The sequence below is a fragment of the Notolepis coatsorum genome (assembly GCF_963971535.1).
Source record: "Notolepis coatsorum genome assembly, chromosome: 10".
NCBI classification, from domain to species: Eukaryota; Metazoa; Chordata; class Actinopteri; order Aulopiformes; family Paralepididae; genus Notolepis; species Notolepis coatsorum.
This window is the reverse complement of record NC_140174.1, coordinates 20,095,555-20,167,643: the sequence shown is the minus strand read 5'-3', so window position 1 is coordinate 20,167,643 and position 72,089 is coordinate 20,095,555. Positions and strand designations below refer to the sequence as shown.

Genomic DNA, 72,089 nt, shown 5'->3' with positions numbered 1-72,089 from the left:
ATGTTGGAATTGTGCAGTTGTTCAGTTTATGCAGTTGCGGGGCGAGATATTGTAGGGGGTCATCCCTATGTTCCCCGGGTTCTATGTTCCCCGGGTCCTGGGTTCCCCGATTGATTGATTGATTGATTGAAAACTTTATTAATTTTTATTATTTTATTAATTATTAATGTCCGCCTTGTTTCTAACTGGTTAAGCTTAGGCCCTCTTTTGAAGTTGGTTAAGGTTAGAGTTTGGAATCAGGGCTGTTGGTCTGACTATCTATCGCTACCGGGGAACATAGGACCCGGGGAACATAGACATGCTCCCTATTGTAGCATGTCAGTGGAAGGGGGTGTGAGCCTGGTGTTAGCCGTTAGCCATGGGCTAGACACGCCAAATGGAAAACTGCTAGGCAGGAGAATATCCACAGCATGACAAGAGGAGACGGGTAGTGATCAAGCACAAAGAAAAATAGCAACACAGCCGTGGTGCTGGATGGACGGGAGTATCCGGGTGATGTCTCGCTGACGGCGGGAGCTTGAGCAGATGTGCCGGTGTTGGAAGAGATGGAAGCAGGTAGGTACAGACAACCACCAGTTCAATGGAGTCCGACTTGGTAGCTCAAAAAAAGTTGAAAAAAACTCTATACAAATATGCATAGGGTTAAGCTGAGATAAACAGTAAGGTAGCTAAGAGAACCACAACTGTAAACAGCGTGCATAAAAGCTCAATAGTATAATACTACAGTTAGTTTCAAGTAAATATAGTAAATATGAAGCAAAAAGGTTCACTGTGTACCTTCACACACACCACTGAGGATTAACGGGGCTACCGTGGACAGGGTGAGCAGCTTTAAGTACCTGGGGGTCCACATCGCAGAGGATCTGACATGGACAACACACATAGACTCAGTCGTAAAAAAGGCGAAGCAACGCCTCTACCACCTGAGACAGTTAAGGAAGTTCAGAGTATCTGGGAAGATACTCCAGTCCTTCTACTCCGGAGCTGTAGAGAGCATCTTGACTGGAAACATCACTGCCTGGTATGGAAACAGCACGGCACAGGACAAGAAGGCCCTACAGAGAGTGGTGCGCTCAGCCGAGCGTACCACGGGTATTGCACTACCACCCCTGCAGGTTCTATACAATAAGAGGTGCAAATCCAGAGCCTGCAGAATAATGAAAGACCCACACCACCCCAACAACAGCCTGTTCATGCTGCTCAGGTCAGGCAGACGCCTGCGAACACCAGCTGCTAGGACAGAGAGACTTCGGCTCAGCTTCTTCCCCCAGGCCATCAAAGCCCTGAACACTGAACTCTCCACACACAAGCACACATGAGCACACACACAACACACACACTGTACACGCTCACACACAAGCAGCCACTTTAACATGAGCAAGCACACACTCATGCTGCACACGCCCACACTTATGGCCACTAAGGAAAGGTCACTTTAAAAAATAGTATAGTATAACCGGAGATTGTATAAATTAGCATGTACAGAAAGACACTACCAAAGGACCTAGTATGTCCTCCATGCTCTGTAAATAACGTATGTACATATACCGATATGCCCTAACATGTTACTTGTTTATTGCACAATGTTACTTGTTTATTGCACAATGTTGATTCTATTATATGTTATTTGCACATCGTTGCGGGCAAGACCACCGCATTTCATTGTATACTTGTATGCCGTGACAAATAAATCTCTTGACTTGACTTGCCCCACCTTGTTTCATTCATACTGTTTTACATTTTTTATCACACAAAACAAATAGCACTTGTATTTATAAATGTGATCTAGCTGAGATAAATGGCTAATATTAACCATACTGTTTATGCTGTCTATATTGGTTGTAATTGAGATAACAGTTAACATATTTTAAGTATTAAGTATTTTTACATAAATGGTTATGGCTTTATTGTTTTAAAATCCCAATAATGACACACACATATTGGGTGAGTAACAAAAACGTGTACACCACACAAGTATGAATATTACTTGTATGACATGTATCAGCATGTACACATCAAATTAAAACTAATAAAATACAGTATTTTGCTGACCCCACAGAGAAGCATTGAACTATGTCAAAAACATGTTTTTCGTTACCCCAGAGGTGCAGCAGACGAACAGCTGTGTTTCAGAAAGGGCAGCAAGGGTTTAGAGCTTAAAGCCCACAGTGATACTACCAACCTGTGAAGCTGAGTATATGTTTCTAGCTATGACAATGTAAAAATGTGTTTATCTAGAACAACTGCTCGAAGTGATGGAGATAACATTATGATATATATTGCCTATTAGGTAGTTGGAATGTATCCTCTATACCGAATATTGTGTTTTTGAAGATGAGGGGCGTTTTGTTAACATAATTTAAAATGATGGACACCTATGTATATATGAAGACTGTTGTTTATGAGGGCAACCAGGGAACCATTGTGATTGCTAGGAACCCAGTGTGCCGACATAGATTTAAACATGTCGATATAAAATGTCATCTCATCAGATCTGTCATCAGAGAAGAAAGAATGACACTGATTTATTGTCCAACGGACGACATGGTAGCAGACACTATGAGGAAACCTGTTCCAAATAGAAATTGAAGAGATTCGCAGAGGTCATGCTTAATCTGTAAATATTGACTGCCATACTCTATTGATGTTTTGGATTATATTATTTCCTTTGTAAAATGTTTTTCGGTCCAGATTTACGATAAAAATATGGAGAGATGTCCAGAAAGAGTTCAGGTTGCCTGCAACATCGGGCCTGACCTCAATCGGTTTCATTGGGGACTTTACACCATCAACTTTGGATGCAGGATTCAGTGGATGGAGGACAAAGGGTCTGAAATTTGTTCACCAACTTATTCACTCCGGCCAGCTTAAATCTTTTGAACAACTCAGAGTGGAGTTTAGCCTTCCTAGTACAGACTTTTTCAGATGTCTCCAATTAAGATTTTTTTTAGAAAACCAGGAAGATTGGGACAAAATTCGACACCCTTCTGCTATAGAACGCTTTATAGCTAATATCCAAATTGATGCTTCAATACAAAAAATTCTTTCTAAATTATATCAAAACCTAATATCAATTAACCCCAACGACTCGCTATACATTAAGTTGAAGTGGGAGGCTGAGCTCCAACAGGAGATCTCACAAGAGGAGTGGTTCGATGTTTGTACTGAAGCACATAAGGTGACTAATTCTAATTCCTGGAGAGAATATAAATGGAAGGTCATTAGTAGGTTTTTCAAGACCCCCTTATTGACTGCTAAAGCAGGTACGACTCCCACAAGCGAATGCTGGAGGGGATGTGGTGAACAAATAGGTAACCATACACACATTTTCTGGACATGCCCAAAACTATTTCACTTCTGGGATGATGTATTCAGGGATGTAAAAAAAGTATTCGACATGGACATTCCACAAGATTTCAAAACTGCCATCCTCGGAGTCATACCAGAGGGCATTGAGGAAAGGAAAAGTGTGTATCTTCTTCAAATACTGTTAACTGCTGCCAAGAAAATGATCACAATTAACTGGTTAAAACCCAGTCCACCAACACATAACCAATGGCTAAACAAAGTTAAAGAAATTCAGGACATGGAGAGGATGACTCATCTGATCAGGTTGCAAGGTGAACAGTTCGATAGAAAGTGGGCTTGTATAGAGCGAATAGGGCTATAAAGTTTCAAGTTTCTTTAATAGTTGTCATACAGAAGTACAGAATACTTTTATACAAAATGCTTCTTACTGTTATGCTCCAGAGTACCTAAAGGCAATGTATTACTTATTTTCATCTTATTATTTTCATCTCACTCCCCATTTTATTGTCATTTTATTTTTAAAATGGTTTGAACTACACATGTAGTATATTCTGGTTTACCTGTTATTTGTTTGTTTATTTATTTTTATTTTTAACATTATTATAATTTTTTTTCTTTTTTTTTCTGTTAATGTATTTATTTATTTTTGCGCCCCTTCCCCAAGCATAGCTGTCTCTTGATGACACGGTACAGACAGGATGTTGGTTGAGAACTAGTGGTAAGGTATATCTGCATATCTGTACTGCCTTGATTTTGTGCTGAATAGTAGGGATATGTGAACGGGAAGAAGGACGCAATCCTAACTGCATGCATTTACATGCTTTTGAGAAAGGTCAGTGATGAAGGGTTGGATTTGCAATGCAGTGATGATGAAACAACCAAAGCTCTGGTATAAGAGAATGTTTGTTACTGCTGTACTACACACCCAGAGAAGAGAGGTTGACACGTAGTATATTCTGGGTTACCTGTTTATTTATTTATTTTGTTCTGTTGCTGGTTTTTGTGTGTGTCCCCCACGCCCCTTCCCCTTCCCCAAGCATAGCTGTCTCTTAATGATACGGTACAGACATGATGCTGATTGAGAAAGTTATGTAAAGTATTTCTGCATATCTGTACTGTTTTGATTTTGATTTTGTGCTGAATAAAAAAATATATGACCGAAAATGTTTTTCGGAGAAGTTATCCTGTATGCTAATACAACCCTAAGTGGGAGTGTTGAAGTTAGAGGTTCTATGTAGGATTGTTAGTAACTGTCTAACTGCATATATAACTGTTTCCACTAGAGGGTGCTCTAGGCGGAGCCACTCAAGATACCACCAGGTGGCGAGTATAAATAGAGATGTCTCCTCCCCCTCTATCTCTTTCCCACCAGCCTCTCAGTGAGAGGAGAACTCATGTGCTGCTGCTCATACCATGTGAATGAATAAACCACGCCGCTTAAAGGCTAAAGATAGAAACCATGCCTCTTGACCACATTATTGTTGCCCTATAGCCGGATTCTGTCAACAAGTTTCATTAGTTTTCATTAGTATTAGACTCTAATCCTAATGAGATATTCCTCTAAATATGACTTCGAAAACGGCCAAAATTTCAGAAAAAGATTTGTCAAAAAAATAATTCAGGGGGCCCATAGCTCTCAGATGATAACTCGAACCCTTGCGCACAACTCTGTACCTGCTGCTATAGTGTTCCTGTAGTCTACGCCTCAGATAATCTGGAAACTGGCTCGTCTACACTATTAAAGGACTGTTCGTATGCACCCTGTACCCTTTGTCTGATGACCTACTAAAAGTGACAGTGCCGTAAATCATACTGTAAACCTCTCCTGTACAGCAGCAGCACAGGTTACTCTGGACCACATCAGGTGTTTTCCAGGTCTGTAGTGCAGACTTAAGGAAATTCCCTCCTGACAACCTAGGATGGCTTAGAGTAGACTTAGAGTACAGCAGCTTGCAATGGGCCTGGTCTACAAGATACACTACACCACTAAGATACCCATGTACATGTCGAAATACTTCCCAAAGGTCAGTGAATACCACAACCACAACACCAGAGGGAGCTCCACAAATCATGTTCAACCCAGATTCGGCTCAAACAAGGGACTAAACACGTTTCGCAATTATGCCACAATAATGTGGAACGCCCTACCCACAGCCGTAAAAGAATGTAAATCCCTACCCACATTCAAAACAGCTCTCAATGTTCAGTTTCCTCCCCCTCAAATGTATATATTCTCTTTTAGAAACTCTGTAAATAAACAGTACTGTATATTTGTATATCTTGTATGTCATAAATGTCTGGATGTAACAGTACTGTATATCTGTATGTCATAAATGTTATGAATTGAAAATGGGGGACCCTGATGTAAACAAGACGAAAGTCTTTCTCTGGTCTGCATCCCCTTAACAATTGTGTGTATTGAGCCGTACTGTATTGTACCCATTCTGCAATCTGTTAATAAAATGTTCAATCAATCAATTAATCAATCAATGGTTACAATAAGAGGGCTATAAGTAGTGATGGTGCAAGTAAAACTGTAGGTAAACACTGTTCACTAGGACTAGGAAACAGACTAGCCCATGTAGAGAGTTATGTCCATGATTGGATAAGGATTTGCCTGGGGGCACTCTGAAGACTTGTCCAGTGAGATTACAGACTGCTTGCCCACATAGTGTTAGTTTAGCTTTTGTGAGCTGTCCCAGTTTCAAGCATAGATTAGAATTATGTGTATACTGCACCTTGTGTATACCGTTTACTCATATATATATATTCAGATTAAAGAGAAATTATTAGTGCAGGAACATTTTTTTTTTGTACATTTTAAAGTTAAATGCATCAATCTGGTGCACTTTGAGAGCAAAATAAAGAGGTTAGATCTATGATGAACTTTGTGCTCAAAACACAAAATCGACTAGTGCTTCCCAATCCTCTCCTCGAAGCACCACAGCCGTTCAATGTATTTGTTAAATTCCACCACCAGCACACCTGATTCAACTTAACTAGCCCTTTATTAGTTGAATCAGGTGTGCTGGTGGTGGAATTTAACAAATACATGGAACGGCTGGTGTTGTGAAGGGCCAGATTAAACCGAATATATATATTTATTTGTATATATATATTTGGTTGTATTTGTATATTCTCTAATATTCCCTGATATCCCTTGTATATTCCTTGTACAATATGCATTGAATATCCATTCTAGCCTACTGAACATCCCATAATAGTCTCCATTTTACTATTGGTCGAGACCTTGGTGCCAGGCTGCCATACCCCCCAGACCCAGTTCAAACGTACCGCTCAACATGTACGAACAAGTCCTAGTTCCGCGTAGGAATCTGGCTACCGCACCACTAACGGTACTATTTGTTCATAGTGCGTATATATACTGCGCTACTAAAGTAGGACTTCCTTTTCAGTCCAGTTTCTTACCCTCCAATAGAGTGACAGACGTAAAGCCTCCCCGCGACGCCACGTGTGGGAGTAAGGCCAAGTTCGGCCTACCATCGGTATTGAGACATCGTGTATATTAATATTTGAATAGTCATATTTGGCACTATATCGTCGAGTTGGACGTAGTCTATTAAGCTAATAATAGTCTGTTAATATATAGTGCTTCGTGCGGTGAGAATACTATCGTAGTCAGTACCCCATCGTTTCGGGCAGAGAACTGGCTGCTTATCCAGGATGGTCGACCCCATGTGAGACTGCATCCGAGGAGCCCCAGAGCCGACGAGCGAGTGGACCTGTATACCGGATTATTCTACCGACGACAGCCCGCCTTCCCAGGCACGGATTATGCTTTGTGTACAGTGATTATTCCATGGATAAAGACCCCCGACACTGCCGTGTGTTGGAACCCCCCCCCCCCTGGAGAGGACGCAAGGTGAGGAGACGCTCTGCAAGACGAGGTCGCTTCACGTCTCTCCCCCGTGGACCGGAGAGAGCCGGCTCACAGAGAGTCCACCTGCTTTCATCTGTGGTCCAAGGATCGCTGGCACACCGAGCTGCACAACTGTGGGTTCACCCAGGATACCCTTGGCCGGACGAGGCAGCCAGACTCTACCCCCCCCCCCCCTCCTACTCCTGTTGTCTTACAAGCGACCGGATTACCCCCCTTAGTGTATCCAGTCTTATAATCATTAAAGTATCATTGCTGTTATTCCTTAACTATTCCAGGTCGTATATTTACCACCTGCGCCATCAGAGATTGGACATTCTCTATTGATATACCGACGAATACTCTTGCCATAAAAGTGCATACTAATTCCCATTCATAAATGTGATTGATTTGATTAAGTGCTTGCTCTACACACCATCGCTGTGTAGAAATAAAGACCTATTTCTAATTCGTACATTTGTGTTGGATCCGTTTCATCTACGTGAGAGTGTTTATCATAATATATTTATGCCGAGTACTGGGTGGCCGAATATAAAGTACAAAGGTAGTGGTAGTAAGTATCATATCTAGTAATACAGTCAGGGAATTGTACCCCTCAGTTATAATTGGTCCTTCGAGCCGGAGGGTAATTAGTGTAATATTAATATAGTGTTATTAATATTGAAATGGCCTATGATGAACACTCCACGAAACGATCCTCCTAACCAACGCCCGCAGCGCGAACGACGGCTCCCTCAGTACTTAGAGGCTTACGCTGTCAGTCAACAACCTAGTCTTCTACTAACAGTAAACGCGGTAAAACTAGAAAGTAAAAGTATGTCTAACCCCAACGCCCAGACTACCCCGACCATAGAGGCCCCTACGTGTTCTAATGTAACTGACCAAGTTCACGGTGGGGACCAGTGGGAACCAGACATGACTTCACACCCCGCCAGTACTGAAGAAGTAGTCCCCGATGAGTCCCGGGAGGAATACAACGCTACCGAGAGAGAACTCGGCACGGAAGAAGACGGGGAGATAGAGCTCCAAGGCTCCGCAAGGAGTACCCCGAGGGAAGGCTCCCCTATACAACCGCCTTCTCCCAGCGAGGCAGAGAGGACCCTACAGCAGGCCTTCCTCATCAGCCTGAACGCCGCTGCTGAACGCGACCGACTGCAGATCCAGCAGCGGAGCGAAGAAGAGCATATACGTCTAGAAATAAGACGCATTCAGAGGGAAGAGAATGTGGCCCGAGACCGAGCAGACAGCCAGCGAGCAGCTGCTGGTGCTCTACGGGACGCAGAGCGCGACAGACAGCAAGCGCAACTAATAGAACAGCTGATCAGACGGACAACACCCTCTCCCTCCGCCAGAGGCTCCAGGAACTCGTCTAGACACACCTCCAGGGCGGCATCCCCTAGCCGAGTAAACAACCCTGAACTTGACCAACAGACGAGGTCTATACCCCCCACAGACCACCTCCCCCCACCGGTCCAAGCGAGACCTAGCAACCGGGAAGGAGCAGCATATCCTGTGGAGAGGCTAAACCAGAGACTACAAGCACTGGATGACCTAACTGAAGACGAAGAGGAAGAGGAGGAGAACCACGCCCGACGACAGCACAGTACTCTACCGGACCAGGAGGTCCGGTACAGCCCAGGCTATACTCCCGCGGAGCTGCGCCACAGACCCCCGACTCTATACACGGGTGAGCACGACGCACGACCCGCACCGAGGAACAGCACCTGGACAAGCGGGCCATGGTACACTGCCGGTACCAGCCCATACCAAGGAGCGGGAGGAGACTCGCCTAGGAGGCCTCTCCCCCAACGCTCGCCGATGTATCCACAGTCAGCGTCATACATTGGCACGCCTATGGTACCCGACTTCACCCAAGAGAACCGGGCCCAGTATACGGGGCTCCGCATGTGTCTGGAGACCGTGTTGGTGGATGTGTTGGATGAGCGCCATGAGTGCGCCGTCCTGCTGAAGCACTTGGAGGTACCCCGCGCACATAATATAGCGCTCGCCTACGCGACTTCCACCACCCCATACACAGCAGCGCTGGTAGCATTGGACCAGAGGTATGGGCGCATATGGGATTACGTGATCCAGGAGATCCGACACATCGACCGCTTACCCCCAGCGATAGACAATCGAGCACTGGACGACCTGTCCATCGGAGTGCAGTCCCTGGTAGGGATGTTGGGAGCGCAGAGAGAGAAGGGGAGGCATGAACTTTGCGCCAACTCAAATGTGGAAAGGATCTTGGAGAAGCTGCCGCCCGCTCGACAGGAGCGTTTTGGGCGGCGGAGGGACCACCGGGACCCGAGTGGCCCCGAACCGAACCTCCTCGATCTAGCAGACTTCCTGGCGAGAGAGGTCAGCAGCCTACGGCTAGATACATTCGGACGGAGCACCCCTGGCTCCAGAGAAGGAGCCAGACGACTAAATGATGGAAGAAGATCGGTGACTGTGATGCACCAATCGGAGTCAGTGCCGAGCAGCAGGAGCCACAGTACCCCCTCCAGAACGGAGAGGTGGAAGATAGTGTGCCCCTACTGTGAGAAAGAACACTGGCTAGCGCAATGTGACTCCTTCCCCAAGCTGAACGCGGAGGAAGCAAGTCAATGGATAAAGTCCAACAAGCGCTGTTTTCGCTGTGCGCGCTCACACATGGCAGCCGAATGCCGCTTAAAGAAAAGGTGCACCAAGTGCGATGGAGCCCATCTGGACATACTTCACGACAGTAACAGACGGCGCCCTTTACCCGCACCATCCAGCAGCAAAGCGAGCGTCATGTACATCGATCCCGCCAGCAGCAGTGGAGCCCGAGTACTCCTAAAAGTAGTGCGTGTGACACTAAGCTATCAGAATAAAGTCCTGGACACTTACGCCGTCCTCGATGACGGGTCAGAGAAGACCCTTCTGCTCGCCTCCGCTGCGGCCCAGCTAGGGCTGCGGGGAAGCGAAACCCAAATGACAATTCGGACAATAAGACGAGATTTGAAGACGATAAAGGGCGAGAATGTCTCATTCTCTATCGCAGCAAGCGGCCAGCCTGAGCGACGGTACCAGATTACAGACGCTTTCACCAGCCAAGAAATAGGACTGTCGCGGTACACATACCCCGTCGCCAAGCTGATGGAGAAATATGCACATCTGCGCAAGTTACCGATCCCGCTCATAGACAATGCTATGCCGACCCTGTTGATAGGCTCCGACCATGCAGACCTCATTGTCCCGATAGACCGGGTTCATACCGGACCCCGAGGCTGTCCTGCAGCAGTCGAGACCCGTTTGGGATGGACTCTCCAAGGCCCGCTCGCCAAATCTCTCAACCGAAGTACAGCCACTAGATGTCTCCACTCCCGAGTCACAGAGGGAGAAACCGCACTCCTGCAACACGTAGAGCGGTTATGGACCTTGGAACAAATGCCCTTTAAGAACGGAAGGAAAGACATTCGCTCTAAAGATGACATTTACGCCATTCACCTCCTCGAGACAGGGACCAAGAGAGTCCCGGTCAACGGCGTGTTGAGATACGCCACGCCACTCCTGCGGCGAGAAGGAATGCCTACTTTCCACGCCAAGACAGACGCCACAGAACGGTACCTGCTGAACACGGAGCGGCGCTTAGCCAAGAACCCCGCCCAAGAGAGTGTATACCGCGCTGAGATTGAGAAGCTCATCACAGCGGGACACGTCACAAAGATGGACATTAAAGAGGCTGACCAGACCACTGAATCGTGGTACGTGCCTCACCACAAGGTCCATCACAACGGTAAAGACCGCATAGTATTTAACTGCAGCTACCAGATCGGATCCCAAAATCTGAATAAAGAGTTACTGCCCGGTCCCACACTCGGCCCCTCCCTACTCGGCGTTCTACTCCGCTTCCGCCAGGAAAAGGTGGCCATCAGTGGGGACATTAAAGGAATGTTCCTGCAGGTGAGATTAGTAGAGGAGGACAAGCCCCTGTTACGGTTCCTATGGAGAGAGAAGCCAGGAGATGAGCACCCAGCCATCTACCAATGGGAAGTCCTCCCCTTCGGAACGACGTGCAGCCCCTGCTGTGCTACATTTGCACTACAGAAACATGTAGCAGAGGACCCAGCAGCGGACGAAGAGGTCCGACACAGCGTAAAGAACAGCTTCTACGTAGACAACTGTCTACAAAGCCCTTCAACCCAGGAAGAAGCCGAGGCTCTCCTGATTAAACTCTGCGCCTCATTGATCAAAGGCGGCTTTGATCTCAGGCAGTGGGCCAGCAGCGATCCGCAAGTACTGCGCAGCCTCTCCTCCGAGGACAAGGCAGCCAGCAGCGAGACCTGGATGGCTACAATCCCGGGAGAAGCCCAGGAGATGACCCTGGGATTGGTGTCGCGATTCAAAACAGATTCGCTTCACTACAGACACAAGCCCCTGACTACGGACCAGGGAAGGCCGGCGGCGGCGCCGACCACCAGACGGAGTGTGTACACAACACTCGCCCGACAATATGACCCGCTAGGATGTATTCTACCGTACACCACCAGGGCAAAAATGATTGTACGAGCATTGTGGGACAAGGACCAGGGTTGGGACGACCCCATTCCCGCACACCTTGCATCCACCTGGAGAGAGTGGGAGATGGAGCTCCACTCACTCCCAGGCGTTAATATGCGCCGAAGCTACTTCCCACCCACGGTGAGGCCAGAGACATGTAAAATGGACTTACACGTCTTCAGTGACGCCTCAGAGGTCGCATACGGATCAGTAGCCTACTTGCGGGCCCAAGAAAAGGGGGGAGAGATCTACACAGCATTTGTCCTCGCCCGCTCGAGAATAGCCCCACGCAAGCAACAATCTATCCCACGCCTAGAGCTCTGCGCAGCCCTAGCCGGAGCGCACCTAGCCACGCTCATCCAACGTGAGCTCACCATACCGGTGTCTAGAACAATCCTGTGGTCAGATTCCACGACAGTACTCGCCTGGATCAAATCGGACTCATGCAAGTACAAAGTCTTCGTGGGAGTCAGAGTCACCGAGATTCAAGACTTAACCGAAGAGTTAACCGGAGAAACAGAGTGGCGCTACGTTGTTACAAAACAGAACCCAGCTGACGTCATCACCCGGGGAATGCCCCTGGATGACCTCACCCGTCGCAATGTCTACAGTGACGGCCCAGCATTCCTAAAGCTCCCGGAAGGAGAGTGGCCCACGCCTATCCCGAGGGAAGCCAGTCAGGAGGAGGCTGAGAATAAGAAGCCTGTGTTCTGTGGATTGAGCACTGTTATCTCCGCAGACCCCAACATAGATGATTGCACTACCATAGAGAGTGCACAACAAAGGACATTCCTACTGCACTACCTACCGTCTCTACAGACCCGCCAGAAGTGGGTAAAGGAGAGAGACAATTTGACAGAAGGAACAGTCGTCATGATTATTGATCAATCACTGCCCAGAGCTATGTGGCCGGCCGGCCGCGTAAGCAAAGTGATCACCGCTGCCGACGGCAAGGTCCGAGCAGCTGAAGTGCTTGTCCAGGGTCGCACTTACACCCGTCCCGTGGCGAGGCTCATAGAACTGCCCCGACTCCCAGACACAATCGATGATGACCATGACCCTATAACCCTATGACTTTGTGAAGTTGACTGACCCCTACAGCAAACCCTTATGTGTAAATAGACAACGCGATTAATCTGTCTCTGCTTAACTGATTAGGTCTGGGACCAATCAGGGGGTGGCTGTTGTGAAGGGCCAGATTAAACCGAATATATATATTTATTTGTATATATATATTTGGTTGTATTTGTATATTCTCTAATATTCCCTGATATCCCTTGTATATTCCTTGTACAATATGCATTGAATATCCATTCTAGCCTACTGAACATCCCATAATAGTCTCCATTTTACTATTGGTCGAGACCTTGGTGCCAGGCTGCCATACCCCCCAGACCCAGTTCAAACGTACCGCTCAACATGTACGAACAAGTCCTAGTTCCACGTAGGAATCTGGCTACCGCACCACTAACGGTACTATTTGTTCATAGTGCGTATATATACTGCGCTACTAAAGTAGGACTTCCTTTTCAGTCCAGTTTCTTACCCTCCAATAGAGTGACAGACGTAAAGCCTCCCCGCGACGCCACGTGTGGGAGTAAGGCCAAGTTCGGCCTACCATCGGTATTGAGACATCGTGTATATTAATATTTGAATAGTCATATTTGGCACTATATCGTCGAGTTGGACGTAGTCTATTAAGCTAATAATAGTCTGTTAATATATAGTGCTTCGTGCGGTGAGAATACTATCGTAGTCAGTACCCCATCGTTTCGGGCAGAGAACTGGCTGCTTATCCAGGATGGTCGACCCCATGTGAGACTGCATCCGAGAAGCCCCAGAGCCGACGAGCGAGTGGACCTGTATACCGGATTATTCTACCGACGACAGCCCGCCTTCCCAGGCATGGATTATGCTTTGTGTACAGTGATTATTCCATGGATAAAGACCCCCGACACTGCCGTGTGTTGGAACCCCCCCCCCCTGGAGAGGACGCAAGGTGAGGAGACGCTCTGCAAGACGAGGTCGCTTCACGTCTCTCCCCCGTGGACCGGAGAGAGCCGGCTCACAGAGAGTCCACCTGCTTTCATCTGTGGTCCAAGGATCGCTGGCGCACCGAGCTGCACAACTGTGGGTTCACCCAGGATACCCTTGGCCGGACGAGGCAGCCAGACTCTACCCCCCCCCCCCTCCTACTCCTGTTGTCTTACAAGCGACCGGATTACCCCCCTTAGTGTATCCAGTCTTATAATCATTAAAGTATCATTGCTGTTATTCCTTAACTATTCCAGGTCGTATATTTACCACCTGCGCCATCAGAGATTGGACATTCTCTATTGATATACCGACGAATACTCTTGCCATAAAAGTGCATACTAATTCCCATTCATAAATGTGATTGATTTGATTAAGTGCTTGCTCTACACACCATCGCTGTGTAGAAATAAAGACCTATTTCTAATTCGTACATTTGTGTTGGATCCGTTTCATCTACGTGAGAGTGTTTATCATAATATATTTATGCCGAGTACTGGGTGGCCGAATATAAAGTACAAAGGTAGTGGTAGTAAGTATCATATCTAGTAATACAGTCAGGGAATTGTACCCCTCAGTTACAGCTGGGGTGCCTCGAGGAGAGGTTTGGGAACCACTGGACTAGAGAGCATACATTTGAGCCATCAAAGAAATGAAGCAAAAGTGGTTACCTGTGTTGAACTGGTTTATTTTTTAGAAAATAAAAAAAGATAGTGGATTACTATTACGACTACTACCACTGCCAATACTACTGATACATACCTATTGGCAAACTTTATATTTAAAAAAAATTGTAAAAAAAATTACTTACTTTTTTTTTTGGTTCATTATATTATACAACTGTGGCGGGACTAATTAGACCAGGGGTGGGCAATTATTTTTCCCGGGGGGCCGAATGAGCAACTGAAAATATGTTGGGGGGCCGGGCCAAAATTCCAAACTCAATTATGCATAATATACATTTTATTTCTATATAAAAAGCAGTAAATGGCATTGTTTTGACCCCTGGTAAGAGTGTATGTTATTATTTGGCAATTAAAAGGTGAGGTTAGCTTTCAAAAATATCATTTATTCAAATAGAATTTATTTCCAAAATGATAAACTAAATGTGAAACATGAATAACGAGTTTCTATTGTTTCTATTGAAACAAGGATTTTCTTAGCTTTCTAAAGACATCACATCATCTTATAGCAAAAATAAACAAGACATGTCACTGAACTGTGTAAAGAAAAGTGTCCCCGTTTTGTAGCCTTTTTTACTTTACATGCCTATATTAAACATTTAAGAAAAAAAAATATCAAGTGTCCCATTTCACTTGTTATATTTCCACATTTTAGTGTTCTTCAGTTCTTTTTTGTTTCATTCAGTGTGAGAAATCCAGTCTCTGTTGAGCTTTAACAAGTCCATCAAAGTCAGGTTGCATGTCTGAGGTGGAGATGCGAAGCAAAGCTGCCAGATGTTCATCAGTGAGTGAATGAATGAATGAATGAATGAATGAATGAAAACTTTATTAACAGATTGCAGAATGGGTACAGTACAGTACAGCTCAATACATACAATTGTTAAGGGGATGCAGACCAGAGAAAGACTTTCGTCTTGTTTACATCAGGGTCCCCCATTTTCAATTCATCGTAACATATATGACATACATGACATACAGATAGACAGTACTGCTCCATCTATACATTTATGACATACCAGATTTGCAATTACAGTACTGTTTGTGATACAAAAAGAGTCCAGAAAGAAAAGAGTATGTACATTAGGCGTGGAAACTGTACATTGGATTGGGTAGGTGGGGGTGGGGGGGGACTGTACATTGGAGGTGGTTGGGTGGGTGGGGGGGGGGGGGGGGGTTGGTTAGGAGTGGGGGGGGAGGGGGGGGGGGGTTGGGTAAGGGGGGGGGGGGGGTTGGGTAGGAGGGGTGGGTGGGGGACACTGTATAACTGTACAAACAACACTGTACATTGGATTATTGACAAGACCATACTTGGTAATTTACTGTACATTGGAGGGGGTTGTGTTCGGATATTTACAGGGGCCAGTTTCGGGTTGCAGTCTCCCTTAGGTGTTTTTTGAGAGTGTTTTTGAAAGTGGGTAGTGATTCACATTCCTTTACAGCTTTGGGTAGGGCGTTCCACATTGATGTGGCATAATTGCGAAACGTGTTTAGTCCCTTGTTTGAGCCGAATCTGGGTTTAACATGATTTGTGGAGCTCCCTCTGGTGTTGTGATCGTGGTATTCACTGACCTTTGGGAAGTATTTTGTCATGTACATGGGTACCTTGGTCGTGTAGTGTATCTTGTAGACCAGGCCCATTGCAAGTTGCTGTACTCTGTCGTCTACTCTAAGCCATCCTAGGTTGTCAAAGTGGGCAGGGGTGAGGTGGGTTCTAGGAGTAAGGTCAAGCAGTAGTCTGACCAGTTTGTTTTGAGATGTTTGTAATTTTGTTTTTAGCGCCTTTGAGGTGCTTTGGTACCATGAGGTGCAAGCATAGTCGTAGTACCCTTGAATGAGTGCTCCTGCTAGAGTCTTCAGGGTATTCTTGTTTACCAGTGAGGAGATCCGGTACAAGAATCGAGTTTGTTGGTTGACTTTTTTTATTACATTGGATGCCATTTTGTCACAGGAAAGATTTGCCTCTAGGATGGAACCCAGGTAGGTAATATCTTCTTTCCTTGTGACAATATTGTCACCCACTGTAACTGAGAAGCCGTCGGTCTTGCTGAGTTTGTTATTTGAACCGAAGAGAATGGACTCTGTTTTGCCCATGTGTAATGATAGTTTGTTATCAGCGAGCCATATGCAGATTTTGCCTAGTTCTGAGCTGAGGGTTTTTTCAACCTGTAACTTGTTCTTGTCAGAGACCAGCAGGGCTGAGTCGTCCGCAAACAGGAACAAGTTGCAGTCACAAGCTGACGACATGTCATTTGCATAAATTAGGAACAGTAGCGGACCTAGTATGCTTCCTTGTGGAACACCACAGTTTACTGTGAGGGGGGGGGATAGGGTACCGTTTACCTCCACCATCTGCTCTCTCCCCTCCAGGTAGGATTGCATCCAGCTCACTGATAGACTATCAAAACCAATTGCTTTTAGCTTGTCAATCAGAATGGTGTGATTGACAGTGTCGAAGGCCTTTTGTAGGTCCAGCATGACCATGCCGCAGTATTTGCCCGCGTCCACCTCTTGTTTGATGTGGTCGTTTAAATAGAGAAGGCATGTGTCAGTGGAGTGGGATGTTCTGAAGCCAGATTGGAATTCGTAGATTAGATTTTTTTCCGCAAGGTATTTTTCGACCTGTTCGTATACAATTTTTTCCATGACTTTCGAGATGGAGGTAAGGATAGAAACAGGGCGGTAGTTGCCTGGGTCTAATTTACTGCCTTTTTTGTGCAGAGGGGTCACTCTCGCAATTTTGAAGTCCTTGGGGACGTGTCCCTGTTTTATGGAGAGGTTTATTATGTGTGTGATGACTGGGGTGATGGCGGCTGCTGAGTCTCTGAGGAATTTGGAGGGGATGTTGTCATGGCCAGTGGCCTTGTTGGGTTGGAGGGCGCTCAGTTTTTTGAGTACCTCATCTGTTGTTACCATTTCCAGTTTGAAGTCGTCTTTGTGGACCCCTAGGTTCTTGTAGTATGCTACTATGTGTTCTACCCCATAATGCCCTGAGTGGGAGGGTAGTTTGTTTACCAGTGTTGTGGCTATGTTTGTGAAGAAACTATTTAAGTAATTGGCTACATCCAGCTTTTCTGTGATGAGCGTGTTGTCCGTCTTTATGTTTATGTTTGAGAATCTGGTTTTAAGTTTTTTACTGCAGCCTAGTTGGTTATTGAGTAATTTCCAAAGTTCACGCGGTTTGTTTTTGTTTTCCTCGGTTTTGTCATTGATGAATTTTTTCTTTGCTGTTTTGATCATGGAGTTTACATCATTTCTTAGTCTGTTTCTTTCTAGTTTGAGTTCAGTCACGTGGGCTTGGAGTTCACTGCTCGTGCTTATGTTAAGCTTTGACTGACTTTTACGAAACTCAGAGCATTTTTTGTCCAGAGAGGATTTGTACCTGGACTTGGTAAATGTCATGACTGAGAATGTCTGTTCACATATGTAGGTGGATCCAAAGAGAACTAACATCTTCTGAGCATGTCTCCTAAGCGTATATTGTGCGTGTGAACGTTGACATGAAGAAAAAAAAGTAAAAAAAAAAAAAAAAAAAAAAAAATTATTATTATCATGTAATCTTTCGCGGGCCGTACAATGCCCAGGTCTGAATTAGACTGTGGCGGGCCGCAGGGAATACATTCCCTGAGATCCATAGATGTCCCTAGAATCAGATACCAAGAACATGCTACAGTAAATGTTTTTCTTTTTGTAATTAATTTTGAGTTAATTTTCATAACGCGATAATTTGCTGTGTAATTAATTAATCTAATTAACGCGATAAACTGACAGCCCTAGAAATTATTGCCACGTATAACTGAGGGCATACAGACAGGCATCTGTACCTTTGTTTAAACCTTGGGTTTACCCTGCCCATACCTGTACCTCTCCTCCCTCATGCTGCTATTACCCTGCCCATCCTGTATCTCCCCTAAAGTTTCAAGTTTCTTTATTAGTTGTCATACAGAAGTACAGAATACTTTTATACAAAATGCTTCTTTCTGTTACGCTCCAGAGACTGTGCTAGACAAAAGTATATATAAGTATAAAATACAATAAGTATAGCAGTATAAAATAGAAGTCACGTACGTAGACACAAGTGTTCAGTATGTACATATGTACAATGTTCAATGCAGAGTAGAAGTAACTGAGCTACCATACAATATACTATACAATATACTAATATATAATATACTATATAGTGCAAAGGAGAAATGGGATGAGGTACAATTTACAGTAAGGTGTAATGAGGTATGGGTTGTAGTGCAAATTCTTTACCAATAAATATAAAGTGTGTTTAGGTGTTCTAAAGTGTGTAAAGTGGGTGCTGCAGTGAGTTGTTTGTTTAAAGTGAGTGTGTGCGTGTGGATGTGTGTGCTGTGAGTGCATTTGATGGTTGTTACATAGTGTTATTGTTCATTGAGCATCCTGATGGCCTGGGGATAGAAGCTTCTTCTGAGTCTTTCTGTGCTTGCCATGAGACTCCGGTATCGCTTGCCTGACTGCAGCAGTTCAAAGAGGCAGTTCTTTGGGTGGCTGGAGTCTTTGATAATTCTCTTAGCCTTACCCATGCACCGCTTGTTGTAAATGTTCTGGAGAGTGGGAAGCCTTGCCGTGCCTTCTTCACAACACTGTCAATGTGTGTGGTCCATGTCAAGTCCTCGGATATGTGGACTCCGAGGTACTTAAAACTGTTAACTCTCTCAACCGGTGCCCCGTCGATGCTGAGGGGGCTGTAGTCCCTGACCCCCGACCTCCTAAAGTCCACAATCATCTCCTTTGTTTTGCTGACGTTCAGGGAGAGGCTGTTCTCTTGACACTATCCCGCTAGGACCTTGACCTCTTCCAGGTAGGCCCTCTCGTCGTTTGCAGAGATCAGGCCCACCACTACTGTGTCGTCAGCAAATTTGATGATTGTGTTGTTGTTCCGCTGTGCCACACAGTCATGTGTGTACAGGGAGTATAGGAGGGGACTCAGAACATAGCCCTGGGGGGCCCCTATGTTGAGAGTGATGGATGAGGAGGTGCAGTTGCCTGCTCTCACCACCTGGGGTCTGCCCGTCAGGAAGTCCAAGACCCACTGGCAGAGGTCATAGTTCAAGCCCAGGTCCCTGAGCTTGGCTATGAGTTTGGAGGGGACTATGGTATTGAATGCTGAGCTGTAGTCGATGAACAGCATTCTCACATAGTTCCCCTGCCTCTTGTCCAGGTGTGATGCTGCTGTGTGCAGCACATGGGCTATGGCGTCCTCCGTGGACCTGTTGGGGTGGTATGCAAATTGCAGGGGGTCCAGGTTGATGGACCCCCCCCCTATGCTGCTATTACCCTGCCCATACCTGTACTCCCCCTCCCCCATGCTGCTATTACCCTGCCCATACCTGTACCTCCCCTCCCCCATGCTGTTATTACCCTGCCCATACCTGTACCTCCCCTCCCCCATGCTGCTATTACCCTGCCCATACCTGTACCTCCCCTCCCCCATGCTGCTATTACCCTGCCCATACCTGTACCTCCCCTCCCCCATGCTGCCATTACCCTGCCCATACCTGTACCTCCCCTCCCCCATGCTGCTATTACCCTGCCCATACCTGTACCTCCCCTCCCCCATGCTGCTATTACCCTGCCCATACCTGTACGTCCCCCATGCTGCTATGGAGCCCGAATTTCCCCATGGGAACAATAAAAGGAATCTATTTTATCCAAAATATCTGTAAGACTTAATATGTCCTGGTTTTAACCAATCACCAAAATCATCAACAATGCACCATGCTTCCGAATTCAACAATGTTGCCTTGGTTCATGCACACGAGTGTCTTTCGGACAGAATCCATCAACAGTGAGGCTAACAGGACTAGCTCCCCCCCCCATCCCCCCTCTCCACAGTGAAGCTAACGGGGCTAGCTCTCCCCCCATCTCCACAGTGAGGCTAACAGGGCTAGCTCTCCCTTGTCTCCACAGTGAAGCTGACAGGGCTAGCTCTCCCCAGTCTCCACAGTGAAGCTAACCGGGCTAGCCCCCCCCCCCCCCTTTCTTCAGTGAGGCTAACAGGGCTAGCCCCCCCCTTTCTTCAGTGAAGCTAACAGGGCTAGCCCCCCCCCCCTTTCTTCAGTGAGGCTAACAGAGCTAGCCCCCCCCCTTTCTTCAGTGAGGCTAACAGGGCTAGCCCCCCATTTCTTCAGTGAAGCTAACAGGGCTAGCCCCCCCCTTTCTTCAGTGAGGCTAACAGGGCTAGCCCCCCCCTTTCTTCAGTGAAGCTAACAGGGCTAGCCCCCCCCCCTTTCTTCAGTGAGGCTAACAGAGCTAGCCCCCCCCTTTCTTCAGTGAGGCTAACAGGGCTAGCCCCCCCCTTTCTTCAGTGAAGCTAACAGGGCTAGCCCCCCCTTTCTTCAGTGAGGCTAACAGAGCTAGCCCCCCCCTTTCTTCAGTAAAGCTAACAGGGCTAGCTCTCCCCCCGTCTCCACAGTGAAGCTAACAGGGCTAGCTCTCCCCTGTCTCCACAGTGAAGCTAACAGGGCTAGCTCTCCCCTGTCTCCACAGTGAAGCTAACAGGGCTAGCTCTCCCCAGTCTCCACAGTGAAGCTAACAGGGCTAGCTCTCCCCTGTCTCCACAGTGAAGCTACAGGGCTAGCCCCCCCCCCTTTCTTCAGTGAGGCTAACAGGGCTAGCCCCCCCCCTTTCTTCAGTGAGGCAAACAGGGCTACCCCCCCCTTCTTCAGTGAGGCTAACAGGGCTAGCCCCCCCCCCTTTCTTCAGTGAGGCTAACAGGGCTAGCCCCCTCCCCTTTCTTCACAGTGAGGCCAACAGTCTCAAATTACATTTAATCAAACACTCATCCAATAATAATTAGTATTTAATGATTTTAACAGTTACATGGAAAATTCCCAAAACATTGATGTATATATTATTTATTACACAGCATGTATACGTCTTTCTGTGCCCAATATACACACCATCTCATCCCACAAAACATGAACATGTTTCTTCTGCATTATCAGACTTTTGGTGCCATGAACAGCAGAGAGCTAAATGATTAACGATGCAGTAGCCTATATATCGCTATGCCTTTTTAAAAACACAAGCCAAGTGGACCTTCTACATGAAGCTGGACATTCTACATGACAATGGACCACTTTGTGGACATCAGTACTTTGTTTTTCCTGAGGATATTGGGAAAATTTTTTTTCACAAGAAGTCCCAACAAGCACCAGAAGATTGGGTGCTCATGCAGGATGTTCTGCCATCACCCAGTTAGAAATCTCCCTTCTGATGGAAAGTTTCATCATACCCGTCCATCTGCCAATAATTAGAATAAATAGTCATGATCATTGAAAGTAGTTTTTTAAAAGTGCAGTAGGAGACTTTTAAGGAAACGGCGCTCTGCAAAACTGCCGACCAGAGGCTGGGAAATACTTTTGAAAATTAACCCCCTCCCCCCTCTAAACATGCTTCCGGACAAACACCCTCCCCCCTCTAAACGTGCTTCCACACAACCCCCCCCCCCCCCTCCGCTCTAAACGTGCTTCCAGACAAACCAAACTAGATGTACAAGGTGCAGAAACAGGTCATCAGCCAGAGGAATGCCGTGTGTCTCGGCGCTCCAGAGGAGACGGTGACGGTGGTGAACACCTTCCTGCCGTGCAGCAGCTGTGCGGGCCGATAGGCGTCCTCATACCCCGCATGGCGCGGGAACAGCTGCATCTGGAGGAGGGGGACAAAGGCAGCGCTTATCTTTTGAGGTAACGGTTCAAAAACGATGCCAATCAAATCAACCTTTTGTGCTTTGTGAAGAATGTGGATGCGCTGCATTTCTGCGCCGTCATCGTAATCCTAGGTCACACAGACGAACACTTCCCATCATCATTCGCCTTCATCTCAGCCTCAGGTCATAAACACTGCCGCATGTCATCACCTTCATCTCAGGTCATAAACACCGCCACATGTCAGGGCCTTCATCTCAGGAGGTGCAGCGGTGTTCATCATGAGTCACGTCTAGCAGTTCAAAGTAAATACTTAACTAAACGATAGTGAAGTAAAGTCAACACAACGATGGTGTCCACATGACGGAAGGTACACTTTACAGCAGAAAACAGAAAGTTAATTTCAAAATAAATAAAGTAAGAATATGTGAACTATAGTTCCAGTCAGGCCACTTGTGTCTGGGGGTCTAGCCACCTCGTTTCAGCCGGGCACAGCGTTGTGTTCAAGGCACTTCCTGTTGTGGTTAAGTGTTTTGCTAAAGGACACTTCTGACACGCTGCCCGGGAATCGAACATGGAACCTCTAGATTGCCAGATAAATGCTCTACCTCCCGAGTCGTAATTGGTTCTAGCATCGAGTCACTGAATATAAATATCTTTGTGTGTGGCTCGATGAGAAATGTACATTTAAATTCCATGTAGACAACCTTACCTCCAAATTGCAACAAAAAATTGTCTTCCAGTACTGAAAGGGAACCAGCAGGAATAGTTTCCTCATCAGTCCTGGGCCCTCATTCATCAATGTGTGCGTAGAACATGTTCTATTTCCACACGTAAGCACGGAATGTAGAACCAGTGTACGCACAGGGAAGTCGGGATTCATCACACGTGCGTACGCAGGCTCTATGCTCCTCCGTGTTGATGAATACCACTTTGTTCTACCGTCAATGCTCGTGCATGATTATCCATATATGGTCATGAAAGTGAGGAAACACCCCCCATGGGATGTGAAATAATGGACTGACCCGAGCGGAACTCTGAGAAACTTCACGGAGATTGTTCACTGCTGTCGAACCAAGAAGACAGTCCTATCGCGTATTATGGGATAAATAAAAGGCGGACTTGTAAACGGTGATGTCAGATATCAACGGCTCCCTAAGACCATTGCTGCAATTCTGCCTGGACAGCTCAAAATACTAATAAAGACCGTTCGTTGACCACTGTTTGGCGTTGGTTGTGTGTCATTATAACCGTGCTGTAATATGAATGCCTTTATTAGTTGTGTTCAATTGGCTATATGATTTTTAGAGGCATCTATTTTGTTGTCGGCTAATAAAGACCGCGCTGGAATATGACTGCCTTTTCCTGTGTTGTTTGATTAATACCCAGGGATTAAAGTTCTCCTCAATTTTATTCCAAATCGCGATGGATCTCCCGTCAATTTTCTACCTGCTGCATATGATTTCTAGAGGCATACTACAATCTATTTTGATGTCAGTATTGGGTAGCCTATATAAACAATAATACGAGAGCATATACAAGAACAATGAATCTCACTGCATGTATGATGTAGCCTGCCTTTCAATACATGAACTTGAATCCCATCATATACATAGTCTGTCCACTATCTGGTGTCATTGCAATGCGTTTTCTATTCTTTCTTATACAGTAAAAAGGGGGAAGAACACTATATTCATATGACTTGTATTCTGCTTACAGCTTCGAAATTCCACTTGTTTCGTTTAACGTAAAGCCTTTTAAATATAATCAAAACGTTCCCGTGTTTCTGCGGTCTGCGCAAAATAATAACGAGTTGAGCTTTATGATGTATGATGAATTGAAAATGGGGGACCCTGATGTAAACAAGACGAAAGTCTTTCTCTGGTCTGCATCCCCAATTAACAATTGTATGTACTGAGCTGTACTGTACTGTACTGTACCCATTCTGCAATCTGTTAATAAACTTTTCAATCAATCAATCAATCAAGCTACGCGGAGCGCAGTCAGTCAGTAGCCTACACCCCGTATATTCCGATAACGCTATATAAACCATGCTGCATTCATTCTGAGAGAAAGATCTATTATTCCAAATGCTATTTATAGGGTTTTGACCATAATTACACTACTGTTGCTATTTTACAATGAACTATAATGAACTACGGTTCGTACAGAACATCCAGTGTTATTATGCACGGAAGCTCATTTCCTTGTTGTAATAATATATTCTACCACTGGGCGCCAGGTACGCATGGTCCGAGCTGTGCGTAAATATAAGCACGAAGTCAAGTTCAAGTTGAAATTGATGAATCCCACTCTTTGCTTAGAAATGATCGTACGCACAGGGTAAGCACAAATCTGTGCGTAGAACACGTTGATGAATGAGGGCCCTGGACTCTGGTGGTGTCAGACATGCGGCTTCAACCCTTACATCCTTGGACTCTGTCCATCACTCTGCCCTCAGACTCATTCCTAATGGATACCACACTGATCACTGTGTCCTTTATGAGAAGGTTGGTTGGTCCTCGCTGATGGAGAAGTGCAACAAACACTGGTATTTGTTCATTTTTAAGGCCCTATTGGTAAGCTACCTCCTTATACTATATCGTTATTGGTAAGCTATATCCTCATACTATATACTATAAAGAGTCAGCTTAATGACTAAAAGTAAATGTAAGTGGCATCTAACCAGAGTGCAAATGTATCAATAAAGTGCAATAGTAATGTACATGTGATTAAACTGGATCTAAAATAAATTACAGAGTAATAGTGCTAATCAGATGCATGTAGGGGCGACAGTGGCCCAGAGGTGGAGCAGTAATCTACTTGATAATCCGGAGGTTCCCGGTTCAATTCCCGCTCCTCCAGGGCAGTGTGCCTTGAGCAAGACACTTAACCCCTAATTGCTCCCAATGAGCAGGTTGGCACATTGCATGGTTGCCTCCACCGTCGGTGTGTGTTCTTGTGAGTGAATGGGTGAATGTAAGGAACAAATGCTTTGGATAAAAGCTGCTATATAAATGCACCATTGATGTACAGAGTTATAGTATTAATATGTAAAGAGATACAAGTACTGTATAAAGACACTATGGTAGTAAGTCAACTGACCAGCAGCGTAACTAGTAAGAGTAGGTCAGGGATATGGACAGATATAGTATCTACAGTCTTGATTACCCATTTGCCTACCAAGATGGCAATGCCATTTCCATTTGAAATGGTGTGAAAGGTCACATCTGGAGCGCCAGCAGGACCCTAAATTCTACCTACCAGGTTCTGGTCCACCTTGATTGGGTTTTTAAAGACGGTCCACACGACGGCCTCGTTGCAGGAGGGTGTGGTCAGGGATCCGTTGTAGCGGTAGTACGCCTCGCGGTCCACGTCGCCCAATAAGTCATCGATGGAGATCTCCTGAGTGATGTTGACTTTGCTATCTAAATAAAGTCAAAAGAAGAAAGTAAAAGCACGTCATGGATTTAAAGCAACACACCAACATTACGCGAAATGCATTTACAGTCTTCTCCAGAGACAGACAAGAAGATGGATAACAGTTTCCTCGCCGTGCGTTCTGTGGAAAGCTATCCGGCTGCAAGCTAGCCTAGCTTACAAATAATGGAGTTTGAAGCTAGGCTAGTGATCCATAACCAGAGGGGTGTTAACTGCTAGGCTAACTGCTAGACTAACTGCTAGGCTATCTGATCCATATCCGGCTCCATTAATTTGTGCTAAGCTAGCTTGCAGCCGGATAGCTTTCTACTGAACGCACAGAGAGGAAATTGGTATCCATCTTCTTGTTTGACTCTGAAGAAGACAGTAAGCGCCACTACAGTAGGTAGATAAACCTACAGCCCCCCTGTAAGCGTGTGCACCTATACCTTTGTCTGTAATGGAGGACAGGTACATGGTCAGTTTGGTCCAAGCGTCAGAGGTAGGCGTGGCGCTCTCCTCCTTCAGAAGCAAAACAAATGGTGAGCGGATTTGCAAATCTGGTATGTCATAAATGTATAGATGTAGCAGTACTGTCTATCTGTATGTCGTGTATGTCATATATGTTATGATGAATTGAAAATGGGGGACCCTGATGTAAACAAGACGAAAGTCTTTCTCTGGTCTGCATCCCCTTAACAATTGTGTGTATTGAGCTGTACTGTACTGGGGAGCATGTCTATATTCCCCGGGTTCTATGTTCCCCTGGTTCTATGTTCCCCGCTCGAGATAAAAAGGGTTCTATGTTCCCCGGGTCCTATGTTCCCCACTCCCGTTGCGGCTCCCGAAAAAGCGACAGAGTTGTGTGAGGGCCGACCATGTCAGCTTGCTTCATTTCTCTGTCATTACAGTAGTGTTCTCAAACGTACACTTCACGACTAAAAAATGGTCCTATGTTCCCCGGGTCCTATGTTCCCCGGGTCCTATGTTCCCCGCTGGACCCTTCTCAAATAAGCATGAAAAAGGCTATAAGCGTATAAAATGATTTAATATGCTAAACTTTCTTTTAAAATTCTTTAATTCACATTTGTTTATTTCATAAAATTTTTCCAGACATAATGCTACCTGCCCCGACCAGATCCGTGACTCTGTTGCGATACAGATGAATTATCTACTCAGAATAGTATAAGTGGCTATCTTTTATGGTATTTTACCACTGGTTAAAAACCACTGCTGTAGATTACTGCCGGTACGTGCGCTGGGGTGGCGAGCCTTTATCGCTACCGGGAAACATAGGACCCAGGGAACATAGGACCTTTATTTCAGCATTTGGCGAGCCTTTATAGCTACCGGGGAACATAGGACCCGGGGAACATGGGACCTTTATTTCAGCGGGGAAAATAGGACCCTTTTTTTGTTCGGGAGCTTTCGGGAGCGGGCGGGACCGGGGAGCGTGTATCCTTTCCGCAACGGAATTCGGTTTCCGGGTCCCTCTGATTGGCCGCAACCCCCACGTGACCCGCCCCCCCTATCCACCGCTCTGCCGCTGCCGCGCGCGGCAGAACGAGCGGCCGCGGACTCGCTCACTTCCTCAATTTATACGCATGGAAGTATTGACTGAATGAATGAAAACTTTATTTAACAGATTTAAGGGGATGCAGACCTGAGAAAGACGTTTGTCTTGTTTACATCAGGGTCCCCCATTTTCAATTCATATAGAACGACTACGCCGTAACAAATCATTAAAAAAAATATACCATTAACTGGAATATGATGTGCCTTTACACATATGTTGGATTGTGTAATTGGTTTGTCATGACAAACAAATAAGAAAAAAATCGCGATTTACCCGCTGGCTACAACAACACTCAGTGACTGCATGTAGTCAGAGCCAGAGCTCAGCGATGCCGCTCGTGGCAGCACATTCTCGCCGCGGGCTGAGCTCTGGTGTCCGCTGGAGCAAGCCAGAGACAGCCGGCGATGCGATATTTTATTTGTTTGTCATGACAAACCAATTACATAATCCAACATATGTGTAAAGGCACAACATATTCCAGTTAACGGTATCTTTTTTTAATGATTTGTTACGGCCATGCATTCGGGACCTCCATGTTTTGGGGGTATTCATCAGACAAATCGGATCCGGGGATTCGGCTCCATCAGTCGGGCAAGAACTGCGGGTTTTCAGCCTCTCCCCTCTCTCCTGGAGCTTAAGGGGGAGCTTAGTCTTCCTGCCTCTGAGGAGGTGGCTACAACATCAACACACAGTGACTACATGCAGTCACTGTGTGTTGTTGTAGCCAGCGGGTAAATCGCGATTTTTTTTATTTGTTTGTCATGACAAACCAATTACATAATCCAACATATGTGTAAAGGCACAACATATTCCAGTTAACGGTATCTTTTTTTAATGATTTGTTACGGCGTAGTCGTTCTATATGAATTGAAAATGGGGGACCCTGATGTAAACAAGACAAACGTCTTTCTCAGGTCTGCATCCCCTTAACAATTGTGTGTATTGAGCCGTACTGTATTGTACCCATTCTGCAATCTGTTAAATAAAGTTTTCATTCATTCATTCATTCATTCATTCATTCATTCATTCATTCAGTCAATAATTCCATGCGTATAAATTGAGGAAGCGAGGGGGGGGGGGGGGGGGGGGGGGCGGGTCACGTGGGGGCAGTCCCGGCGCCATGGGCGGGCATTAGGGGGCCGGGCCCGCCCACTGAGTCAGCTGTGCCCACCCTGGTAAAAAAAACTATCCAAATCCTTAGTCGGGGACAGCCCTAGTGGGCACTGATGTCAACAACAACACTATTGAAGCTAGCACGGCACTCTGTGAGAATTCGTTTTCTACCCTCAAGAACGTCTTTACAGAACATCGCCTTAGTATGCTTCATCGACGCAACTAAGGCCAATTTAATTCAGTTGGCATTTGAGAAGGACTTAACAAAAAAGTTCAGGAATGAGTGGAGGGGCAGTGTTTTAAGAAGATTTCACTCTGTCCCCAAACACCGCTTGCCTCTCTACTTATGATGGTGAGTAGCCTGTGGAGGAATTTTGTTTGTTTTTTATGCACCTTATTTTTGTCAGTTCAGTTCAGTTTGTCAGTGAATTCAGAAGTGTTGAATAAATGGAGACTTTTCAAAGATATAGAATAGAATAGAAATGTATTATCCTGAGGGAAATTTGACACTGCAAATCACTCAACATTAAACATTTAGACAGAACAAGTCACAAATAAGAATAACAAAACAAATGGCCTAAGAATAGAATAAAATGAAATAGAATAAAAATAGAATAAAAGATACAATAAATAAATACAGTAAAAATATACTGAAGTCTACAGTAGGTGTAATAATGCACAGTGCTGTTTAAAAAGTAAGAGTCCAGGAAGATGGTAATTGTCACTCTGTGCTCAGTGATACTACAGTGGTACTACATGGTACTACGGGGCACTACAGGGTACTACATGGCACTACAGGGTACTACAGGGTACTACATGGCACTACGGGGTACTACAGGGTACTACATGGCACTACGTGGTACTACATGGTACTACATGGCACTACAGGGTACTACATGTCTGCTCTTTTGCAGCACCACAAACATGGCAACTCTCTAACTCTCCCCCCCCCCCCCCTTTCCCCCCCCCCTCCCCCCCCCCCTTCCCTCCCCCCCCTCCCTCCCCCTATCTCTCTGAGTGCCCGTCTCCTGGCGCTGACTAAGGTGATGGATGCCTCGGGGTCTTGGCCAAGATTGTAGTGACTGCTCTACATGCACCTCCGAGGCCTTGGATCAGTTATTCACCGTCGTCTGTCCGTGGTCCTGTCAACTGATTAACAGTATTAACAGACTGTTAACAGATTAACAGTCAACGCGGTTTCATTGCTGGGTTAAGTACTTCTATTCTATTCACATAATACGCTTACTTCATATATCTACTCCATTCACATATATGCTTACCACTTGTATCTATTGCTATGTCCGCCCACTACAATCTCATGAGCTGTCTAACGCCTGTCCCGTCTCCCTGTCCCCCTATGACTTGCTGTCCTGGAGTGCTGACCGGAGTGTCGGACGTCCCGTGATGAAGGCCGGGAGGTTGCGACCCCCTCTGCGTGCCCCCCTGTCTCCGGAGGTCTCGTAGTGGTGACCGGAGTGCCGGATGTCCTGCGATGATGTCGGGGAGTTCGCGACCCTCTCTGCGCCGCCCCCTATCTCCCTGTCTCCGGCTGTCCCTGAGCAATGACCGGAGTGTTGAATGTCCCGTGACTAAGACGGGGAGGACGTGACCCTCTTTGCGCCGCCCCTGTGCCTCAAATAGATCCGCTATCAGCTCTATCTTTAATCTTTCAAAATGTTCAGTTGCTATCGCTATTAGCTCTATCTTTAATCTTTCAAAATGTTCAGTTGCTATTGCATGCACTCATCTGTGTTTCACTACACACATGAGTGCATGCTTACCAACTGTCCGTCTGCAACACTACTATCACCAACATCTAAGAAGGGAGATCCCCCCTTGAATGGCCCTTCTAAGGTTTCTCTCCTCCACATTTATTTGCATTCATCTAAAAATGTTTGGACCTTATGGTGTTCTTGTTCTGTTCTTGACTTATTGTTATGTTTTCTTCTTGACTTGTTTAAAGAAGACCTGTACGGCCCATGGGGACATTAACGTGTGTTGTCGGGCCTTATAAATAAATTTGATTTGATTTGATTTGATGCAGTGAGGCACAGTGATGCATTGTATAGTCTGATGGCTGTCGGAATGAAGGACTTCCTGTGCCGTTCAGTGCTGCATTTAGGTAGTGTGAGCCTATAACATGCTCCTCCTGTCAGCCAAGTCTGTGTATAGTGGGTGGGAGGGGTTTTCCCTGATGGCCTGGAGCTTAGCAAGGTTCCTCCTCTCCGCAACCCTCGCTAGAGTCCAGCTCCACCCCAACCACGCTACTGTCCTTCTTGACCATCTTATCTTGTGTCCCCTGCTCTCAGTCCGCTGTTATATATATCCGTTCAGTCTGTTTTTGTATAAGTGAAAGTTCTTAAGATAGAGAGAAATTCGATTTTTCAATTGCCTCTCTGCTGTTTAGTTCAGCACCGTGGGCAGCGCCAAGCAAGCCACAGCGCCACTGTCCCAGCTGAAACGTATAAAAGGGAACCTGTGTTGAAAAACAATTGTGCCCCCCCAAAAAATGTGTATGCCCCCCCCACTAATTTGTTTCTGCAGCCTGGTCTGCGTGGGGGTCACGGCCAATCAGAGGAACCCGGAAACCGAATTCCGTTGCGGAAAGGATACACGCGACCGGGGAACATAGAACCTTTATTTCGGGAGTGGGGAACATAGGACCCTTTCTTTAACACTAGCACAGTGTAAACTATATAATTACTTCTGAATATAAAAACATGAGGTTTACCACAATGAAATGTAGGTTTGAGTGACATAAAACAAAATTATAATAATAATTTTATAAAAGAATATATATATTATAATTATTTTTCTTTTTTTTGGATGGAAGAGCCACACATTGAGGGGCAAAGAGCCACATGCGGCTCACGAGCCACGGGTTGGCCACCCCTGCGCTAGATTCTCGCAAAGTGCTGTGACTTTCGTCTGTTCCAACGGCCCATTATGTGGAATAACGTTCTAATTACATTTTCCTGAAGTCATTTTGAAATTTCAGAAACCGTGCCATAATAAAACGGGTACTTTTAGGAAAAGTCATTGAGTGACAGAGCTGGAGCTTGAATGAGTGACAAGGATACATTTATTGAAAATGTCTAGGGGTCATTTGACCCCTTGTCGGCTGTGCTAGTGTTAAAAAAAAGCGGGGAACATAGGACCCGGGGAACATAGGGATGACCCCCTGTACTGTACCCATTCTGCAATCTGTTAATAACATTTTCAATCAATCAATCAGCAACAAATAGGACAAGTCACTGCACTCAAGATGAACCGGACAAGTCACTGCACTCAAGATGAACCGGACAAGTAAGTGTTTAATATGAACTAGTGAAGGCATCGCCCTCCTGCTGAGCCCCTAGTTGTCTCTACGCAGCCATGTCTTTTTGTAGAGGACGTGCTAAACCCAGTCTCAGCTCAGGTCTCTACCACACTCCTACAAGGCACTGGAAAGTTAGTCTCTACCACACTCCTACAAGGCACTGGAAAGTTAGTCTCTACTACACTCCTACAAGGCACTGGAAAGTTAGTCTCTACTGCACTCCTACAAGGCACTGGAAAGTTAGTCTCTACCTCACTCCTACAAGACACTGGAAGGTTAGTCTCTACCTCACTCCTACAAGACACTGGAAAGGTACCTTGAAGTACAATCCAAGTTCACATCTCTAGTACTTCACCCTGCTTTACCGTCTCCATTGTCGGCTAACTGCTAGCATCTGCAGCGACGTCACTCCTTCCTGCCAGTTCACCTCTTCACATGTGAATCCTGAAGTTTTCTACTCCCTCTTCTCCTGATGTTTTCTACTCCCTATTCTCCTAATGTTTTCTACTCCTTATTCTCCTGATGTTTTCTACTCCCTATTCTACTGATGTCTTCTACTCTCCTGATGTTTTCTACTCCCTATTCTACTGATGTTTTCTACTCCCTACTCATGATGTTTTCTACTCCCTATGATGTTTTCTACTCCATATTCTACTGATGTTTTCTACTCGCCATTTTACCATGTGATGCATGTAGCTAGAAGTCATGGAAGCTCCTCCTTTTACCTCATGACTCGTTGAAATCCCCCCGCTGCGACCGTGGCTGTCGTCGGCCTAGACAAAGAGAGAGAGGTCTTTAAGGGTAGTTCCCAGAGAGAGGTATTTAATGGTAGTTCCCAAAGAGAGAGGTCTTTAAGGGTAGTTCCCAAAGAGAGAGGTCTTTAAGGGTAGTTCCCAAAGAGAGAGGTCTTTAAGGGTAGTTCCCAGAGAGAGAGGTCTTTAAGGGTAGTTCCCAAAGAGAGAGGTCTTTAAGGGTAGTTCCCAAAGAGAGGTATTTAATGGTAGTTCCCAAAGAGAGATGTCTTTAAGGGTAGTTCCCAGAGAGAGAGGTCTTTAAGGGTAATTCCCAAAGAGAGAGGTCTTTAAGGGTAGTTCCCAAAGAGAGAAGTATTTAAGGGTAGTTCCCAGAGAGAGGTATTTAATGGTAGTTCCCAAAGAGAGATGTCTTTAAGGGTAGTTCCCAGAGAGAGAGGTCTTTAAGGGTAATTCCCAAAGAGAGAGGTCTTTAAGGGTAGTTCCCAAAGAGAGAAGTATTTAAGGGTAGTTCCCAGAGAGAGAGGTCTTTAAGGGTAGTTCCCAGAGAGAGGTCTTTAAGGGTAGTTCCCAAAGAGAGAGGTCTTTAAGGGTAGTTCCCAGAGAAAGGTCTTTAAGGGTAGTTCCCAGAGAGAGAGGTGTTTAAGGGTAGTTCCCAGAGAGGTCTTTAAGGGTAGTTCCCAGAGAGGTCTTTAAGGGTAGTTCCCAGAGAGAGAAGTCTTTAAGGGTAGTTCCCAGAGAGAGGTATTTAAGGGTAGTCCCAGAGAGGTATTTAAGGGTAGTTCCCAGAGAGAGGTATTTAAGGGTAGTTCTCAGAGAGGTATTTAAGGGTAGTTCCCAAAGAGAGAGGTCTTTAAGGGTAGTTCCCAGAGAGAGAGGTCTTTAAGGGTAGTTCCCAGAGAGAGGTATTTAAGGGTAGTTCCCAGAGAGAGGTATTTAAGGGTAGTTCCCAAAGAGAGAGGTATTTAAGGGTAGTTCCCAGAGAGAGAGGTCTTTAAGGGTAGTTCCCAGAGAGAGGTATTTAAGGGTAGTTCCCAGAGAGAGAGGTCTTTAACGGTAGTTCCCAGAGAGAGAGGTCTTTAAGGGTAGTTCCCAGAGAAAGGTCTTTAAGGGTAGTTCCCAGAGAGAGAGGTGTTTAAGGGTAGTTCCCAGAGAGGTCTTTAAGGGTAGTTCCCAGAGAGGTCTTTAAGGGTAGTTCCCAGAGAGAGAAGTCTTTAAGGGTAGTTCCCAGAGAGAGGTATTTAAGGGTAGTCCCAGAGAGGTATTTAAGGGTAGTTCCCAGAGAGAGGTATTTAAGGGTAGTTCTCAGAGAGGTATTTAAGGGTAGTTCCCAAAGAGAGAGGTCTTTAAGGGTAGTTCCCAGAGAGAGGTATTTAAGGGTAGTTCCCAAAGAGAGAGGTATTTAAGGGTAGTTCCCAGAGAGAGAGGTCTTTAAGGGTAGTTCCCAGAGAGAGGTATTTAAGGGTAGTTCCCAGAGAGAGAGGTCTTTAACGGTAGTTCCCAGAGAGAGAGGTCTTTAAGGGTAGTTCCCAGAGAGAGGTATTTAAGGGTAGTTCCCAGAGAGAGAGGTCGTTAACGGTAGTTCCCAGAGAGAGGTATTTAAGGGTAGTCCCAGAGAGGTATTTAAGGGTAGTTCCCAGAGAGAGGTATTTAAGGGTAGTTCCCAGAGAGAGAGGTCTTTAAGAGTAGTTCCCAGAGAGAGAGGTCTTTAAGGGTAGTTCCCAGAGAGAGGTATTTAAGGGTAGTTCCCAGAGAGAGAGGTATTTAAGGGTAGTTCCCAGAGAGAGGTATTTAAGGGTAGTTCCCAGAGAGCCTGACTCACTCTACGATGCACTTCACCAGCCTGACCTCTTCAAATATGTAAATAAAGTACTTATCCACCACAGGTAAAGGTACATATTGATACAAGTTATATTGACGTATTTATTAATGTACAATGTGTATGTATTACAAATATATATATATATATATATATACACACCATATTCAAAAAATATAAACTTTACATTTTCTGAAAACCTTAAGAGTTCCCCTGCTGGGGAACAAACCCAGGACGCTCACATGGGATGCAAGAGCCTTGACCTCAAGACACTTTTCCGATAGCCTAACACTGTTACCTTAAACTAACCATAACACTGTTACCTTCAACTTTCCATCTTGACCATAACATTTAAACATTAAACCCATTATGATGCGTTTGCAATTTTGCATCAGTGTGGGTGTGTGTGTTGCATCAGTGTGGGGGTGTGTGTGTGTTGCATCAGTGTGGGTGTGTGTGTCTTAGTCTATTGGTGAGATTGTTGGTTCGACTCCGGGTGATTCGTTTTGGACTTTCGCCAATACGAAACGTAAATATATTACAACACAATAAGTAAATATATTACTTATGGCTATAATATAACACACATTATGTACCTTTTTTCCTGCGGTCGATTATAACTTTATTCACGTTTTCTGAGACGGCGCTCATCAGAATCAGATGCTTTCTAGAGCATCGTATTCCAACTCTATATACAGTAAGATATATACAGCATTATTGTACATCCCATCATACAGAGTTATATGAAGGTGTATAAGTAAGTATATAGAAGGATTATATGCAGGTATAGTCAGACAGATATGGATATATACAGTATATGCAGTACATACATGTATACACATATGTAAATAAATGTATAATATATATACATACAGTACTATTGTACATGCCATCATACAGAGGCTCTCGAGGTTGTGGTACCGGTATGGACAGTATTATGGTCTGTTCTCTACCTGCGTGACTGCGTTGTTTAAATACTCAAAACAGAAGCAGTCATGTGAACCGACCTAGATCAGCACTTTGACAGGTAGAATGTACTGCATCAAAGTATACAGGCAGGAATCTTGTCCTCCTCACGTTCTGAATGAGTTTGTCTTCACATCTCCAGAACTGTTCTGAATGAGTTTGTCCTCACGTCACACATAACTACAGTTTACAGTACACTAGTACACGTAACTTTACCTCAATGAAGAATCCTAGAACCGCCAGTCCGGTGGGGTTCCCTACAGCCTCCTCCAGAGTCAGGTCCTTCCTCTTGTTCACTATGTGCATCTGACCACAAACACAGATCAGTAGCATGAATCCATTACATATGATATATACACCACCTTACACTGAACTACATATATACACCACCTTACACTGAACTAAATATATACACCACCTTACACTGAACTACATATATACACCACCTTACACTGAACTACATATATACACCACCTTACACTGAACTACATATATACACCACCTTACACTGAACTAAATATATACACCACCTTACACTGAACTACATATATACACCACCTTACACTGAACTACATATATACACCACCTTACACTGAACTACATATATACACCACCTTACACTGAACTACATATATACACCACCTTACACTGAACTAAATATATACACCACCTTACACTGAACTAAATATATACACCACCTTACACTGAACTACATATATACACCACCTTACACTGAACTACATATATACACACCACCTTACACTGAACTAAATATATACACCACCTTACACTGAACTACATATATACACCACCTTACACTGAACTACATATATACACCACCTTACACTGAACTACATATATACACCACCTTACACTGAACTACATATATACACCACCTTACACTGAACTAAATATATACACCACCTTACACTGAACTAAATATATACACCACCTTACACTGAACTACATATATACACCACCTTACACTGAACTAAATATATACACCACCTTACACTGAACTAAATATATACACCACCTTACACTGAACTACATATATACACCACCTTACACTGAACTACATATATACACCACCTTACACTGAACTACATATATACACCACCTTACACTGAACTACATATATACACCACCTTACACTGAACTACATATATACACCACCTTACACTGAACTAAATATACACACCACCTTACACTGAACTAAATATACACACCACCTTACACTGAACTACATATATACACCACCTTACACTGAACTAAATATACACACCACCTTACACTGAACTAAATATACACACCACCTTACACTGAACTACATATATACACCACCTTACACTGAACTACATATATACACCACCTTACACTGAACTACATATATACACCACCTTACACTGAACTACATATATACACCACCTTACACTGAACTAAATATACACACCACCTTACACTGAACTACATATACACACCACCTTACACTGAACTACATATATACACCACCTTACACTGAACTACATATATACACCACCTTACACTGAACTAAATATATACACCACCTTACACTGAACTACATATATACACCACCTTACACTGAACTACATATATACACCACCTTACACTGAACTACATATATACACAACCTTACACTGAACTACATATATACACCACCTTACACTGAACTACATATATACACCACCTTACACTGAACTACATATATACACAACCTTACACTGAACTACATATATACACCACCTTACACTGAACTACATATATACACCACCTTACACTGAACTAAATATATACAATACCTTACACTGAACTAAATATATACACCACCTTACACTGAACTAAATATATACACCACCTTACACTGAACTAAATATATAACGGAACGTAGACCAATCTCAGTCACTCTTATTGTCTGGGACCAAATTCGTTCACGCCCCATTTTGCGCGACATCCAGGCTTTTTTTACCGTCAGCGTTTGGGAATTTCATGTCGACAGGTAGATGAAGTGAAATTATACTTATTTTAGAATATCAAATTTCATGAGTATTCATCTATATTTAGTCATCTAAAGACTATTAGATATGAACCTATGTATCAGTAAAAAGTGGGAATCTCTAGAATGTGTTTTGGGCGACGGTGTTTACGGAAGTGCGGGTAGCCTCTCAAGTTGACATTATACTATAACTTACACAACACTTTATGTTGTCAGTAGATGGCAGCATTGGTTTAAAATTAAAAGGTGAAAATGTTATGACTACAACATGAATACAATTCCCAAGACCTTTAGCACAGGTCAAAGGTCAGCACCGGATCAGGAAAACGTGATCTGAACAGCGTTAAACTATTAATGGGACCCGAGTACAGTGATCGAGAATGGTCACCCAATTATCTTAACAAAAGTGCAGCATTAGCATTATGTTTGTTGTCTAAACGGGAACATAATGGTACAATTTAAGATTTGAATGTTATCCGCATATAAAAGGACAAATAAAACATTGTTAATTTGTAAGAAACCTCAATGAAAACGGCGCAGGGTAAGTTATATTCGCTATTGTCATGAAAATGTGATAGAATCCTATAAAAATGTGGACGCATTTGGTCACCGTGACGTTACACCACCTTTGGATAAAAGCGTTCAGCTAAATTACTAGCTCTACGTTTATTGTGGACCCCAGGAAGAATAGCTAGTCAACTGGTTGATCCTAATAAACTAAACTCCTCCGTCAGGTAGCTCTGGGAGTCCTAATAAACTAAACTCCTCCGTCAGGTAGCTCTGGGAGTCCTAATAAACTAAACTCCTCCGTCAGGTAGCTCTGGGAGTCCTAATAAACTAAACTCCTCCGTCAGGTAGCTCTGGGAGTCCTAATAAACTAAACTCCTCCATCAGATAGCTCTGGGAGTCCTAATAAACTAAACTCATCCGTCAGGTAGCTCTGGGAGTCCTAATAAACTAAACTCCTCCGTCAGATAGCTCTGGGAGTCCTAATAAACTAAACTAATCCATCAGGTAGCTCTGGGAGTCCTAATAAACTAAACTCCTCCATCAGGTCGTTACCTCCATCGGGTACCTCTTGGAGTCCACGGTGTGCTCCGAGCCCTGGCTGTGGTCAGAGGTGTTCCCCCAGTGGAAGTGGAACTGCAGGGTGGAGTAGACGTAGCCCAGGCCCCCACCCGACACCTCCACCCCCTCCTCCAGAACACACTTCACTGAGGGAGGAACAGGTGGATTTAATTAGAATTAAGTGTCAGCATGCAATGCCTTTTTAAATGGTTTCCACCTTTAAGTCCAGGTTTCATTTTCACAATGCGTCCCCTTTTGTGTGTTGCATTGTTGTTACATAATGAGGGGTTGTCTCAACACACAGAACATGTTAAATATGTGCATTGTTGTTACAGAATGAGGGGTTGTCTCAACACTGAGAACATGTTCATTTAAACTGCAATGAGTCTCCTGGCCGTTTTTGAGGACTGCATGCTTTTTTTGCAAACAACATACTTTATACTTATAGCACATGCATGAGCCTGGTCTCTTTTGAAAGATGACATTATGAAGTTTCTGATTCCAGAAAGAAAATTTGACTTTTAGTGCTAACGTATTAGAGTAACATAGGTCTGAACTTGAGTTGTAAAAAAACTCAACGTTTTTCTGTAGTAGTTAGTAGTCCAGAGGTAATATTTCCCCAGAAGGTGGTATGGCTTACAAATCCAGACGGAGCCATAGCCTGAAGCCTTATGTAGTACATATCCAAATTTCATAAAGATCCATTCAGAAATGAGTGATAGGGGTGATTTTGGTAAACTGTGTACAAATAAAAACTCAGTTTCCTCATAGACTTCAATTCATTCGGCTGTTTTTCTCTTCCCGTTTTAGTTTTTTAGATTCATACATGCATGTGGGGTATCATTGGAAAGCCACACTCATTGGCTACAACGATCCACACTCATTTTCGAGATCGGATCTAGATTGACGGAACTACTGCAGCCTGAGTTGGGAGTTGTATTTTGCGCAATACCGTGTACTTTGCACAAGCCTCAAATACCGGCATGTAACTCGAGAACCGCTGAGCGGACTTTGTCGCTATCGACAGGCAACAAATAAGCCTTCAATTCGATATATATATATTCTATTACAAAATATGCACACCCGAGCCACTAGGGGTCGACAAAGTGCCGGTTGCAAAAAGTCCGAAAAACGTCCCATATGAGGGACGTTGCAGCTTAAGAGGTTTTAAATATGTACATTGTTGTTACAGAATGAGGGGTTGTCTCAACACTGAGAACATGTTAAATATGTACATTGTTGTTACAGAATGAGGGGTTGTCTCAACACTGAGAACATGTTAAATATGTACATTGTTGTTACAGAATGAAGGGTTGTCTCAACACTGAATGAGGGGTTGTCTCCACACACAGAACATGTTAAATAGTTAAATATGTTCATCGTCTTTAAGGGTAAAGGTGTAGAGATGCTGCTAAACTATTGTCCATAGTTTATTAAACAATTTGGTGGAAGAAATTTATATATACAAATTGTTATTCGATAGAGAAACATGTTTAAAATACATCTAGAGCGGATACTTAAGGGCATTTGAATAATTTTGGAAATCAATTTAAAGTTACATGACTGAGAATTCCCAGATTAACTCTCGTTCAAGTAAACGCATGTTCCCAAACCTGAACGTTCAAGTGAACACATGTTCCCAAACCTGAACATTCAAGTAAACACATGTTCCCAAACCTGAACGTTCAAGTGAACAAATGTTCCCAAACCTGAACGTTCAAGTAAACGCATGTTCCCAAACCTGAACGTTCAAGTAAACGCATGTTCCCAAACCTGAACGTTCAAGTGAACGCATGTTCCCAAACCTGAACGTTCAATTAAACACATGTTCCCAAACCTGAACGTTCAAGTGAACGCATGTTCCCAAACCTGAACGTTCAAGTAAACGCATGTTCCCAAACCTGAACGTTCAAGTAAACGCTTGTTCCCAAACCTGAACGTTCAAGTAAACGCATGTTCCCAAACCTGAACGTTCAAGTAAACACATGTTCCCAAAACTGAACGTTCAAGTAAACGCATGTTCCCAAAACCTGAACGTTCAAGTAAACGCATGTTCCCAAACCTGAACGTTCAAGTAAACACATGTTCCCAAACCTGAACGTTCAAGTAAACACATGTTCCCAAAACCTGAACATTCAATTAAACACATGTTCCCAAACCTGAACGTTCAAGTGAACACATGTTCCCAAACCTGAACGTTCAAGTAAACACATGTTCCCAAACCTGAACGTTCAAGTAAACGCATGTTCCCAAACCTGAACGTTCAAGTAAACGCATGTTCCCAAACCTGAACGTTCAAGTAAACACATGTTCCCAAACCTGAACGTTCAAGTAAACGCATGTTTCCAAAACCTGAACGTTCAATTAAACACATGTTCCCAAACCTGAACGTTCAAGTAAACACATGTTCCCAAAACCTGAAAGTTCAAGTAAACGCATGTTCCCAAACCTGAATGGCCGGTGTTGACCATGTATTTCATGGTGTGTTTGTCGTCAAACTTGGTGAGGTTGAAGTTGGTGAGTGTGGCGTCCTGCTCAGCCTGCATCTTCTGGATGTCCACAGGCGACTGTCTCTGTCCTCCACAGGACGACTGCGGGATCAGATGCCAGTGACCGGGACTGTAGTCTGGAGACAAGAGGTCAAACACAGGACTGTAGTCTGGAGACAAGAGGTCAAACACAGGCCTGTAGTCTGGAGACAAGAGGTCGAACACAGGCCTGTAGTCTGGAGACAAGAGGTCAAACACAGGCCTGTAGTCTGGAGACAAGAGGTCAAACACAGGCCTGTAGTCTGGAGACAAGTGGTCAAACACAGGCCTGTAGTCTGGAGACAAGAGGTCAAACACAGGCCTGTAGTCTGGAGACAAGAGGTCAAACACAGGACTGTAGTCTGGAGACAAGAGGTCAAACACAGGAGTCTGGAGACAAGAGGTCAAACACAGGACTGTAGTCTGGAGACAAGAGGTCAAACACAGGAGTCTGGAGACAAGAGGTCAAACACAGGACTGTAGTCTGGAGACAAGAGGTCAAACACAGCGTCTGAAACGCAATCTGTGGTGGATTATGATCAATCAATTATATCCTAGAAGGGTACGAACTAAATATACACACCACCTTACACTGTACGAACTAAATATATACACCACCTTACACTGTACAAACTAAATATATACACCACCTTACACTGTACAAACTAAATATATACACCACCCTACACTGTACAAACTAAATATATACACCACCCTACACTGTACGCACTAAATATATACACCACCCTACACTGTACAAACTAAATATATACACCACCCTACACTGTACAAACTAAATATATACACCACCTTACACTGTACAAACTAAATATATACACCACCCTACACTGTACAAACTAAATATATACACCACCTTACACTGAATGAACTAAATATATACACCACCCTACACTGTACAAACTAAATATATACACCACCTTACATTGAATGAACTAAATATATACACCACCCTACACTGTACGAACTAAATATATACACCTGAAACTCAAATCTGTGGTGGATTATGATTAATCAATTATATCCTAGACGGATCTTATGATCAATAGTAAAAACAATTAATACAAAGTACATGTGGCTGAAAGGAGTGCCGTCCTCTGGCCAATCAGAGACACTGAGGAAGAGGAGGAGACTAACCCTCTGGCCAATCAGAGACACTGAGGAAGAGGAGGAGACTAACCCTCTGGCCAATCAGAGACACTGAGGAAGAGGAGGAGACTAACCCTCTGGCCAATCAGAGACACTGAGGAAGAGGAGGAGACTAACCCTCTGGCCAATCAGAGACACTGAGGAAGAAGAGACTCAAGTAGAGGGGGTGGGGCGTTGGCCCCTGGGCTCTCAGGAGGGGGGGGGGGGGGGGGGGGGGCGTGGCCCCTCAGGTGTGACCTAAGCTGTTAGGATTCCTCCACAAAGCCCATTAGCTAATTACAACGGATGTCCGACACCAAATTCTTCAAATAATTCTGAAACCCTATCACCGGTATTCTAAATCCTCTGAATTGCTGTAAATCCTCAAATGTTTTTCTTTTAAGTGGCAGTTACTTACGGCAGTGTTCATCGTAGCACCAGTGAACTGGAGAGCAGGAACACAGGAGGATATAGAAAACAAGAGAGATTACAGTTAGTTTTACAAAAGACATTTGAAATGTGTATATTCTGCATATCCCTCCTAGATTAGATTAATATGTATCGCCATCATTTCATGGATATATCCTTGGGTAAAATAGTTAATTTATTAAACATAATACATTTAATTTGTAGTGCACTTTACATTTGGAACTAAATCTTCAAAGCGCTAAGGTTTGACATCAATACAACGTCTGTTGCTAATGCTAGCTAACTGGAACCGATTTGCAGAGAGGAAAGCAACCAACAATATTGTCCGTGCGGAACCCTTATCCACAACACATAGTTCCGCCCCACCTAGAATCATTTACCAGCCGCCAACATACAGGACCCATGTAGGAAAAAGGGAAAAGACATTAATTTCAAGCAAAAACTATATTCAATATACAAAGAAAAATGGGGTCAGGGGAACATAAAATGGATACTTAAAAAACAAATGGAATACACGGTCCAGTACAGTCGTCTGCTCGCCCAACGGCTGAAGATCAAACATCATCCTGGTGAACAGGTTTCTCCACTCAGACCCATCATGTTGCAGTTAGTTACTGTAAGCCCAACATTATTGACACCCTTGATAACAAGCAAACAAAGGTAATGAGCTATATTTTCTGCAAAAAAAAAAAGATGGGAAAATTATTCTATTCTAATACAATGCTCAGCGAAAAAGTTATATTTAACATGTCTATTTTATTGTGCCCTTTTTATGTATATTTCATTAACTGTTTTTTTACCTAGAAATGAACCTTGAGGTACACCCCCATTTAAATACTTTTTTTAAATGTGCAATATTAGACAAAACCATTCACCGTAAAAGTCTCTAACCAATGCTACAGATGGAGGAGAAATCAGATCATCATCATCATCAGTGCACTTGACTACAGCGCAGCCATCAGTACCAGTACTTTCAGCACTAGCCCACTTCTCTGGAACTCACCCAACGACATCGCAAACCAGAACCATCATATTCTTTATTCTTACTGACAGCGTTTTTTAATGTTTTTTTATTATTTTATTTTTTTGCAAGAGGCAAATGGTTGCGAGTAGTTTTTTCCTTCATGGTCTCGTTTGGCTCTGCGCTTCGTCCACTCCTTGTACACGAGCAGCAAAGCAGACGTCCTCGTCTCCTTGTTTCCCCAATATGGGGAGGGTTTCTCTGCCGTTGTGGGCTCCTTTTGCCCCCTCAGTGTCGCTTCTCCTGCAATTCACAGTGTCCTCCTCTCCTGTGACCCACCAGGCCACACTATAACCACCTCTGCTCCTTCTCAAAGGCCTAAACCTCTGTCCTATTATTAGTATTATTGCACAATTGAAGCGGGCTTGGCCACCCGCATTTCACTGTATGCCCTGGTATGTATGTGACAAATAAAACTCTTGAATCTTTTTTACTTTTAAGCCTCGCACATACGTTTTACCTTTTTTTCGCCAGGCTGCCGTTTGATTTTGATGTCCGGTTGATCTGAGCGAAGCTCTTTTATTTGTAGTTTCTCCAAATCACTTTTGGGGAAGATATTATTGAATTTGGGGGCAGCTGAAGGAGTCCCTGCATTCGCTCAGCTCAGAACTCGGCAGAATCTGCACCTGGCTCGCTGATAACAAACTATCATTACACCTGGGTAAAACAGAGTCCATTCTCTTCGGATCAAATAACAAACTCCGCAAGACCGGCGGCTTCTCAGTTACAGTGGGTGACAATATTGTCACAAGGAAAGATGAAATTACATACCTAGGTTCCATCCTAGAGGCACATTTTTCGTGTGACAAGATGGCATCCAATGTAATAAAAAAAGTCAACCAACGAACTAGATTCTTGTACCGGATCTCCTCTCTGGTAAACAAGAATACCCTGAAGACTCTGGCAGGAGCACTCATTCAAGGGTACTACGACTATGCTTGCACCTCATGGTACCAAAGCACCTCAAAGGTGCTAAAAACAAGATTACAAACATCACAAAACAAACTGGTCAGACTACTACTTGACCTTACTCCTAGAACCCACCTCACCCCTGCCCACTTTGACTACCTAGGATGGCTTAGAGTAGACGACAGAGTACAGCAATTTGCAATGGGCCTGGTCTACAAGATACACTACACGACCAAGGTACCCATGTACATGTCAAAATACTTCCCAAAGGTCAGTGAATACCACGACACCAGAGGGAGCTCCACAAATCATGCGAAACCCAGATTCGGCTCAAACAAGGGACTAAACACATTTCCCAATTATGCCACATCAATGTGGAACGCCCTACCCAAAGCTGTAAAGGAATGTGAATCACTACCCACTTTCAAAACCACTCTCAAAGAGCACCTACGGGAGACTGCAATTCGAAACTGGCGCCTGTAAATGTCCTAACCCAACCCCCTCCAATGTACAGTAAATGTCCTAACCCAGGAATACACAAGACCCACTTCTTGGAACCAAGTAAGGTTTTGTCGATATTCCAATGTACAGTTTTGCTTGTACAGTTCCCCCCCCCCCCCCCCCACCTCCAATGTACAGTCCTCTCCTGAACTGGAGGTATCGTAACAAAAGTATTTCTCTGGTCTGCATCCCCTTAACAAGTGTGTATTGAGCCGTACTGTATTGTACCCATTCTGCAATCTGTTAAATAAAGTTCTCATTCATTCATTCAACAGCTTGGGGCGATACATTTAATCGCCCTTTAGTTAAACGCTGAAGACGCTAATTAGACAGGGTAAATTTTTAGAAAATCATAACCCTGAAGGCATTTCGTGTTTATTTTTGGTACACAACATTTCTAGGGGTATTAAGGGGTGCTGAATCCAAATCTGCTGTATACCAAGCAAAAAAATGTCAAATAAGGCCTCAAAATTGAGGCCGCCAGCACTAGGCTGAAATCTATTAAGTGCATATCTTTTTGACTAAACAAGGTAGAAACATGAATGAAATGTGTTTTTATATGTTTGCATACATGAGGAATTTAAAATCATATGCTGATTTTAGATCAGTTGTGAAAATGTAGCTTGAAACTCATATTTATAGCAGAAACGGTGGTCGTTATTGATGCATAACTCATCAACCAAATAAGAAAGAAAAGCAGGATGATCCCAGGCCATGGATTTATTCATCAAACTCTTTTCTCGTGATTTTTTTTAATCAACATGCCATTTATGCAAATTAGATAGTCCTTAATATGCGTACAGTAGCTTAGGTACAGTAATATATTGTCAGTCATCAATCGTATTCAGGCAGGTGTCGCAGCTGTCTCGCAGTTGCATGATTCATCCAATGCCACTTTTCCTGAATAGAATAGAATAGATTATAATATAATAAAATAAAAAGATTATTTTACCATATCAATATAAGTGAATGTTCAAGTTTCTTTATTAGTTGTCATACAGAATACTTTGCATGAAATGTTTCTTTCTGTGTTGCTCCCGAGAGTGTGCTAGATAATAACAAGATAGTATAAAATAAGTATAATAAGTATAAAATAGAAAGTCAAGAAGTCAAGTACGTAAACAAGTGTGAACAACAAAATTGTTCAGTGTATCTATACGTATGTACAGCTGGTACAAAAATGGTGAGGTATAGCTTAGCTTGTGGTGCCACCTTGTAGTGGTGAGGTGCAATAAGGAATGAGAATGATGTGCAATAAGTGTGTCTAAAGTGGGTGCTACAGTGTGTTGTTTATTTAAGTGAGTGTATGTGCGCTGTGGGTGTGTTGATGGTTTGCTTATTGTTCATTGTTCATTCATTGAGCATCCTGATGGCCTGGGGATAGAAGCTCCTTCTGAGTCTCTGTGCTTGCCATGAGACTCGGTATCGCTTGCCTGACCGCAGCAGTTCAAAGAGGCAGTTGTTTGAGTGGCTGGGGTCTTTGATTATTCTCTTAGCCTTGCCCATGCACCGCTTGTTGTAAATGTCTTGGAGAGTGGGAAGCCCACCTTCAATTGTGCGTTCGGCTGAACGGGCCACTCTCTGTAGTCTGCTGCGGTCTTGTGCAGTGCTATTCCCAAACCAGGAGGTGATATTGCCAGTCAGGATGCTCTCTATTGTGCATGAGTAGAAGTTCTTGAGGATCTTCTGACTCACGTTGAACTTCCTTAACACTGTCAATGTGTGTGGTCCATGTCAAGTCCTCGGATATGTGGACTCCGAGGTACTTAAAACTGTTCACTCTCTCAACCGGTGCCCCGTCGATGCTGAGGGGGCTGTAGTCCCTGACCCCGACCTCCTAAAGTCCATAATCGTCTCCTTTGTTTTGCTGACGTTCAGGGAGAGGCACACCATCCCGCTAGAACCTTAACCTCTTCCAGGTAGGCCCTCTCGTCGTTTGCAGAGATCAGGCTCACCACTACTGTGTCGTCAGCCAATTTGATGATTGTGTTGTTGTTCCGCTGTGCCACACAGTCATGTGTGTACAGGGAGTGGAGGAGGGGACTCAGGACACAGCCCTGGGGGGGTCCCTATGTTGAGAGTGATGGATGAGGCGGTGCAGTTGCCTGCTCTCACCACCTGGGGTCAGCCCGTCAGGAAGTCCAAGACCCACTGGCAGAGGTCATAGTTCAAGCCCAGGTCTCTGAGCTTGGCTATGAGTTTGGAGGAGACTATGGTATTGAATGCTGAGCTGTAGTCGATGAATAGCATTCTCACATAGTTCCCCTGCCTCTTGTCCAGGTGTGATGCTGCTGTGTGCAGCACATGGGCTATGGCGTCCTCCGTGGACCCGTTGGGGCGGTATGCAAATTGCAGGGGGTCCAGGTTGATGGGGAGGGAGGAACAGATGTAGCCCTTCACTAGCTTCTCAAAGCACTTCATGGCTATGGAGGTGAGAGCTACAGGGCGGTAGTCGTTGAGGCAAGCAGGCTTGGATTTTTTGGGTACAGGGATAATGGTGGACTTCTTCAGACAGGTGGGGATGACCTGTTCTAAGGACAGGTTAATTATGTCTGAATACCGGGGCCAGTTGGTCGGCACAGACTTTTAGGATGCGGCCAAGGATAACGTCCGGTCCTGCTGCCTTCCTGATATTCACTTTCTTAAACGTCCTCCTCACCTCATGTTCTGTTATCCTGAACACCGAGTCTCCATCAGCAGTGCCCCCCCCTCCATTGCAGTGGTTTGTAGGCTGGTGCAGTTATTCCCAGCCTCAAACCTTGCATAGAAGGTATTGAGATCATTTGCCAGTTGGATGTCACTGTTCAGTTTGAGGGAGGTGCCTTTGTAATCAGTCATCGTTCTGAGGCCCTGCCACATAGCTCTTGAGTCAGCCTGTTCATATTGAAGTTCAATTTGATCCCTGTAGCGCCTTTTTGCTTCTATTACTGTCCTCCTAACATTGTATCTCGCCACCTTGTGGTCATTCATGTTGCCTGTCACAAGCCTGGCGTTGTATGCTGAGGTGCGCGCCTTCAGAGCTTCGCGGACGGATTTGTCTACCCAGGGCTTTTGGTTTGGGTAAACTCTAATTGTGGTAGAGGGGATCGTTTCTTCTACCAAAGTACAAACAAAGTCCAGCACTGTTTCCGTGTAGTCATTAATATTATCTGTTTTATCGCGGAACACCCCCCAGTCTGTACATTCTAGTGCAGCTTGGAGCGTCTCCTCCGACGCCACTGTCCAGCGCTTCACCTCTCGCGATACTACAGGAATGCGCTTGAGACTTTGTTTATACTGCGGTACAAGAAAGATGGCGTCGTGATCCGACTTGCCGAAAGGACTGGCAGCATGCGATTTGTACCCACTCTTAAATTGCGAGTAGCAATGGTCTAAAATATTCCCACCTCTGGTAGAACAAGTCACATGCTGGTAGAAGTTTGGCAGCACTTTTCTCAGATTAGCGCTATTGAAATCACCCACAACCACAATAGCAGCGTCAACGTTAGCTGCGTGGAGCTTGTTTACCTCGTCGTAGAGCTTGGAGAGCGCGTCGCCTGCGTTTGCTTGTGGTGGAATATACACTCAAGATCAGAATGGCCGACGTGAATTCTCTCGGGAGAAAGAATGGCCGGCACTTGATGGATATATACTCCAGGTTTGGGAGCAGTGGTTTGAAAGCTCCTTCACGTTGCCTGGATCACACCAATTGTTGTTCAACATGAAAGCTATTCCACCTCCCCGCTTTTTACCGGAATATTTTGGATCCTTCGATGTCCCAGCTTTCATGTAGAGATGCGTACATCGGATTCTGTCATAGTGAGCCAAGAGTAGAAGCAGCACATCTGTGTCATGAGCTGACGCAACGATTGTTTCCACTGGAGCCTGGATGAGAAAATCAGACGTGTATCAGCTTCCTCATGGTCAGCACTCTTGAGAGGAGACTTCAAGATCTGGATCTGTTGACTCGACAGTTGTCGCTTCAGTAAACCTCCCCGATACTACAACTACAGGTTCATCATCCGGGCTGTGTTCCATCAGGTGGTTTGAGAGTAGTTGAGCGATATCCGATTTGTTGTCTTCAAGGGCCATGAAGCTCAACCAATCGGCAGGAAGTGGAACAGTTTTTGATTTCACGATGTACTGGTCTGTGGCACTGTTTGCGTTTCACCCTTGTGCCCGTTTTGATGGATTGGTCATGGTATCTGTCAAAGACGACATCTACCCTCTGGTATTTTGCTCCAATCTTCAACACTGTCAGTGAACTTGTTGGCATAGTCACCAAATGTTGTAGTGTCAGGTGGCTTTCCGAGTGCCATTACCAGAGCTTGGCCATCAATGACCAGGCAGCTGGGTCCCTGAAGGTTAAGATCTGCAGGGGTTTTAACTTGTTTAGTCAGTATATTTGCTAACACAAGACTTGGTGGAATGTAGACTTCCGTTAGTTGTGGCCAGAGATGGCGGGATGGGCATGAGCTCATGCTGGAGGATATTGTCAAGGTCTACCTTACGACCTGCTCTGTAAGCTGTGATGAGACTTTGTAGAATCTGCCTGTCCACTTTGATGGTGTTTTGCTTGTTCTTGGAAAGTTGCACAACTTCATACAAAGAGGCAAATGTCTTGGCTTTGTTCTTTCGAATGGGTGATTTCAGGTTCAGGTGCTGGTCACTATCTGGAGGTTCACACAAACGTTTGTCCACAAACATGTTCAATTGTGCCTGGCCAAGGTGTTCTGCGCCAAGTATGGATTCTTGAATCTCCGGTGTGACTACATCCTTGTTGATGTATGTAAGAAAACTTACAAAAGCACATTTAATTCAGGTTTGTACCTTGTGTAGTCACACTTAACTCATTAAGCCCCACCATTTATTTTTAGAAAATTCACTTAAAACAGCATGCTTATATATCCAGATGTATAAGAGCTACTTGCATAAACTTGGTACCTGAAGAAAGCTAAGACTTGGGGGATTCTAATGTTGGTGTCCAACACTGTACAGTTATTACCAAATTGCTGTAGTATTCCTGCAAACACTGAAGAAATGTATTTTTTTTATCCTTGCCTATACAAAGATTACAGTTAGACAGTCAAAAACACCCCGTTACTCATGGTTGCACCCCAGCTATATTCCTACTTTCTTCCTCCATAGGTGCAGATGTTCTGTGCAAAGTTTCATGTCAGTAGAATAAAACTGTGGGTTTAGCACCTGTTTTTGTGGAGAGAGGGCCTGGTGCTGGCGGCCATGTTGGATTTATCAATTTTGAGGCCTTAGACATTTTCGAGCTTGGTACACAGCATATTTGGATTCAGCACCCCTTAATACCCCTAGAAATTTTGTGTACCAAAAATAAACACGAAATGTACAAGCACATTTTCTGAAATTCTGCCTAGTCTAAATTGGCAAAATTTATGTTATGTTGCCATGTGCATTTTTTTATTGGCTGCATTGCGCACTGGCCGATCTTCCCATCACCCAAGAAGAGGGGATGAACAGGAAGCAGATTTCACCCCAAACAATGATTTATATATTACACGTTATTGTGCATTTTTAAACACAATTATAATTTTTTTATTATATTTTTAGCGATGGAAATGTACAGCAAAACACGTTCCACCAGGGAACGGTGCCCTAGCGCCATCTAGTGACCAGGAGCCACTGCCTAGGACCCACCAGGGATGGCAGGGGAAGCGTAGACGTGGCGTCCGTTGAGAGGCTGTGGAGGTCGATACACGTTGGTGATCTGGGTAATCGTTGAAAAGCGCTCAATCTAAGAGAAGGACAGAACAGTAGAATGTATTATGTTTATGTTACATCTATCTGGATCTAAGACACAAAGTAGAATGTATTATGCTACATCTTTCTCGATCTAAGACAGAACAGTAGTGTATTATGCTACATCTTTCTGGATCTAAGACACACCAGTAATTATGCTACATCTTTCTGGATCTAAGACACAACAGTAGAATGTACTGTATTATGCTACATCTTTCTGGATCTAAGACACAACAGTAGAATGTATTATGCTACATATTTCTGGATCTAAGACAGAACAGTAGTGTATTATGCTACATCTTTCTGGATCTAAGACACAACAGTAGTGTATTATGCTACATCTTTCTGGATCTAAGACACAACAGTAGAATGTATTATGCTACATCTTTCTGGATCTAAGACACAACAGTAGAGTATATGCTACATCTTTCTGGATCTAAAACAGAACAGTAGAGTGTAGCAGTAGTCAGGCGCCCCTCGGCTAATTGGAAACCTCATCCCCCCTTTGCACTAGTGCAAAAAAAAACTCCCAAGAATAAATAAACTAAAAGTAGAAAATTAAGTAGTGTCTGCAGTGTGGACTGGAGTAGATTCAGTCGTCCTCCGTCAGCTTGTACAGACAGGAGCTTGACCCCATTGACCTTGCATTCGTTTTTGGCTGGTACAGTGATGCGTTGCTCATGGGACAAGGTTGCACTCTGTGCAACCAAAGTTTGTGAGCAGAAGCGCATGGATGTGCACGCGCATGCACACAGGAATGCGCTGCACTCGACTGATGAGCCAACTCGCAATACCCACCTGGCTAGTTTGCATATCAATTGCGCCGGTCGCCTGGTGTTACATTCCATTCATAGAGGCAATTAGGCACCGTTTTTAGTCTGTCATTTATGCGCATGCGCGGGAGCGCGCCTAGGAGCGCACGTGCACGTGGCGTCATTAGCGTGCGTGCAACCAGTGTTGCTATGAGCATTGCAACACTGCTGGTACAGTAGGTCTAGGGTTCCAAAACAATTCTGAACTCTCCCTTTAAGGAGGAGGGTTAGACCAAGGTGAGATGAAACTGTTGTAAAATACTCCTTTTGTTTTTAGCAGGAGGGGGGGGGGGTACATGTACACAGGCACCTGTACGAGTCACACATGCGTACATGTAACCCCCCTCCGTTAGGAGAGTCAGGCGGGTGAGTTTCTGAGAAGAACAAAAGGAGTATTTCACAACTGTTGCATCTCACCTGGTGATCTGCAGTGGAGCAGACAGGCAGCAGTCAGGAGGGACGACACGCGACTGATGCGGCAGATTAGATGGCAGATTGCGTGCCAGTGTCATGTGCAGATGGAGCACATGGATACCAGATATTGTACTTCTCAGTACATGATCGTGCTGCTACAGTACATACGTCAGGGACCTTTGCACAGAGGCAGACGTGCCCGTTATGTCAGTTTGTGAACCCGAAACGACAACACTGGAAATGGCAATTGGCGCAAAGAATTGTGGGATTGAAACGATCCATCCGAGCAAAACCCTGGGCTCCATGCTTCAGATGTTGGTCTGCCGAGTTTCCCCCGCCAGCAGATCACAGGACAGGCCCGTTAGGTTAACCTGAGAGACCGGACACAACCAGAGAGACACGACCAGAGAGACCGGACACGACCAGAGAGACCGGACACGACCAGAGAGACCCGACACGACCAGAGAGACCCGACACGACCAGAGAGACCCGACACGACCAGAGAGACCCGACACGACCAGAGAGACCCGACACGACCCGAGAAGCTGGCGACATCTCACAGGACCAGAGAGAGACCGGACACGACTAGAGAAGCTGGAGACGACTAGAGAGACCGGACACAACCAGAGACCGGACACGACCAGAGACCGGACACGACCAGAGACCGGACACGACCAGAGACCGGACACGACCAGAGACCGGACACGACCAGAGACCGGACATGACCAGAGACCGGACACGACCAGAGAGACCAGACACGACTAGAGACCGGACACAACCAGAGAGACCCGACACGACCAGAGAGACCCGACACGACTAGAGAGACCCGACACGACCAGAGAGACCCGACACGACCAGAGAGACCCGACACGACCAGAGAGACCCGACACGACTAGAGAGACCCGACACGACCAGAGAGACCCGACACGACCAGAGAGACCCGACACGACCAGAGAGACCCGACACGACTAGAGAGACCCGACACGACTAGAGAGACCCGACACGACCAGAGAGACCGGACACGACCAGAGAGACCGGACACGACCAGAGAGACCGGACAGAGAGACCCGACACGACCAGAGAGACCCGACACGACCAGAGAGACCGGACACGACTAGAGAGACCCGACACGACCAGAGAGACCGGACACGACTAGAGACGGGACACGACTAGAGAGACCCGACACGACCAGAGAGACCGGACACAACCAGAGAGACCTGACACGACTAGAGAAGCTGGAGACATCTCACAGGACCAGAGAGAGACCGGACACGACTAGAGAAGCTGGCGACATCTCACAGGACCAGAGAGAGACCGGACACGACTAGAGAAGCTGGAGACATCTCACAGGACCAGAGAGAGACCGGACACGACTAGAGAAGCTGGAGACATCTCACAGGACCAGAGAGACCGGACACGACTAGAAGCTGGAGACATCTCACAGGACCAGAGAGAGACCGGACACGACTAGAGACCGGACACGACTAGAGACGGGACACGACTAGAGAGACCCGACACGACCAGAGAGACCGGACACAACCAGAGAGACCTGACACGACTAGAGAAGCTGGAGACATCTCACAGGACCAGAGAGAGACCGGACACGACTAGAGAAGCTGGCGACATCTCACAGGACCAGAGAGAGACCGGACACGACTAGAGAAGCTGGAGACATCTCACAGGACCAGAGAGAGACCGGACACGACTAGAGAAGCTGGAGACATCTCACAGGACCAGAGAGACCGGACACGACTAGAAGCTGGAGACATCTCACAGGACCAGAGAGAGACCGGACACGACTAGAAGCTGGAGACATCTCACAGGACCAGAGAGAGACCGGACACGACTAGAAGCTGGAGACATCTCACAGGACCAGAGAGAGACCGGACACGACTAGAGAAGCTGGAGACATCTCACAGGACCAGAGAGACCGGACACGACTAGAAGCTGGAGACATCTCACAGGACCAGAGAGACCGGACACGACTAGAAGCTGGAGACATCTCACAGGACCAGAGAGACCGGACACGACTAGAGAAGCTGGAGACATCTCACAGGACCAGAGAGAGACCGGACACGACTAGAGAAGCTGGCGACATCTCACAGGACCAGAGAGACCTGACACGACTAGAGAAGCTGGCGATATCTCACAGGACCAGAGAGACCGGACACGACTAGAGAAGCTGGCGATATCTCACAGGACCAGAGAGAGACCTGACACGACTAGAGAAGCTGGAGACATCTCACAGGACCAGAGAGACCGGACACGACTAGAGAAGCTGGCGACATCTCACAGGACCAGAGAGACCGGACACGACTAGAGAAGCTGGAGACATCTCACAGGACCAGAGAGACCGGACACGACTAGAGAAGCTGGAGACATCTCACAGGACCAGAGAGACCGGACACGACTAGAGAAGCTGGAGACATCTCACAGGACCAGAGAGAGACCGGACACGACTAGAGAAGCTGGAGACATCTCACAGGACCAGAGAGAGACCGGACACGACTAGAGAAGCTGGAGACATCTCACAGGACCAGAGAGACCGGACACGACTAGAGAAGCTGGAGACATCTCACAGGACCAGAGAGACACCCATGCTGCTCAGAAACCTCCACAGGTACAGTAGACTCCCTCGTCGTAGACTAAACCATGCCCCCCCCCCCCCCCCCCCCCCTCTTCTCCTGGAAGGCCAGCTCACCAGGCTCCTGCTGAGGTGGATGTGCTCCTGAAAGACCGTCCAGACCACCACCTGGTTGCAGGTGGGCGTCGTCAGGGAACCCTCATAGCGGTAGAACTTTGTGAGGTTCACGTCTCCGACCAGGTCACTGATGGAGACGCTGTCGTTGAATTCAACGTGGGAGCCTGATGAGAAATTTAACAAACAGCGATCCTTCCGGTTATCATTGTACAAGTACACACTGTATACATACAATGTACACACTGTCAATCAAATGTATTTGTATAACACATTTAGACATGACACTCGTCAACCAACGTGCTTCACAGTGAGTCGCATAGCTAAAAAAGAAAATAAAGTGCTCCTAAAGTATAAAATAAACAGCATAATATAAGCAACCAACGGACAGACAAAGAAACAGAACAACACGTCAACAAGCAAGGCAAGAGTCAGAGTGAGTCAGGGAAGGCCAGGGAGTATAGATAGGTTTTGAGTTTAGAATTAAAAGACTCAATGGAGGGGCAGATTTGATGGACATGGGGATGCTGTTCCAGAGGTCAGTGTCTGCGACCGCAAAATCATGCGCCCCCCCCCCCTAGACTTGGAAGTCTAGGGGGGCTGGACTAGGGCAGACGGGTTACCCAGGCTGTAGACACATTGTTATGAACAGGAACATCATCGATGGACTTGCACGCAGTTTGCCATTTTAATCAACACGTATAGCTCGACATTCTTGAGTAGATTATAGCAGAGCAACTGGAACAAAAGGACCAACCTTTAGCGGTGATGTTCATGATGTAGGAGGTGAACGTGTCCCATGCTGCTGATGGAGCTTCATCTGTGGCCTAAGGAGACAAGTGGTTGTTATACTGAGTCTTCATGATGTGGGAAACGCTGCCCCCTGTTGGTCGGGGGCGCAGCCGGCAGGTCTTTGGAAACACAGTATTGTGCATCAGGTCAACAATTTGATGAGACTTCCTTGAATCTGTGGAACACGTTTGTCAATTAGTTTATTTGCCAAAAGAAAGTTAAAATAAAATTGCAAATATTTAATTTCCAGCAACTCTTCCTGTGGAGTTCGAGGCGTCATCATCAGTCCTGGCTCCAAAAAAAGCACAGCTAGTAGATTCATTTAAAGCTTCTGTACATTTCCTACTAGTAACTTTTCAAAGCGTCCCTCAGTGGGAGTGAAGAAGACTCTGGTGAAGACATACGTCGATGATGAAGCCCAGGACGGCGATGCCTTCTGGGTCGGCCAGCGCCTGGTCCAAGGTCAGCCCCTTCTTCAGGCTCACCACGTGCATCTGGACCAGAACCAAGAGCAGAGAGGCAGCACACTTTTAGATGCAATACACATACTTTTAGATGCAACAATACACTATACTTTTAGATGCAACACACTTTACGATGCAACAACCAGGGGTGTAAAGTACTTGAGTAATTGGACTTCGTTACAATACTTTTGTAATACTTTTGGGATTTGTACTTTACTCAAGTATTATTAGGTTTGTATACTTGTACTTATACCTAATTACATTTCAGGAAAAAAAAACACACTTTTTACTCCTGACATTTAAAATGCAGACCTACAAAGTACAAATCTTGCAGGTCCAACAATTTGAATTAGTATATTTGTTTCTCTGGCCGAACTAACGTTAACGCTATTAATCCTGCAGCCGCACTTTGTTTAAAAACAGCCAATCAAATCCCCATCAATGGAAAATTAACCCGCCCATACCCATGCCGATTGGTCCTTGTGCAAGACTAGAAAGCAGGGATCTTTAATTAAACACCTGCTATCAAAAGAATAGACAGTCAGAGTGACAAGCTACAAAAGATGGCCACAAACGATAGTATGAGTGATGAAGAGGACGAAATGGAACATTTCATTGCCCCGGAATAAAAAAGGTTTTAACTTTTACTTTTTAGAACCTCTTCCACTGAAATGACATCTGGTCATAAATCAATATTTTTCAGACTGTTGTATAAAAGTAGCGATTTTTATTTCAAACGTATTAAAGTATAAACATCATAAACATGTCACAACAGCATGTAGAATGTATATTATCATCAATACGTTAGTTTAGCAATAGGTAAAAGTGTTAGATTTTACTTTTCGATTTGGTCAAGTCTATTTCGCGAGGGCGACCATTTTGGATATTTTGAACCATGGGAATTGTAGTTTTTTGCAGCCATTTTGTAGCAGACTTCCACAGGTCTGGTTCTGCGTTGGAATTTTGGAAAACACTTCCTGTAAGGTTCTATGGGGTTCAAGGTTCATAGTTCTGTATGAATTATTTCAATAACTTATTATTCGGGATAAAAAGCCACAAAATGTAACGTTTTTGACAAATATTGAAAGGCAGTTAAGTTTCTCTTCCCTAATGTTAACATGTAGGAACAATTAGATCTGAAATTAGGTTGCACTGTGGGAAAAAAGTACAGTAGATTTCATTATCTGTTCTTATGCACGCCTGGTGATACTAAATCCAAATTGAACTCGGGCATTTGAAAGATAATATATGTATATATATATATAAATGTGCGAATTGGCTATAATAAAGTAATTTATAAGCCTCCTATTCTATAATAATATTTCAAATTGCATTGGTCCGGATGGGAGAATTCAGTACTCTATCTACAGAACCTTCTGTTTAATGATCTTCCCTTTATTCATTTCCTTAGATTTTTTTGTACATGATCTCAAGAAGGTATTGAACGAGATCAGTGGCAGTTTTTAATGTTTGGTCATTATTAGCATGGTGTTATTCACTGTCAAAGATGCAAAGAAAAATCATAATTCATATTCTCCGTTGTTTCATCACAATTTAAGCAAGCCTAGTAATACACAATATTTCTGACACTGAATACATTCCCTGAGGTAGATAGATGTGCCTAGATACCAAGAATATGCAAATGGTCCTTGTAGAAGTGGAGCAACCTAGGTATATATTTTAGGCGGATTTTCAGAAAATATTCTACGGTGGAAGAGGTTTTTAAGTACATTTAAAAGTAGAAACTTTACTTTTACTAAAGTGTGTTTTTAGCCAGATACTCTGACTTTTACTTGAGTACGATTTTGAGACGGTACCCATACCTTCACTTAAGTATCATTTCTGGGTACTTTTTACACCCCTGCCAACAACACGCACTACATACTTTTAGATGCAATACACAAACCATTATTTTAGATGCAACAATACACGCTACTGTACATACTAGTTATTTCGATTTCAACAAAGCACCTTTAACCGGCCCACGTTTCCTCACCTCCATGGGGTAACCCTAACCATAACCCCCATGGGATAACCCTAACCCTCACCTCCATGGGATAACCCTAACCCTCACCTCCATGGGATAACCCTAACCCTCACCCCCATAGGGTAACCCTCACCCTAAACTCCATGGGATAACCCTAACCCTCACCTCCATGGGGTAACCCTCACCCTCCATGGGGTAACCCTAACACTCGCCTCCATGGGGTAACCCTAACCCTCACCTCCATGGGGTAACGGTAACCCTCACCTCCATGGGGTAACCCTCACCTCCATGGGGTAACCCTCACCTCCATGGGGTAACCCTCACCTCCATGGGGTAACCCTCACCTCCATGGGGTAACCCTCACCCTAACCCTCACCTCCATGGGGTACCGGTGTCCGTCAACCGTGTGCTCGGAGCCGGGGTGGTGCTCGCCAGTACTCCCCCAGTGGAAGTGGAACTGAATAGACGAGTAGGTTCCGTTCAGGCCCCCGCCACTCACCTCCACCTGGCCGTCCTCCAGGATGCACTTCACTGGGAGAGAGAGGGGGACAGAGGGAGACAGAGAGAGAGAGAGGGGGACATTAGACCTCCAGGATGGACTTCACTGAGACAGAGGGGGACAGGTGAAGGGGCTGGACAAGGTACCTGTAGGAAGGAATAGGGGCTGGACGAGGTACCTGTAGGAAGGAATAGGGGCTGGACGAGGTACCTGTAGGAAGGAATAGGGGCTGGATGCTGACCCTGGACCAGGTACCTGTATGGCCGTTGTTGGTGAGGTTCATGAAGGCGGTCCGGGAGGAGAAGTTGGCGATGGTGAAGGGGTCCCCGAGGCCGGGGTCAGTCTGGACGAGGCTCGTCTCGATGTCGATGGGGGACTGCCGCTGCCCGCCGCAGGACGCACCGTGGATGGAGCCCCAGTTTTGAGGAGTGTTGACTATAGGTAACGGTAACGTACAGTCAGTTAAACAGGGAGCCTAGTGTTGAGGAGTGTTGCCTAGGTAACGGTAACGTACAGTCAGTTAAACAGGGAGCCTAGTGTTGAGGAGTGTTGCCTAGGTAACGGTAACGTACAGTCAGTTAAACAGGGAGCCTAGTGTTGAGGAGTGTTGCCTAGGACCGTACAGTCAGTTAAACACAGTGTTGCCTAGGTAACGGTAACGTACAGTCAGTTAAACAGTGTTGAGGAGTGTTGCCTAGGTAACGGTAACGTACAGTCAGTTAAACACAGATGAAGTCTTTATTAAAGGGCCATTTCACCAACAAAAAAACTATGTGCACATCATCAATAGGGCAAACAGACAGTCGTATCCATTTAGTTAATTTCTCCTCAGATGTCATCCCGACTCACCACAGCCATGATAGCACCAGTCTCCTCCTGGAAGAAACATGACAGAGTATTACTACAGAGGGAGGAGCTACAGATTACTACTACAGAGGGAGGAGCTACAGAGTATTACTACAGAGGGAGGGGCTACAGAGTAGTACTACAGAGGGAGGAGCTACAGAGGGAGGAGCTACAGAGTATTACTACAGAGGGAGGAGCTACAGAGGGAGGAGCTACAGAGTATTACTACAGAGGGAGGGGCTACAGAGTATTACTACAGAGGGAGGAGCTACAGAGTATTACTACAGAGGGAGGGGCTACAGAGTATTACTTCAGAGGGAGGAGCTACAGGGGACATTCAGACTGATGGGCCAATCGGAACACGAACGAATGACAGTCCATTAAACCAAATAATGCATGACTCAGGTCACAGCAACACAACAGAATAATGACTCTGGTCACATGACCCAGGTCACAGCAACACAACAGAATTCGGATCACATGACTCGGGTCACAGCAACACAACAGAATAATGCATGAGGTCACAGCAACACAAAATAATAATGGACCTACCTCTTTACTGTATGAAGTACATTCTCAGGGGCTGATACAGAACCAAGCATCTCACTGTAATGTACATGTAGCTTATACGTGACAAATAAAAACAAACTTGAAAACTAATGGTAGGAGCATGGAGGTCACATGACTCACCCGATGCTTCAGCCAACGCCATCAAGCAGAGACACAGGAGCACAGTGGAAAGAGACATCTGAAGAAACGGATTATTAAAGTGGTGGAAAGAGACATCTGAAGAAACAGATTATTAAAGTGGTGGAGAGAGACATCTGAAGAAACGGGAGATTAAAGTGGTGGAAAGAGACATCTGAAGAAACAGGAGATTAAAGTGGTGGAAAGAGACATCTGAAGAAACAGATTATTAAAGTGGTGGAGAGAGACATCTGAAGAAACGGGAGATTAAAGTGGTGGAAAGAGACATCTGAAGAAACGGAAATCAGATTATTAAAGTTCATACAGAACAAGTCCAACGGAAATACGTTTATTATCCAGTGTAGCGGTAAAGTGCAACAGTAATTAAACTTGAGGCGTTTTAACATTAGCCGAAATGCTTGATTGTGATTGGTCAATAGCCCCGACAGAATTGAATGAGTGAATTGTTTTTCGATAACCACCGGTGATTATTGTTTTTCGCAGCTGGAGTAATCAAGCCCCACTGTTTCAGTGCAATCAGACACACCTGCCGGGCTGCCCGCGATAATAATAATCACTTTATTTGGGCTGACAGAGCCACAGAACAACTGCGTCTGCATTTGATCTAGTCTTGTCGATTTTGTCAAATGAATTAGGTATATTGTTAGTAAGTTAGCCATGTAATAAGCGGGATAATGTATAGCTATACTCTTGTCATCGCAAAATAATTGACCTTCACTGACGTTTAAAACACCTCGCAGAGGCGCCTCGGTATTTTAAACTCCGTTTCGGTCAATAATTTTTTGCGACAATGAAAAATTGTCCTTCCAACAACTAACAAATAATAATAAGGTTATGGGAGATTAATAATATAATAATGAGCAATAACATGTTCTGAGTCCAAAGTTGAAATAAGGAAATAGAAAATAGATTTAATTCCTCACATAGATCAATTGATAAGGAATGCACAGTTGAAGATCAGACCATGTAAACAAATGTCCGATCACCAAGTGAGGACGATCTCTCGTTCGGCAAGACCGTTAATACAAAATTAATATATACATATGACGTGAAAGGAACTGGAACATCACCCTGAGGATTGGCTGAAATGACTATTATGGCTGCCTTACAAGGAAAACAGAGCGGATCCCATAACAATGTCACTTATGGCCTTATAGCATAACTGGGTATAAAATGTATAAAGTATATGGGTAATCGTGCTAATCAGATGTACAGAGTTGTAGTATTAATATGTACAGTGATACAGGTATAAATACACTATGGTAGTAATTCATACTGGCCAGCAGTGTAACTAGTAAGAGTAGGTAAGGGATATGTACAGATATAGATATAGTAACTAGTAAAGAGTAGGTAAGGGATATGTACAGATATAGATATAGTAACTAGTAAGAGTAGGTAAGGGATATGTACAGATATAGATATAGTAACTAGTAAGAGTAGGTCAGGGATATGTACAGACAGGGCCGCCTCAGGGGGTGTGCGAGCAGTGCGGTCGCACAGGGCCTCGCGGGAAGGGGGCCTCGCAAAATAAAAAAGAAATGTTTCTCTTTTTTCTTTTTTTTCTTTTTTCTTTTTTCTTTTTCTTTTTTGCAAGGCCCCCCTTCCCGCGAGGCCCTTTTTCATCACAGACCTAAAATCTAGTTTAGCTTATATGCTTATATATTTCACATTAGACACGTTTGTAGAATGTGTCTGACTTGTTCCTGGGTCTGCAGATATACTCACTATTGGAGCTCAGCCTCTGGGGTTCTGCAGCAGACACACTATTGGTTTCAACGAAGGGAGTGGTTTTACTTACATCATGTGTAGTACACTACGCCGGTGTGAGTCAGCTGCGTTTGACTATTATGCTTAGTTATGCCAGCCAAGACGAAGAAAGAGGTCGGTCATTATCAGTCGGTCGGTCACCAAGGAACGTTGACGAAAGGCGGGACAAATGGCCGGAGCCTTGTCATGATGCAGTCGGGATATAGCCATGATGATGATGTCGGCTAGTAGCTAGCTTAGCTAAAGGCTATCTAGCGTTAGCTAACCTAGAGACATGCAGCCAAGATGAAGAGGATGGTCGTTTGGCAGATGAACTTAGTCAACTCCACGCGGTTGTCTCCATCCTCTTGGACGTTTGGTGAGTTTTTAACCTATTCTATTAACTCTATTCTATTCCCGCCGTGGACATCGCTCTCTCTCTCTCTCTCTCTGGAGCTAAACTGGCCGACTAGCTATTGTAGTACTACTAGTAGCTAACGGTGTGTGCCTGGTGTCAGCACCTGGCTGTATGTAGCCGCATAGCTTGCTTCTGCGTTAGCTCATGGTTAGCGATAGCCTGGTTGAGCTAACTGTTAGCCAGTTAGCTGTTTAGCTTCGTCGTTAACTGCCGGCTGCGCTCGGCTGGGAACGTTCGTTTGATGCTATCAGTTAGCCTTGAGTTAGCTGTTAGCTTGTGCTACGACCATTGACATTAGCCGTGAGAATAGCAGGGGGTTCTGGCACTCTGACTACGACATCATCTTTGACAGAAGATGTAGTCGGGCCTGCACCATGACAAGGCTCTGGCCATAGCTTATTTGTCCCGACAGCGAGAGGCCTTTCATCAACGTGGAGACCTGTGTTGCGGCCTTTCGCCCTGCGTTCCTTTTGTGCAGGTAAGATTAATGAAAATGTCATGACCTTACCCCACTCTTCCTTCCTTCCCCTCCCGAATGTTTTGTTAATAACGATGTTTTTTTCCAGGCAAAACATATGCTACTTCACAACATTTGGAGATACGACATGTGCTGTGTGTGAATGTCTTGGTCGTTTGTGTAGCTTGGGTAGCGTTGGGCCTGTAAGTGGCCTGGCCAAAGCTGTGTGTGGCCTGGTGTCACAGTACCTGGCTAGCCTATTTAGCTGATGTCGGCCATTGGCTCCTTGCTGCTTTGGTTTCTCTGGTATAGACCCTCTTCTCTTTGGATTTAAGTGTTGATCTTTGTCCTTTTTGATCTCATACATGCTCTCTAACACACACATGCTCTCTCTCTCTCTTTCTAACACACAGTCTGCCTATGGCGGCCTTTCTCGATGGCTAGGCTGTGCTCAAGGATCTTCAGTCAGTGCTCAGGTATTCTGCCACTGTGTACCCTCTGTTTAGGGCCAAATAGCATTTCAATTTCTTTCCAATGTGTCTCTCTCTCTCGGATTTAAGTGTTGATCTTTGTCCTTTTGGATCTCTCATACATGCTCCCTCTCCAACACACATGACAAACACACATGTTCTCTCTCTCTCTCTCTCTCTAACACACACACAGTCTGCCTATGGCGGCCTTTCTCGATGGCTAGGCTGTGCTCGCTGAGTCTGTACCTAGTCAAGGATCTTCAGTCACAGTGCTCAGGTATTCTGCCACTGTGTACTCTGTTTAGGGCCAAATAGCATTTCAATTTCTTTCCAATGTGTCTCTCTCTCTCTCTCTCTGTACACTGTATATTGACTGTAGAACGGGAGCTCTCTCTCGCTCTCTTTTGCTACATGTTGACTGCATCATGCCCCGCCTCGGGCAGCGCTATTATTTAAGAATATGTTCACTGTATAAAAAAAAAAAAATTATATATATATATATATTTTTTTTTTAACCTTTTGGGGGGGGGCCTGTGCGTTAAATCTCGCACAGGGCCTCGCATTTCTCCCAGGCGGCCCTGTGTACAGATATAGATATAGTAACTAGTAAGCAGGGCCGCCGCAAGGGGCGTGCGAGAGGTGCGGTCGCACAGGGCCTCGCGGAAAAGAAAATTATTTTTTTTATTTTTATAATATATAAAAATACAAATAAATAGAATGTTAACAATCACTTTCCATCACAGACCTAAAATCTAGTTTGGCTTTATGCTTATATATTTCACATTAGACTCGTTTGTAGAATAGTAATATTCATATAAACTGCCTCACTATGCCTGCGACAGCGTGACTGCGTCTTGGGATTCGGAAAAGTGCATTACCTACCAGATCCTGGTAGTGGCGCTGTCTCGATAATGCAGTTTTCCCTGTTGCAGACCGGATGTAACTTTTTTTCCATTCTGCCTGGGCTACTTTTTCTGTTAGCCTGAAGCTATGGAGTCACCAGATCGCATGGAATACTTATTGCGATGCTGAATTCAGTATGCAGTAAAGGAATATAGCATCAGCCAATGGACTTATCGATCTACCAGATGGCGATCAATAACTGGGAAATCCTTTTTTGGAATCCAACCGGCCACAGGTAAGAGCGATTTGACGTAGCCTCATAGCCAAGCCTCTGGTCAGTGTATGATGCTGCAATAACGAATGCCGTTATTGGTAATCAATAATCAGAAACGACTTCCCCCCCGCCCCCCCCCTTTCATGCATCCATGGTGGAACATGATATCGATAATGTGCATTTTATTTTTAACTCTAGCTTGTGTATGGCCGAAACGCCAATCGATTTAACGTTATTAGCTTAGCACCCTGTAACTAGCTTTGCAGGAATTAGCCTAGACCATTCTGGTATAACGTTCATATTCACAACGCTAAAAAATGAGAACGTATTGATGAAAAAAAAATTCTTTATGGCATATTGAAGGGAAGGTTTATACTGTCAATTGACAATGACAATGGACATAGCAATAATATAAAATATAGATTTAGCTCTACAAACAACCTCACGCACAGTTAAACCTTGTTATGAGAAGCTGGCCTTATAGAGTGAGCTTAGACGGATCCCAGTGGCCACGAAAGTGGCAAAAATAAGTATTAATTAATTAATAATTTTAATAAAAAGCATTTCGGACAGGGCCTCGCATTTAAATGTCGCACAGGGCCTCGCATTTCTCCCAGACGGTACTGCTAGTAAGTTATAGTAACTAGTAAGAGTAGGTAAGGGATATGTACAGAGATATATAGTAACTAGTAAGAGTAGGTAAGGGATATGTACAGATATAGATATAGTAACTAGCAAGCGTAAGTAAGGGATATGTACAGATATAGATATAGTAACTAGTAAGAGTAGGTAAGGGATATGTACAGATATAGATATAGTAACTAGTAAGAGTATGTAAGGGATATGTACAGATATAGATATAGTAACTAGTAAGCATAAGGGATATGTACAGATATAGTAACTAGTAAGAGTAGGTAAGGGATATGTACAGATATAGATATAGTAACTAGTAAGAGTAGGTCAGGGATATGTACAGATATAGATATAGATAGAGGCAGGGGAACTATGTGAGAATGCTGTCATCGACTACAGCTCAGCATTCAACACCATAGTCCCCTCCAAACTCATAGCCAAGCTCAGGGACCTGGGCTTGAACTATGACCTCTGCCAGTGGGTCTTGGACTTCCTGACGGGCAGACCCCAGGTGGTAAGAGCAGGCAACTGCACCTCCTCATCCATCACGCTCAACATAGGGGCCCCCCAGGGCTGTGTTCTGAGCCCCCTCCTCTACTCCCTGTACACGCATGACTGCGTAGCACAGCGGAACAACAACACCATCAAATTTGCTGATGACACAGTAGTGGTGGGCCTGATCTCTGCCAACGACGAAAGGGCCTACCTGGAAGAGGTAGAGAACCTGTCACAGTGGTGTCAGGAGAACTGCCTCTCCCTGAACGTCAGCAAAACAAAAGAGATGATTGTGGACTTCAGGAGGTCGGGGGTCAAGGACTACAGCCCCCTCAGCATCGACGGGGCACCGGTTGAGAGAGTGAACAGTTTCAAGTACCTCGGAGCCCACATATCCGAGGATTTGACATGGACCACACACATTGACAGTGTTGTGAAGAAGGCACGACAACGCCTCTACTTCCTCAGGCGCCTAAGGAAGTTCCAAGTCAATCAGAAGATCCTTAGGAACTTCTACTCATGTACAATAGAGAGCATCCTGACTGGCAACATCACCTCCTGGTTTGGGAATAGCACTGCACAAGACCGTAGCAGACTACAAAGAGTGACACGTTCAGCCGAACGCACAATTGGAGGGGGGCTTCCCACCCTCCAGAACATTTACAACAAGCGGTGCAAGGGGAAGGCTAAGAGAATTATTAAGGACTCGAGCCACCCGAACTGCCTCTTTGAACTGCTGCGGTCAGGCAAGCGATACCGGAGTCTTAAGGCGAGCACAGAAAGACTCAGAAGAAGCTTCTATCCCCAGGCCATCAGGCTGCTAAACGAACAATAAACACTATGCAACAACCATCAAATGCACACAGCACACACACCCACACACTCACTTAAACAAACAACACACTGCAGTACCCACTCTCCACACTTTAGATCACACAAACACACTTTATATTTATTGATAAAGGATTTGCACTACAACTCGTACACCTACTGTAAATTGTACCTAAATTGCACCTCATCCTATTTCTGCCTTGCACTATATAGTATTGTATATTAGTACACTACACAGTATTGTATATTATATGGTAACTCAGTTACGTCTACTCTGCATCGAACATTGTACATATGTCTATACTGAACACTGTGACCTCATTTTTTTACTTCTAATTTACATGCTATACTATGTTATTTTATTTCATACTTATCTTGTCTTGCACAGTCTCTGGAGCGTAACAGTAAGAAGCATTTTGTATAAAAGTATTCTGTACTTCTGTATGACAACTATTAAAGAAACTTGAAACTTGATATAGTAACTAGTAAGCGTAAGGGATATGTACAGATATAGATATAGTAACTAGTAAGAGTAGGTAAGGGATATGTACAGATATAGATATAGTAACTAGTAAGAGTAGGTAAGGGATATGTACAGATATAGATATAGTAACTAGTAAGAGTAGGTAAGGGATATGTACAGATGGATATAGTAACTAGTAAGAGTAGGTAAGGGATATGTACAGATATAGATATAGTAACTAGTAAGAGTAGGTCAAGGATATGTACAGCTATAGATATAGTAACTAGTAAGAGTAGGTAAGGGATATGTACAGATATAGATATAGTAACTAGCAAGCGTAAGTAAGGGATATGTACATATATAGATATAGTAACTAGTAAGAGTAGGTAAGGGATATGTACAGATATAGATATAGTAACTAGTAAGAGTAGGTAAGGGATATGTACAGTCCAGATATAGATATAGTAACTAGTAAGCGTAGGTAAGGGATATGTACAGATATAGTAACTAGTAAGCGTAGGTATGGGATATGTACAGATATAGTAACTAGTAAGCGTAAGGGATATGTACAGATATAGATATAGTAACTAGTAAGAGTAGGTAAGGGATATGTACAGATATAGATATAGTAACTAGTAAGAGTAGGTGAGGGATATGTACAGATATAGATATAGTAACTAGTAAGAGTATAGGTAAGGGATATGTATAGATATAGTAACTAGTAAGAGTAGGTAAGGGATATGTACAGATATAGATATAGTAACTAGTAAGAGTAGGTAAGGGATATGTACAGATAGATATAGTAACTAGTAAGAGTAGGTAAGGGATATGTATAGATATAGTAACTAGTAAGAGTAGGTCAAGGATATGTACAGCTATAGATATAGTAACTAGTAAGAGTATAGTAAGGGATATGTACAGATATAGATATAGTAACTAGTACGAGTAGGTGAGGGATATGTACAGATATAGATATAGTAACTAGTAGGAGTAGGTAAGGGATATGTACAGATATAGATATAGTAACTAGTAAGAGTAGGTAAGGGTTATGTACAGATATAGTAACTAGTAAGCGTAGGTAAGGGATATGTACAGATATAGATATAGTAACTAGTAAGAGTATAGTCAAGGATATGTACAGCTATAGATATAGTAACTAGTAAGAGTAGGTAAGGGATATGTACAGATATAGTAACTAGTAAGAGTAGGTAAGGGATATGTACAGATATAGATATAGTAACTAGTAAGCGTAGGTAAGGGATATGTACAGATATAGATATAGTAACTAGTAAGAGTAGGTAAGGGATATGTACATAAATAGATATAGTAACTAGTAAGAGTAGGTGAGGGATATGTACAGATATAGTTATAGTAACTAGTAAGAGTAGGTAAGGGATATGTATAGAATCTATAGGTATAAAGACAAAGTTCAAAGTCAAAGTTACGTGTCATTTTTCCATTGACATGGAGCACGAGATACAGTACTCGGGTATCAGTTACAGCCATTTGATGCTAGATATACTGTACTAAATAAATAAAATACTGATCCTCATGACAGACATACAAACTGATTCAATAAAACTCCAGTAGACACTATGGTAGTAAGTCATACTGACCAGCAGCGTAACTATAGTAGATTGTATTGATTTGCATTAACATGTCGGGAACATCAGTGTGTTTTCAGAGTCTTACCTTCTTCACCAAGTCCGACTTCAACGCCTACTGGAAGAAACCGGGACAGAAAACAATCAGAAAGAGCTCACATTCTAAAGAAATAAGACAAAGAGCCAGTAAATGGTGTCCAAGTAAATAAAGTGCCCAATTGTGATTAAGGTCCAACAGGAGGACGATGATATAGAGAGGGACGGGCGGGGGACAGGCATATTGTGTATACAGTGCAGCGTTCAATTATGGTGGAAAAAGTAGTTCCTTCACGTAGAAGTAGAAATACAGAGATGAAAGTAAAAGTACTCAAATCAAAATCATTTTCTTCAAAGTAACTAGCAACCGATGGGTTCAGATGAATCTAGTGGAGTAAAAAGTAAAACATTCCCTTTGAAATGTAGGAGTAAAAGTATAAAGTGTTATGAAAATACTCAAATATCGAAGTACAATTCTAACTTGTACTCTGATTAAAGATATGTTAACAGGTAGGTCTGACCAGAGGTCTGAGTCCCACGCCTTGTGATCAAAATACTGGTACCAGTATGTAGACAGTAATAACAGCAGGGTTGCATGACGCTCTATGGATCAGTCAAGTGTTCCTGTATTAATCCCCAGGGATTAAAGCCATAGCAGCATTGGGGGGGGGGGGGGGGGGGTACAGCGAGGTAGTAATGATGGAACAAAGTGCAAGTAGTAATGATAGTGATAACAGTAGTGAGTAGTAATACATGGTATACATGGTCCAAACCAAAGAGTCAGACAGTCCTAACAGTGTTTATTATCAAGAGTCAGATAGTCCTAACAGTGTTTATTATTAATATTTATGAATCATAAATCTACTATAGAGCACCTTAACATCTACTGTAGTGACCCCAGTCGACCTGCGAGTGACCCCAGTCGGCCTGCGAGTGACCCCAGTAGCGGAACAAAGTGCAGAACCTTTCGGTCCAATAACTGGTGACAACAAATATATATGAATAAATAAAACACCTAAACAAACCCTGCCATTAGACAAAGCCATTAGACTGTATACTGTACATAGAGACTTCACCAGCAGGTTTCTGGCTGAAGTGTTCATGGTCATGCCATGTTTACACACAAACCACTCCTCTCACCAACACCTGTTCTTCACCCTCCTCTTCATGCCCCTCAGTCGCTCCCGACTCAAAGACACCTCGTCTGTTCATCCTGCTCCTGAAGACACCTCGTCTGTGTTTATCCCTCGAGAGAAAACAGTGACCCGTTTTCCAAAACAAAGAAGCGGGCAGAGGGAGGACCGAGTCGACAGCACCAGTGACTCGTCACAGGGAAACGGTTCAAACAAGATGCATTCAACAACAACCAAGCCCCTCCCATTACAACCAAGCCCCTCCCATTATAGCCAAGCTCCTCACTTTACAACCAAGCCAACAAAGCCCCTCACATTACAACCAAGCCAACCAAGCTCCTCCCATTACAACCAAGCCAACCAAGCCCCTCCCATTACAACCAAGCCAACCAAGTTCCTCCCATTACAACCAAGCCCCTCCCATTACAACCAAGCCCCTCCCATCACATTATAACCAAGCCCCTCACAACCAAGCCAACAAAGCCCCTCCCATTACAACCAAGCCCCTCCCATTACAACCAAGCCCCTCCCATTACAACCAAGCCCCTCCCATTACAACCAAGCCCCTCCCATTACAACCCAGCCCCTCCCATTACAACCCAGCCCCTCCCATTACAACCAAGCCAACAAAGCCCCTCCCATTACAACCAAGCCCCTCCCATTACAACCAAGCCCCTCACATTACAACCAAGCCCCTCACATTACAACCAAGCCCCTCACATTACAACAAAGCCCCTCACATTACAACAAAGCCCCTCACATTACAACAAAGCCAACCAAGCTCCTCACATTACAACACATTTTTTTCCAAAAGTTTTTGCAGTGAAAGCTTGGGGCGTAGAAGCATCATGGTCTGACACAAATGAGTGTGTACTGTATATATATATATGTACAGGTGATTCAACTGGGTATAACATATATAAATTAGTACTACTGAGTAATAGTGCTAATCAGATGCATGTACAGAGTTGTAGTATTAATATGTACAGTGATACAGGTATAAAGACACTATGGTAGTAAGTCGTACTGGCCAGCAGTGTAACTAGTAGAGTAGGTCAGCGATATGTACAGATATAGTAACTAGTAAGAGTAGGTAAGGGATATGTACAGATATAGTAACTAGTAAGAGTAGGTAAGGGATATGTACAGATATAGATATAGTAACTAGTAAGAGTAGGTAAGGGATATGTACAGATATAGATATAGTAACTAGTAAGAGTAGGTCAAGGATATGTACAGATATGCAACAAGGATTATATGTAGGCATGTACATTAATTAATACCTACATTAACGCCCATCAAGTCTAGTAATTGACCTAAACTTGACTAAAAGCCAATTTAAAATATTGAAGCCAGCGTTGTATAATATAATTTGTAAGAATGCATACTTTTTTTTTGTATCGTCTTGGTGTCTAATATATATATGAGATTTTATATAAATGTATATTAAAATGCGTTTCATTTTTACAACATATGTTGAATGTCGAGTTGTTTTTTTGTGGAGGAGATATTCAGTTTTGCAGGATTGTTGGAGAAAGCATGGCACTTGAGACAAAACACACTATGAATTCCTCTCGTTTCTTCATTTACATACATTGCTTACAGCTTGTTATATTACGTTTTATTGTGTTTTCTTTTGGCCATCTTGGTCTATATAACTTATTGTCAATGTCAAGTATACTATTATATACTTATTGTTTATGCGTCTTCTTGTAAGCCCATATGGGCTGGGCATACACCTGTATGTAAAACGCAAATTAAAAACATCAAATCAAATCATATAGATGACACTTGTGATCGACAGATATCACAGTTGCATATTTCCGATCATGTTAAACTGGAGCAGTTCAGCCTCTGGCATTAGAAGCCATGATATCCTCAGTCTCTGCTTCACATGAAAACTACACTGCGCTCTAGTCTCACAACGTAGGCCTTTGGATAAAATATCACAGTATCTACCTCAGCAGCCTCCCTCCGTTATGATTGATCAGTATCGATGGTGATCCGTAGCCTCCCTCTGTTATGATTGATCAGTATCGATGGTGATCCGTAGCCTCCCTCTGTTAGGATTGATCAGTATCGATCCGTGGCTTGGTTCAGCTGTGAAAAGCAGGCAGACAGAACAGAGAGACGGAGGCAGAGCGAGGTTGTTCCCAGTCTGCTTGAGGACAAGATACATTTTGAAAGCACAGACACAACATATAGGTCACAGAGGAAACCGATACGACGTGACTTATGGGGAATAATAGAGAAAACAGTCTCCCGCCTTCTAGCTGTTGGGACCACAAAGGCCTCCCAACCCTTGCAGGCAAACCCACGCCCCAACAAGGTGTGCTGCGTACAAACCACCCCCTGCTCTAACATGCTACAAACCACCCCCTGCCCCGACAACATGCTACAAACCACCCCCTGGTCTGACAACATGCTACAAACCACCCCCTGCTCTAACATGCTACAAACCACCCCCTGCCCCGACAACATGCTACAAACCACCCCCTGCTCTAACATGCTACAAACCACCCCCTGCCCCGACAACATGCTACAAACCACCCCCTGGTCTGACAACATGCTACAAACCACCCCCTGGTCTGACAACATGCTGCCTACAAACCACCCCCTGGTCTGAAAACATGCTGCCTACAAACCACCCCCTGGTCTGAAAACATGCTGCCTACAAACCACCCCCTGGTCTGAAAACATGCTACAAACCACCCCCTGGTCTGACAACATGCTGCCTACAAACCACCCCCTGGTCTGACAACATGCCGCCTACAAATCACCCCCTGGTCTGACAACATGCTGCCTACAAACCACCCCCTGGTCTGACAACATGCTACAAACCACCCCCTGGTCTGACAACATGCTGCAAACCACCCCCTGCTTCAGACAACATGCTACAAATCACCCCCTGGTCTGACAACATGCTACACACCACCCCCTGCTTCCGACAACATGCTGCAAACCACCCGCTGGTCTGACAACATGCTACAAACCACCCCCTGCTTCCGAC

At 44.5% G+C, this 72,089-nt stretch overlaps 1 protein-coding gene across 1 annotated transcript; it reads right to left on the bottom strand.

The window, feature by feature from the left end:
- Positions 1-21,911: 21,911 nt before the first annotated feature.
- On the bottom strand, positions 21,912-68,153 carry LOC311236060 (uncharacterized protein). The gene is made up of 17 exons (XM_084323650.1): positions 67,999-68,153; positions 59,659-59,716; positions 58,972-58,998; positions 58,378-58,557; positions 58,000-58,154; positions 55,577-55,666; positions 55,138-55,207; positions 54,384-54,547; positions 50,355-50,451; positions 42,264-42,290; positions 40,621-40,797; positions 38,166-38,317; positions 35,306-35,395; positions 32,278-32,325; positions 25,994-26,066; positions 25,389-25,552; positions 21,912-22,125 (listed from the first exon to the last, which is right to left on the bottom strand). Exons 2-17 carry the CDS (start codon positions 59,714-59,716, stop codon positions 21,964-21,966), a joined length of 1,734 nt encoding a protein of 577 aa, XP_084179776.1. The 5' UTR covers positions 67,999-68,153; the 3' UTR covers positions 21,912-21,963.
- Between the last annotated feature and the right edge of the window lie 3,936 nt (positions 68,154-72,089).

What these genes read in the sequence shown, in the direction of transcription:
- LOC311236060 (XM_084323650.1), bottom strand. Translation starts at nt 59,716, where the DNA reads ATGTCTCTTTCCACTGTGCTCCTGTGTCTCTGCTTGATGGCGTTGGCT. An exon ending in CTGGTGCTATCATGGCTGTG is followed by an intron (nt 58,558 to 58,971) that starts GTGAGTCGGGAT and finishes CGTTACCTATAG; the next exon opens with TCAACACTCCTCAAAACTGG. An exon ending in TCCACCTCAGCAGGAGCCTG is followed by an intron (nt 50,452 to 54,383) that starts GTGAGCTGGCCT and finishes TCCTTCTCTTAG; the next exon opens with ATTGAGCGCTTTTCAACGAT.